This window comes from Ambystoma mexicanum, chromosome 7q (genome assembly GCF_040938575.1).
Source record: "Ambystoma mexicanum isolate Mex_15411 chromosome 7q, UKY_AmexF1_1, whole genome shotgun sequence".
NCBI classification, from domain to species: Eukaryota; Metazoa; Chordata; class Amphibia; order Caudata; family Ambystomatidae; genus Ambystoma; species Ambystoma mexicanum.
The window spans coordinates 697,999,065-698,071,153 of NC_090941.1; positions in this window are offsets into that span (position 1 = coordinate 697,999,065).

Sequence of the window (72,089 nt, forward strand, 5' to 3'; positions counted from 1 at the left end):
GTGACCAGCCTGGGAAAGTTTGACATTTCAGTTTGACATTCCCTTGATACAGGAAGCCTTAATGGTTCCCGCATATTGACAACAAGGAGCACAATGAGACCTCCTTAGACATTCGTCTGGGGCTGAGCCAAGAACAATGAAAGCTGCCTGACTGATCTCTAAAGAGAAGCTTTCCTCTCCAGGAAGAGGACACACCTCCCTGAGCAAAGGACTGTGACAGCTGCTGCCTGGGAAGGGGAAGTTACAAAGGAGAACTTTGATGTTTAAATCCTTATTTGTGGTTAAGTTTGAAACTCTTTAACTGTGCAACCGGAAGAAGGATAAATCTGAAAATTGGTAGATGTTAACATAATTTCAGGCATTTGCTTTGAAGACATTGATGAAACCTGTACCATTTAAGGAACCAAAGTTATGGAAAAATGCTCAATGTAGCAGAACTATTAATGTTGCAAACTCAAGAATGTATGTACATGATCCACTGATAAGTGCCCAAAGATGTACCAAATTAGACATTATTAATCCAAACTGTTATGATTAAAATTGATAAAATTCCATAGAATGAGAAAGACAGCTTTCACAGAGATGGGGATTGAATGTGAATATAGCCTATCAAATATGAAATGTATATGTCCAATTTTATTAGGGAACATCATTTTAGAAATGTACATTTGTGCAAAAGTAAAATTTTGGTCAAAATCAATGTGGAAGTTCCTAAATTCCATCGTAAAGATGACAGCTCTGTTCTGACTGCCAACCAAAACAAGGCAAGTGCCTGTGGCCACTCACAGCCGTGGGGGTGTGTTTTTAAATTCTGCCCACACCATAAACTTGGTGATGTCATTTGGTAGCATAAATATAGGAACTTCACAACACATACACACACTGCTTCCAGAACACATCCAGATTTCCACGCAGCATCTTGTTCCTGACTTCTTCAGCTTGTCCAGAACTCTTCATCTTGCAGCTGACTCCAGATTTATTTGCAGATTCCAGGCCTTAGCATTGCTGAACTCTTTTTAGCTAAGCCCAAATTCGACCATCCCAAAACTTAAAAGAATAATTCTGATTCAGCTTGGCTTGCTACCGTTAAGGCTTGCACACCGAAACTTGCATCCTGTAATCTGCTGTGTCCAGTGACCAGAAGGGCCCATCCAAAATCCAGTCTGAGGTGCAGTCCAAAATTGACCAGAACCGCACCGCTGATCCAATCCCTCCAGAAGTGTCCTGCTGCCGGTAGACCTGACCCGATCTATGACCAGAACCGTGACGGTCCAATTTTAATTACAAGGGACTGTAAGTATTAATAGGAAGAACAGTGACCCATAGTATATTTGCATTGTCTTATCCCTCTCTCAACCCCTCCCATCTTCAAATTCAGAACCCTAGTATTGTCAAAACCATTATTGAGCTGATTTTCCTCATTTGTTTTACCAAACCCTAAGGCATTAGTGATTTTGAGTAACTAAAGTAGATCCCAGAAAGAAATCGAGTATCCACCACGTGAAGGGTTACGCTGGCCACGTAACTGTTATCAGGTAATATTATCCCCACCAAAAATATTGCCCTATATATGGTCATCGGGAACGGCCATAGGTGATATTTTTAGTGGGTATAATATTAAGGTTTTTTGGGAGCATGGCTTGCGGGGGTGCCCCCACTCCTGTTAAAATAATACGGGGATTGCTGGGGTCCCCCCCGCAGGTTCCATGCCTTAATATTGCCGCAAAAATATGGCAATATTTCTGTATGGCGATATTTTTGCGGGGATATTAACACATGGAACCACGTAACTGTGAAGATTCATGTGACATTCTCTTTTTCATAGACATTAATATAGTGTAATGAAACCAATCTGTCATTTTTAAAACCGCATTTCTGTTCATTCATTTTCGCACCTATTTTTCAAAAACGATAGAAACAAAATTTCAACTCTCAATGATACATAAGACCTTTAGCTACACCCACAACCAAAAACTGCATCACGGAACAGTGTATTTGGCCCATTTTTTTCAAATATCACGTAGTGAAATTTTGCCACGAATTTGCAGTTTTCCAAAGTTTACACGTGTCTTTTTCCCATTCAAAGTGTTTCTCAAATCCCATCCTGATCTAAAGTATGTCCTGTTGTTTATATTGTAGCTCATGTTTGTTAGGACATGTTTAGTGTTGCTTTCCTAAGAATATTTCTCCATTTAAGTATTTTTGCAACTTTTGCATTGTGTCACAAAGCCATTTTCACCTGTCATTTTTAAAAAGTGTCAATTTCCAAAAATGGTTTTCTCTCTTGTTTGGGGAGGGAAGATTGCATTCAGACTCTAGACATTATCTTTCATTCCTGGATACCTGCTGACTACTGACATGTGTGTATGATGGCTCATTTGTGCATTAAAGTAATTTGCAGGGGGAAATATTAACATAAAGTCTATCTGCTCACAAACCAAAACTGTTCTTTTCCCTGTGTTTTTTTTAAAAAAAATGTTTATTTTGATATAGCTGAATAAATCAACTTTTCAAAAACAAGAAAAGACAAACAAATACACTTTTCAATTACACTCAATAAAACAGAATAGTAAAAAATTTTTAAAAAAGAAGAAAGCAGTAATTAGTTAAAAGGAATTAAAAACAATACATTTCAGATCCTAAATACATGAAACATAAACATACAGCAACTTTGAACATTTGGAGACAATATACATGTATATTACTATTATTACAGCGTAATTTCACATGGCAGGATTAAATCAAGAAAATGCACCAAAGCTTTTATCACAGAAAATTTCATGGTAGGATGTAAACTGGTCCAAATTTGATTTTGATCCAATTCCACATGAAAATTCGTCAAGTTAGTAAAAAATGTAACACGTTGTTTAGTTAACTTGACGCAAGATATTATTAAATGTTGCAAAGTCTACTTTTCAGTGTGAATTTCACAAAATCGGCAATAGTTCAAAGATGCTAGGATGATATTGCGCCTAGCTGCTATTTCCCTGGTGAGCCATAAATGTAATCTGAGAGGATTTTATCCCGTATGATCCCAGAAGGAGATTTCAGAAGATAGCCGGCAATTTACCCCTGCTTTTTATTGTCAAATTTATTGGTGTCAAAATCTTTGTATTTTAAACAAGATTCACAATTTTCTATCCAGTTCCAGCGATGGAATTTTATTTTGGCACGGACTGGGTTTTCAATTAGAAGCAATATTGATATGTCAGCCCCGGCCAAGGTGTTCAACACAAAATTGCGCCATCTAAGTGGAAAGACATGATTCGATGAGATCAAGTAATGAGCAACCGTACTCAAGATGTTATTAGTCTCCAGACTGTAAGAGGATTCAATTCAACACTACAGCTAAGTCAATGCCTAGTCTGGGATACTGAATGGAAACCCTTATTGATATATCTTTATGTCCAGTTCATGAGTTCTGGATGACTACCCCTATATAACACCCCTCTCTTAGAATCCCCCTGACCCCACTGAGCCAAGAAGTAGTTCTGTTTTGCAAGTTTAAAAGGTTTATTTGAGAATGTAAACAATATATATATATATATATCACACTTTATAATAAACTAATAATTGAATATCACACTTAATCTGAGCAGTAATCAATAATGGATAGTCTGGCACTAGCACACTTCTTTATAATCAATGATGAGTGGGTATAGGATGGATAAGATAGCAACAATACTTTTATGGTTTCAAATAGATGCAATGTGGAATGAAAATGCAGTACAGAAAATAACTTGTATAGGATTTCAGCAAAAGACAATGTAATCACTTTCTTGGACAATTCAGCCCTCACCCCCTTTATGCAATGTAAGGAGATGAAGAGGAGAGCACTCAGTTCTTAGGAATGCAATCAAATAGAATTCAGTTCATTTCCCCCCCAGCAGCTTATACAACAGATAGGAGTTTTGAAACACAAACCCAAGTGCTTTGAATGTAGTGGCAATGAAGTGAGAAATATGCTGAAAATGCTTTTAATTCCCTTTAGGAGGTTCAGGGTGAGTAGTAGCTACTTGGGATGAGTTCAGGCTCACTTTAGCAATGATTCAGAGATGGTGATTAAGAAGCAGACGAATTTTTAGCAAGGAAAGAAATGACTGCTGATGGTTACACGTGGCTGGATTTTTAACCAAATCGCAAATCGCGGCAAAATTCGCGAGTGCAGAAATCGTGATTACGGCAAAAGTATAAGGAGTAGCAAGTCAAGTGTTGACAAGCTGAGGTTCTAACCTTTCAGAGGACAGTCAAACCAAGTTCCTAGCCCAAACGGTTCCAAAGATATGAACGATTTTGTAAAGGTCGTTTTTTCGAATTTAAAGTAACTCAAATTGACAGGTGACAGCTTTTAAAAATGACAGGTGACAGCTATGCGGCTGCAGAATTGACAAGTGACAGTTAGGAGGCAGTTCTTCTTAGATTAAATAGATTGAATTATATCATTGGAAACTAAGAGATTTGGTTTCACACCGTCCTAGCTGTACTCACAATGTATTTGGAAGGTCTAGGTCTCACGGATCGGGTCAAGATGGCTTTGGTTCTGGTTTCGCCCCGGACGGTCTCTGCGCACAGCGTCTGGTCTCTGCTTTGCTGGTCTGGTCTGACACTGCTCCTGGCCCGGCTCCTGGATCTCTGGGTACAGTGTCTGTGCACAGCTCCTGGATCTTTCTACACAGCTTTCTCTGGACACAGCGCTGATCTGCACGGCTCCTGGATGCTGCTACCACTGTTAGGTTTGCTGGATGCTGAGGCCTGCTGAGAAGAGTTCTCAGTTTGTGGGTTTAGGCCCTTGCTTTGAGTTCTGAATCAAGTTCTTTGGAGTTTTAAAGTCTAAGTGTTGGATCTGGTATCTTCTGGATGTTGTGTGGTCCGGCAGAGCGCGTTGCAGCAACTGGATTTGAATATCCTCTCTAGCTTCCAGTGGCTCTTTTTATGTCTTTTGAAAGTGGGTGTGTGTGCAGCATCACTAGCCAGCCCCTCTCTCAACTGCCCATTGGTCAAGCTTTCCGCACTGCTTTGATTGGGGGAAGGAAATGTGTGTCATGGTGATGCTGTTTTATGGTCTGCAGAAAGGATACTCCCCTGTCAAATTGCACACAAATCTATATTTGACCCAAATACATATTTGCACAGGTACACATTTGTTTAAAATTACATGCACCCATCACATATCACATGAGGTATACTCTGATCAAACTTTGCTCTTCCTGGAGGCTTGCTTTCAAAAATGGCAACATATTTTCGATTTTAGTGGGCTATGCAACATTGGTTTGTCATTAAAATGTATACAAATGTGCGCAAGGCATGTATGCATTTATATAAGGAAGTGTCAGATTTTTAACATGCATACATTTGGAGTGAAACCCTATTTTCCGCTAGCAACCCCCCAGATCATACCACCAGGTCCTAAAACCTCTTAAAATGTGGGCAGAAAAATCACAAGAAATATGGTATCATTTAGATAATTTTAACAAGTCCGCACCATGAATTATACATCTTTCTTAAAATCATATTCTGGCCAACACGGGTGTGTCTTCCCAGGTCACATGGTGTAGAAACCAGTTTATCCAGTTTCTGCCAAGCTCAGAGACCCTGCCCCTCCCAGCTTCTGCCGAGAGGAAGCTATTTTATGGCCCCCCCAATAAACCATCTGCCTGGGCCCTGGAAGGCCCATTGTTCAAGAGGAAGCCATTTATGACCTCCCCCAATAAACCCTCTGCCTGGGTCCTTTGTTTAGTCTCTAGCAGTCCCTTGGTAATTCAATCAGAGAGGGGTAACCTCACCTCAGAATGCAGACAGGCCTGAGAACTGCTGTGCATCCAGTTTCACTCCAATTGGGGGGAAGTTGTCAGGCAGAATCCAGTTTCATTAAGCCAGGTTTCAGCTAAATGTCACTTTTTGTCCCCCAGTTTAAGTCTATTACGATTTTTACATACCCATTAAATAATTACTTCCTTCAAGTCATTTCAGAGTATAGTTTTACATTGTATCCACCTCTTAGCAAGTCTGTCCTTGGTCTGGTTTTGTTTCATTTGTTCAGTTTTGCACAAAAGTCTGGTGGTTTTAAAACGCCGGCTTTCTGATAGTGGTGAGTACTGGTAATGCAACCATTTTTGGGATCTTCCTTGGATTCAAGCATTTCAAACAAGAGATATTACATGGAAGTATATCATCCAGGTTCAACACATGGCACTGTGTTTTTCCTTTGGCACCCATTCCACTCATGCTCGCACTGGTGGGTGGCAGGTTAGGCAACCATTTTGGTGTGCGCAAACTGCATAGTTCTCCTGGATTCGGGCGCACATGTGGGCTTTTTGGCCACCTTGGATTTTCTAAGCCCACAGCACCAAATGTTGCAGCATGATAGCTCAAACATGGGTCAGGACACCCAACAAGACCCAAAAGACATTTGCGAAAAAAAGAGCACATCCGCCACTTCACCCTACAGGCCAATGAGTTCAGACCTAGCTCATATCTTAAGATTGGCAACGGTGTGTAGTTCGGGAGATGTAATACCTTTTTCCAATAGCAGGCCTCAAATTTATTCCATATTTTATCATTTGTATAATTTTGAGCCAGCACCACAAAGCAAGATGGGGAATACCTTTTGTTCATAGAATAAGAGGAGATGTTTTAGGGTAAATTTCCCATACTTAAAATGTAAGATTCTTGCCGGTGAAATCAGGTTAGACAATTTAGACTGTAGGTTAATCAAGTAGATGTTATCAATAGCTGCGTTCTGTACCATAAGTCCCAGATACTTATATTCTGAAACTGTTTTCAGAGGTTCATTTTCGAATCGACCAGATGCAGTTAATGGATTTATATTTACCTCGGTTTTTGCAAACCACAATCTGCGATTTGTCCAAATTCGCAATGAGATGGTTCTCTTCAACATAGGTGGAGAGGGCAGACAGCAGATTCTGAAGTCCCTTTGGGGTTTGCGATATAAGGACGAGGTTGTCAGCGTACAATAGCCAGGATATGCGCTGACCTCCCAATTCCGGGGCATCTGAGACAACTTGAAGAAATGAATTCCCCATATCGAAAATAAATAAATTAAACAATATGGATGCTAAAATGCAGCCTAGTTTGAGACCGAAATGCGTACTGAAGGATGATGTCATGAGACCCTCCAAGGATAATCTCACACGCCTAGTGGTCTCCGTATGCAATTGAATCACTAATGTTAATAACGACGCTGGACAACCGAGCAGTTTTAGCTTTTGAAATAATAATTCCCGGTTTATAAAATCAAATGCAGTCCGAAAATCAATAAATACAAAATACAAAGGTTGATTCCAGAGAGCATACCGAGCTTTAAGCATGTTGATGGTAATGATATTGGGAATAGTGCCAAGCCCACTAACAAATCCAGATTGAAAAGGATCCCTCTTAAGATATTTTCTGGTCCATTTATTCAAATCCCTTAGGATTAGATGGCAAAAGATCTTTCCAGGCACATCTAACAAGGAAATAGGTTTATAACTGGCTGGGTTGGCCCGATCACCTTTCTTATAAATTGGAATATTGATTGATTGTTTCCATGACATCGGTATTTTTTTAGATGAAATAATATTTGTGAACATAAGATGCAATATATCTGCCCCTATATCCGGGAATCGCTTCATTTGCATGTTTGAAAAACCATCAGGGCCAGGTACCCTCGAGCGACTGGGTTTATTGATGAAAAATAAAATGTCCTCTTTATCAAACCTTAGATGGAATTTAGGTTGTGGCTCGGGTTTATATGATCTCAGATCGTCGAAGGGAGCAGCATATAGTTTAGAGTAATACTGGACCCACATCAGTTCAGTCACATCATTGGTTTGTACTGCAACTTGATGACCTGCAGTCACTTGGTTGATGATTTTCCAAGTTTCTGCTGAGTTTTTACTAGCCAGTAATTGAAGCATATTGCTACCATCCCTTTGATATAGGTTAGCCCGCATCCCTCTTGTCCAGTTCCTGTATTTGGTTTTGATATGGATCAAAGCCATCGCTTGCTTGTCACGAGGGAGCTTAACGGCCTCCCTTTTTTCAGCTCAGACTGCTGATTTCCTGGTTCTAAATTCATGGTCAAATTTATGCCAATGAGGTGTTTGTTTTTGTTTATGTATGATAGAAGCTGGCTGAAACAACTGCATTAGTTCATGGTAAATTACATCTGAACCTTGTGTCCAAGCATCTTGGCATTTTAGGTGAGCGTCATAGCAGGACCTGAAAGCTTCCAAGGAAGACTCTGACCAAATGAATCTATTTCTCACAGTATTTACTGTGATTGATCCCATAAAATGTTGCGATTTCCCTTGAGTCATATTAGATTTAGAAAACCAGGTCACGTTCAGTATGTTATGATCACTCGCTTCTGTATCAATAACTTGGAATGATTCTACTTTGTTTAGCATGGTTGTATTAACATAAATGTAATCAATGATTCCTGTGCTTGAGGTACGATGCCAGGTTGCCCTATCCGGGATATCCTTGATAAAAGAACCATTTAACATAAATAGAATTCCGGGGCATCTGAGACAACTTGAAGAAATGAATTCCCCATAGCGAAAATAAATAAATTAAAAAATATGGATGCTAAAATGCAGCCTTGTTTGAGACCGACATGAGTACTGAAGGATGATGACATGAGACCCCCCAAGGATAATCTCACACGCATAGTGGTCTCCTTATGCAATTGAATCACTAATGTTAATAACGATGCCGGACAACCTAGCAGTTTTAGCTTTTGAAATAATAATTCCCGGTTTATAGAATCAAATGCAGTTCGAAAATCAATAAATGCAAAATACAAAGGTTGATTTCGGAGAGCATACTGAGCTTTAAGCATGTTGATGGTAATGATATTGGGAAGAGTGCCAAGCCCACTAACAAATCCAGATTGAAAGGGATCCCACTTAAGATATTTTTTGGTCCAGTTATTCAAATCCCTTAGGATTAGACGGCAAAAGATCTTTCCAGGCACATCTAACAAGGAAATAGGTCTATAACTCGCTGGGTTGGCCCGATCACCTTTCTTATAAATTGGTATAGTGATTGATTGTTTCCAAGACATCGGGATTTTTTGAGATGAAATAATATTCGTGAACATAAGATGTAATATATCTGCCCATATATCTGGGAATTGCTTCATTTGCATGTTTGATAAACCATCAGGGCCAGGTTCCCTCGAGCGCCTGGCTTTATTGATGAAAAATAAAATGTCCTCTTTATCAACCTTAGATGGAATTTAGGTTGTGGCTCGGGCTTAGATGATCTGAGATCATCGGAGGGAGCAGCATATAGTTCAGAGTAATACTGGACCCACATCAGTTCAGTCTCATCATTGGTTTGTACTGCAACTTGATGACCTGCAGTCACTTGGTTGATGATTTTCCAAGTTTCTGCTGAGTTTTTACTAGCCAGTAATTGAAGCATATTGCTACCATCCCTTTGATATAGGTTAGCCCGCATCCCTCTTAACCAGTTCCTGTATTTGGTTTTAATATGGATCAAAGCCATCGCTCGCTTGTCACGAGGGAGCTTAAGAGCCTCCCTTTTTTCAGCTCGGACTGCTGATTTCCTGGTTCTAATTTCATGGTCAAATTTATGCAAATGGGGTGTTTGTTTTTGTTTATGTATGATATAAGATGGCTGAAACAACTGCATTAGTTCATGGTAAATTCCATCCGAACCTTGTTTCCAAGCATCTTGGCATTTTAGTTGAGCGTCATAGCAAGACCTGAACGCTTCCAAGGAAGACTCTGACCAAATGAATCTATTTCTCGCAGTATTAACTGTGATTGATCCCATAAGATGTTGCGGTTTCCCTTGAGTCATATTAGATTTATGATATGATATGATATGGCATTTGTAACGCGCCTATACACAACTGTTTCAAGGCGCGAACATTTAGAAAACCAGGTCACGTTCAGAATGTTATGATCACTCGCTTCTGTGTCAATAACTTGGAGTGTTTCTACTTTGTTTAGCATGGTTGTATTAACATAAATGTAATCAATGATTCCCTTGGTTGAGTTACGATGTCAGGTTGCCCTAGCCGGGACATCCTTGATAAAAGAACCATTTCACATAAATACGCTTCTGGACTCTACAAAGCTTGTCCATATAGCAAGACACGTTGTTTCTGATTTTCGTTTTGGACTCAAACAATGTAGATTTAGATCACCTGCAATAATTACAGAGTCCACATTACCATCCAAAATAATAAGGCCCAAAGCTTTGTTTGTCCAGAAAACTGTCATCAGTAATAGCCATGGGGTTCCAGTAAACGTTAATAAGTGCACATGCGTAGTTATATCCAATTAACCTGGACCTCTGTATAAATGCATTTGGAGAGAACCATGATTCTACCTTTCAGGGTGAGTTTTGTTTAACAGCAGTTTACAAAATCGATGCAGGGCGCCCATTCAGGCCCTTGACCCCTGGAGTCAGGAGGATATCAAAGTTGTTCCACGATGGGGTACTAGTGAGCCATGATTCTTGTATTAATATTACATTGTGGTCTAGCAGATGGATAGCATAATTGTTCATTAAATGCCTATATCCTCTAGAGTTCCAGCTAATCAAGGACAAGGGAGATTCATGAGGTTCCCAATGCTAACCTTGTATGTCTTTTAGATTGCAATTGCAGTTATGGATACAGTTGTTTTGTTTTTTATTTGTGTGTTGTTGTGTGGTTTTCTTCAGAGTTTCAACTAATGTGCACTCAGATGCCTCCGGGGTCGCAGAAATGATAAAACCCAGGTCAAAGAGCTGGGTTTTAACTGCCCAGATTGTATTGAGTACAACCCTCGAGTTAATCCATAAATTCACTGAAGACCATTTCAGCCTATCAGTGAATTCCACTTGCTCAATGTCAGTGGTCCCAATATCATCGAGCTCTGGAATTTCACTAAGTATATATAAGACTGAGGCTCAATTCAAGTGGTATTGAGGGGCCAGAAGGGGTCTGCATCTAATAGATAATGAATGAACCGCAGGCCGTTTAGCGCAGGGAGTTAAATTCTTTTTTTTGGGCAAAATACGATGGTCATGAAGAAGTGTATTCTTAGGCTCAGGATTTGTACCCTTTATAGAGGTCTGGACATCGAAGAGCTTCTTTACTGTGATTTTAATTCATTATTTATGGAAATCAGGTAAACTCTGAGCTTCCAGTGCTGACATGGGATTTAAACTATGTGCTTCAACAATTTGCTTTTTGCTAGTGCCATTGGCCGTATCAGCAGCTGCACTTATCAATGCATTCAGAGGACTGTACGACTGAACAGAAGCAATCAGTTCAGACGAATGCTTAACTTTCTTTGCCTGAGATTGCAAAAGATATTTCTTTGCTATAGCCTGAGAAGCAAGTTTGGTGGTTGTAGGTAGCAACAAGAGTTTTTTAACGAATTGCTTGATTTGAGAAGTGTGCTTGGCCACAGATTTGATGTTATTTGTTTTCTTAGTTAAAACACCTTTGTTAATCCCCAATGTCACGGGTATATCAGATACATTTGTACTTGTGTCTCCAAAAAGGGCATAATTAGTTTTTTTTTGTGGATCAACTGCAACTTCATTTGTAATATTTATCAAATCAATAATGGGATTCAATATCAAGGGAATGCTTTGATAGTGCTGTGGAGGAGTGTCAAGCTGCGTGTGAGTTTGGGAACTGGCTGACTTTTTCAAGATAGGCAACTTAGTTTGTCCATCTAGAGTCTCAAGTTTATTTGTGATCGATAGTTGCCCAGATAGGAGCTGATTGAGTTGGTGAGAATGCACATCAGCCTTACTGGCCAATGCTTCAAACAATTTGGCCAGAGAAAGAATGGCTGTGTTCATTGAAGCCAAGGCAATTCCAGTTAGGGTATTTTGACTATTAACCGGATCAGCAGTAGAGGAATAATGAACCCCAATTTTTCTTGGAGTAGGATCAATAAACGATCATTTTTCAAATGAATTAGCTTCGCTAATATTTGTAAATAATATTGGAGATTTGGATAGGTTTTCAGACAAAGTGTGAACAGAAAAGCATGATGCATTCGTGTCTAGATCTATTACAGCCATATCACCTGGTATAGATATTTTAGACATTTTGGAGTTAGAGATGTCGCTCTCCGATGATACAGACAAAAGAGGTGTTTTGGCAGATGAAGCAACAGAACCAGTTAGTACATTGTTTAACAATATGCTATCTGTTAATGAAACATTTTCTTTTGCAAAAGTTACCGTTGGAGCCACCATCGTCACAAGCCTTGGTTGTCCGCCAGCTGTTTCAACATCCAAAATGTCATGTTTACCAGAATGTCCATATGACCCATCATTTTGAGGACTGGTAGATAGAGCGGCTGATTTTTCCGAACATCCATTTGTCACTGCCGATGTATTTTCTTGATCCAGATCAATAGGATCCAAATGACTTTTGTTGCGACAAAAGGGTCGAATATCCATGCCTAATAGGATTTCAGCTTTGGTTCTTAATTTAGGTTTTGAGACACCCGTGCGAGCAGTAGAGCTTAAACGAGTTCTTTTTGTTGGGCAATTAGGAGAATTATGTAGCGAGGCTTCGCCATTTGTGCAAAGAATTGCAGTCATTACGGGCATGCCCGATTTCAATGTGGTGATACCTTGTTTCATTGTAAATTTGAAATAAAGCAGGTTAAAGAGGCAAAACCCTAAACAAGAATAGTTAAATGCAAAGATTAACAAGCAAAAGAAACTGCCTAACCACTAACCGCGACACGCGCAGCAAAGCGGCAAAGAGGGATTTACAGGGGCTTTCACGGGTGCGCGCGCGCATGTCTTTATAGAGCCCCGCCCAGTAAGTTTGCAGAGAAAAGCCTAAACAAAGAAAAGAAAGCGTATTAAAGTCTATTTACACTCAAGGAGTATATATATATATACAATCTTTTATATAGTTCAGTGTTGCTCTTCACCTGCTGGGGCTTGAAGTCCGTCCTCAAAACAAAGAGCAAATCCAAATTAGTTGCATGCCAAATGAGAGACAAGAGCACCCACGGCAAAGCGGGACTTACAGGGGCTTTCACAGGTTTTTTGCAAAAACGATAGAAACAAAATTTCAACTCTCACTGATACATAAGACCCTTAGCTACACCCACAACCAAAAACTGCATCACGGAACAGTGTATTTGGCCCATTTTTTTCAAATATCACATAGTAAAATGTTGCGGCGAATTTGCAGTTTTCCAAAGTTTACACATGTCTTTTTCCCATTCAAAGTGTTTCTCAAATCCCATCCTGATCTAAAGTATGTACTGTTGTTTATACTGTAGCTCATGTTTGTTAGGACATGTTTAGTGTTGCTTTCCTAAGAATTTTTCTCCATTGAAGTATTTTTGCAACTTTTGCATTGTGTCACAAAGCCATTTTCACCTGTCATTTTTAAAAAGTGTCAATTTCCAAAAATGGTTTTCTCTCTTGTTTGGGGAGGGAAGATTGCATTCGGACTCTAGACATTATCTTTCATTCCTGGATACCTGCTGATTACTGACATGTGTGTATGATGGCTCATTTGTGCCTTAAAGTAATTTGCAGTGGGAAATATTAACCTAAAGTCTATCTGCTCACAAACCAAAACTGTTCTTTTCCCTGTGTTTTACCTTCTACATTATCATAAGTGAATTCAATTGCTTTACCTATTTTGAATTGTATTTTCACAACTTGGTGATTGCTGCCCCATATATATTTATTAAAACTTATGTGTGATTTGAATATAAAATTAATAAATAAATATTTACCTTTACAAACTAGCCTGATTCCTGGTTCAGTGTGACCTGGGAGTATTTTGAGACGGGTGTGATATGAATAGTATATCATTCAGAATATTGAACTTATAGACATAAATAAATAAGGGTTTCATTGCGAACTACATGCTAGGGTGTGTGCCTGATTTAAATCCTTAACAGGCCCCACATCAAGATTTTTGCAATCAATGTGTTCCTTTATTCCAGAGACTGCATTTACTAGAAGGCCTTTCTCAAGGTTATGTCTCTACCCCTTCAGTCCAATGACCAGACGAAGAAGTAGAACACCTGCAGCTGGCAGGCACAACCTTTGATTGCTTACACTTTTGTGATTATTAGTGGGCCTTAAAGCTTAAGATTGCTTAATTCCAAAGACGTAATGTAATATTCATGTTGATAACTGACCCTCTTTTTTCCTTATATTTAGGGTTAATTCAGAATATGCAAGTTTGTTATGCTCTGAGTGTTTCTTTTATTCTTGAGATTACAGTGATAAGCAACCCACAGTTGCTTGTTGAGCCAGTCCCCTATAGCAGTGTTCCCTTGTTCCCGGATCAACATGATTTGGTAGTGAACCTTATCTTCCAAAATAGCGCTGGTGAACAGAAATGTCTTAAGCCTGATTTACTTGAGGTGCATTCCCTGTTCTAGTTTTAGTTTCCCTTCTTATTGACTATCTGATTTCCGTTCCCTTCTCTTGGTGGTGGAGTTTATTTTTTATTTTTCCCCTGTTGTTTATTGTGTACTATGTGCTATCCTACTTGCTTGCAGCTCATGAACTGCCTATAGTTTCCCTTTCACCCTCTTATGTACTACTTCTGTTAACTCCATTGTTCCCTCACCACCAAATTACAAGTTTTGGTGGATTTACCACAGGCAGAATTACTCATGATGCTGGAGGTGATTCCTCCACTTTTCAGCCAAAAATCCCAACTGGAGTCCAAATGGAGTCCTATGGACTTCATTAATTGGGACTAGCACTGCCCTACCAGCACTTGCAATCCTGTGCTAAACCCACGGGAACAAGTGTAGCTGTATTCAGTGAAATTACCACTGAATTACAGCCAAACGCTTAATGGGCCTCTTTGTGTTCCTGTTATCACATAAACCAGCGTCCTTTCTGGGTAATCCTCCCTGTTCTACTTCAGTATTGGTTTTAAGTTACCTTTTTGAACAACACTGAAGTTGTCAGCTTCATAGAGCCTGTCATTCATTGCATAACCCAAAATCAGGCTGACCAAAGACAGCATTGTGCAAAACTGTGGACAAGCAGCTTTCTAAGAATCATATGACAAAAAGCAGCTCCTGAGCGCTTGTGCCATGCCTAGGTTAGTATTAATGTCGTATTACCATTTTGCATTGCATGACACAGATGTTAGTGTACATGCTGTACGGATTTCTGACTCTATGCCCTTGATGAGTGAGTGAACTTTGGCAGATTTCTTTGCACAGCATTATCTGCCCGGTGTCGCCCTTTCATAAGACCTAATAGTGTAATGCGCAATCAGACCACCCAAAAATGAGGAAACCTGAAAGCTGTGAAAATCAAGTACCTGATTGGTCCATCCCCCTCAACTGCAGGTTACACACCCAAAAATGTGCATGCAGTCCAGCCCTCTTAAATTGTGCATAGATCTTTACCGATGCAAAGTTTCAACAGTGTCAGGCCAAATTCAACTGTCCTTTGAAATGACTTGAACCAAAAGAATAATTTGGAGTATTAGAACAAATGTCAATTTTTGGACTACGAATGAGAGTCAACTAATGTCAAACAGTGCATGCACCTCACTACCATGAATAGAGTGTGTAAAATACAAACAACACAATGGGATTTCAAGATCCTGTCAATTACATTACAATAAAAAGCTGTTTTCCCGACCAAGACTTTTCAGGAATGCAGCAGACATCTGGCTGGGGCACGGCCCATCCCCTATCTTGCAGCTGATTTAGTAGCACCACAAAGGAAAGGGGCATTCATCTGGCGATTTGACATCGGTGCTATCATAAGCAGTGAGATTTTATTCTGGCAATTGTTTACATTAGCCTGAGTGTTTATTTTTCTAGAAACAATAAATATTGTTTTATTTTTGTATTTAATTTAATGTGATTTAGTTTATATATTAAAAAAACTTCACAAAAAAAGTGTACATTTTTCAATCCTATAACAGTAAGAATAACTCTATCAATAACAATATATATGTATATGTATATGTATGTATGTATATATAAACTATTCATTAGTATATACAATATAAATACATATACATACATATCTCCTATACACATTAATATTGGTAAGCTAAGATAACATCATAAAGCAACATAATGAAAACAACAATACATATTTCATAGTATTCATATGTACACATAAACGAATAACATTAAACATTACCATTCATTCAATTTCATTACGGATTTCACATTCATCAATTCCATTTTCCATTAGGCATTTAGGTGCTTAGCAGCACATTTCTACATTCTATAAAGTGCCATCTGCATGCCTTTGTTATTGGTAGTTAGGCAATAGTTCCAGAAGGAATCGTCCTGGATAGATTCTAACTCATGGGCATATTTACCTACATTACACATATGGACAAGTCCAAGCTCCTTTCACTCAGTTAATATGTGTTTACATGTTTCAAATGCCCTTTGGATCGTGCAAAGTTGACAGAGGGCCTCATCACGAGTTTGGCAGTAACCCTTAAATCCGGCGGTAGCGCTATTACCACCGGATTTAAGGGTCCGCCAAATCAGGGCCTTGCCGGATTTCTCCCCAGCTCTCAGCTGGGGAGAAATCCGCCGATAATTCGTGCTCCTACCACCGGCAGGAAATCCGCCGGCGGTATGAGTGCGAAATTTCCCCATTGAGCCCAATGGGGAATGGGGCATTCCCGAATGGGCTCAATGGGGAATGGGGATTTCCAAATCTGCCAAACCCGTGATCCTGCGCTAATAGTGCCTTTGGGTTTGGCGGTAGGGCAAATAGCACCAGTGCTATTAGCGCCGGTGTTAACGCCCAACTCGTGATGAGGCCCAGAATCTCTTGTCTTTGGGTACTTTCAATTCCGGGCCTAACACAGGTAAGACTGGGAGTCGATTTATATGGGTCAACAAAAGAAGTCTGCGCATATTCGGCAGGGGACAAACCAGCAGATATCTTTGTGTAGCCTTAAAATCATATGATATGTCCATTAATATAGGTTTATAGCTCCTCAATTGTGTCAAATGTTCACAATTCTGGAGTTAGTCCTAACTCTTAGCCTTTTTTACAAAATAGCATTTCAATGTGATGAAATCCCTATTCCAATTTGGTTGCCAACCAATTTTGTCATATAAAAAATATGAAACAGGTACTTGGAAAACATGTAAGCATGAAATGCAGTACATTGCACAGAATCAGAGATTCTAATGATGCAAAAATCATAGAAAGAGTTCCCAGTGTACTGAAATCTGGGATCATTCATATGCATCTTCGTTTTACTAAAGGATTTCCTAAAAACAAAAACACATCAATGCCCTTTTTCATGTTCTTGTACCTTTCAATCTTGACTGTGATTCGTCCTGGAGTGCTGATTATTTTCCTATGAGCTTCATTTAAATGGGGTGGTGTGTTAAATGGCGGTCTAAAAGCTAGGTGAAATGTTTTTAGGCCTCCATTTAATGTTCTTCCTCATTCTGGAGCAATTACAAGATGGAGGAGTGGTACACAGTGAAGATAATATCTTTGCCTGGCAACCCTTCTCCATCTTGTCATCGTGTTTAGTTTCATGCCTGCATGACATTTTCATGCAGGCGAAAACAAATGGATTCCTATGGCACCTACCTTGGTTTTGCACTTGCCCAAAAGCAGTCAGACTGCCTGCTAGGCATCCTTTGCGTGCAGCGTTTAGTATTTCACAAGAGGAAGCGTAGAATGAAAGAATAAGAATGAGCTTACTTCTCCCCTCTGCCTTGTGAACTTCAACATTTCAAGCAAGGAATCCCACAGCACGAGAGTGCTGATGCTTGGTGGCCTCCTGCATGCGATTTACATTCTCATTTTAGCACTAGAAATAATTATAATTGGTTATTTATAATGCGCTTAATACACAGCGGTTTTCTAAGCGCAGACCGGGGGAATCGAACCTATGTTGCTTCGCGACATTTTGCTGCCAAGGCGAGCGCTTTGCCCCTGAGCTATCCTCCTGGCCCAACCAGAACATAAATGTGATCTGTCCCGCTTTTAGGCCTCCATTTCCTGCACTGCCCCATTTCACAATAGTGACGAAACGGGGGAGGGTCCGGGAGTGTAGATAAGATCTCTGCTTGCAGTCCTCCCATATCTTGTCAGTGCGCCTCATCATTCGCTTGCAAGAGATTTACATGCAGCATCCAATTAATGTATTGCTATGGAATCACCTCGATTTTACACCTGATCAGACCAAGCAGATTCCATGGAAATACATTAGCAAACGCAGCTTGCAAAGCTTTTTTTCCGGCAGTGTTTGATAGGATATGATATGATGTGGCATTTATAACGCGCATGTGCACAAGTGTTTCTAGGCGTGACACAAGACAAAGCGGAAGATGGAAAGGGTAAAAGCTAGTTTGCATGACAGACTGTAAACTTAAATATCATGTTACACTGTCATTAAAGTCATATGCCAAAAGAAAAAGTTAACTACGAGGCCCAGAAATGTTAAGAAGAAGTAGCTGAGAAAAAAAAAAATCCCATTAAAATATTTTCTTTAATTAGGATATATTTTTTTTACTTGTTTTGGTATAGTTCTCAATCAGTTTGATACTGTTTTCAAGCTTGTTTTGGGTATTTTCTGTATTCTTATTCTTAGTATCTAATTAACATACGAGAAAGTTTTAATTGTAAATATGCCTGGATAATATTGTGGTTTAAGCTACAAGTGTGGTTTCCCACATTGCTAGTTAACACCACCAGATTGTCCCAATGTAGACGCACCCTTAAGTAGGCGGAATGTGTGTGCTTCTAGTGAGAAAACAGCTGGGGAGTATGATGCCGGAACTCAGTCTGGTAATTTGGGCGCAATTTCATGCTGAGAAAATTCCAATTATTTTTAAGTGTGAATTTCCCACAGTCGTTTTAACAATAGTCATTAATGCCTGTTGCCAAAATTGCTCTGCTTCAGTTAGAGCCCAGTTTCGTGCCAATCAGGCCCTTGCCAAGTGGGTCAGTAAACAGGTTATCTATTAAGAGCACTTGCTATGGGTGTATTATACACTTGGAAGGTACTTACTTACACGTTGAAATGCCCAGTCAGCTTCCATCCACATTTAGGTTTATTGAATTTTCTTGGGTGTAACATGGTATTCTCTAGTACTTTTTACAGTAGATGCTATGCACAAAGATTATTAAAAACATGTTCCACTCAGAGTCGCTGATGAGTTAGTGGTACACATTTCTGCTGATCTGTCGTTCAGATGGTTAATATAATTGTTAACATTATAAAGGGAGATGTTCTACCTACATTTTGAAATGTTAAAAAAGTGGACTTGGAAATGTCTACTCACACACATTGACTTCAGTAACAGAGAACATTGAGGAATGCAAACAAAGCAACATTACACACAAAGGGCCGACGTTCATGTCCGAAAGCTGCCAAATAAGAGAATGTATTGCATTGCATTGTATTGTAGTAATCATTTACATAGAGCCTTTTCCCATTTGCATGGCCTCAAAGCAATTTGTGGTGGGAATATCCTTGGAGGCCACAGTCCAGGTATGGGAGCATGTCCAAGAGGAGACTTAAGATGCGTGCATTTGGCCGAGATTAGGATTTAGGAGGACTGGCAAGGCCACAGTAAGCAGTCCAAGAGGTCAGGCATGTGGGTGGGTGCTAAAGGTGGTCACGGCAGAGCGCTAGTGCAGGAGACTCTATTGTACTCAGCTAGACCAAATTTGTCATAGGTTGTCGCTGTATTCTAATGACAGAGTTGTGAGGCAAGTCTGGGGTTTCAGTGCATTGGTTATGTGACCAGCTAGACCGAATTTACCATAGTCCTAGCTGCATTTTAGAATGGGTGGGTGCAAAGATGTGCCTGCGGCAGGTGCCCACTGTGTTTTTATACATGCCATAAACTCAGATATAGCTTATCTTCTTTGTCACTGTGTCAGATTTACTGGCACTATGGGCAGGCTACCCCTAATGTCCTGAATAACATCCCTTTTTGACTATGGGCTACGGATGGTGCCCTTATTTGAAAATCCAATACTACTGCATCACAGGGTAGGATACACCTCGGGTATATTTGGAAGTGGTAGCAGTGGCTATCTGTAAAGCCTCAAAATATATGAGACATTCATTAAGCTAAAAGAAAGCCACCACAGAATTGAACATCGGAACCCGTGTTACCACCTGGGTGATTCCATTCCATGTGTCTGTCAAAATAGGCTGTCCTGATGAAGGCCTTTGTCATCTAAGAGGGATTTAAAATCCACTCAAAATTGGCAGAAACACGCTAGAGGGCCTCATTTCGAGTTGGGCAGTGTGGGGAAAAATGCAGTGGAATGATCATAGACAGCTGCATTCCTGCACCACCCAACTACAAGTCATGTGCTGGAGGTAAATCTCCCAGCTTTCTGCCCATTTTTGGTGAAGGTGTAATTACCACAGCAGAAATTCTGCCATGGTAATTCCGCCATTGTAATTCCAACATGGTAATTCTGCTGAAAAAGCCCCATATAGTACAAATGGGGATTTACTCCACCATTGCCACTAGTGGTAATTCTGCCTAACGAAGTGGCAGTAACGGAAATACAGTCTGCCGGTATTCTGGCATATTAACCTACAGGATACCGGCAAACCTGTAATGACCCCCAGTGTGTCGAAGCTAAGATTGTATTGTAGGGTGCTGAGCGTGGTTCCCAAAATGTTCATGAATTTGTGTATGTTGGTTGCTCTATCACTACATAATGATTATATATGGTATTATAAATTGATGTATTTGTATGTCTCTATCCCATGTGTTCATAACACTTTGTAGCTTTTGGTATGAGCTAAGGTTCGAGGCTTTTTAGAGAAGTGAATAATAAAATAATGCTATATTTTGTGATAAGAATATACTCTATGTGATTAATCTCATGCCTCTAGGTTGAAATGTATGTTCTTATTAATAACCTCAGATAGTATTTTGCCTCACGGTAATGTTCCAGTTACTGGCCGTCTTTTTTGTTTGTCTGCTTACTTACAATGACTTCAGTAACGGAGAATATTTTAGAATGCAAACGAGAAAACATTTTACACAAAATGCCTGATTTAGAATGCGTATTACATTGGGTTGCACCATTGTGAAACAGCTGTGTAAATCAGGCCTAGAGGGGAAAGCAAGTAATGCCACTACCCTGCCTTCTTGACAACTAATGGAAAGTGCAACTAGATGTTAATTTTTAATAAGAGACCAATATTTATACACACCTGTGAGCATGAAAAGTGATTTATGTAAAGCTTTTGATATTGTGCTGCACGTACATCTAATAAACAGCTGGCACTCTGCGTTGACAGGGATGTTTAAGAATGCTCAAGAGTTGGTCAAGCAGCTGACGACCATGTACAAGCAGCTACAGACAAAGGGTAAAATGAATGGGCGACTTTTATGTTAAACTTTTCCGCGGGGTTTTTTGCTGCAGATTTTTTTCGAAAAAAAATCAGCACATTTTTTGGGGGGGGTTAAACAATTATATAAATTGGCTGTGGGTGTACGGGGATATAAAAATAATTAAAGGGGATGGGTGGTTTCGGGGGTAACCCCCGCAAAAACAAAAAATTTGATGATTTATTTTGAAAAAAAATCCGCTGTAAAAAACCCTGCGATGAAACTGCAGGCAATGAAATCACATGGAACCAAAATTTTATACTAAACATATGAAAAAAGGTCTAGATTTACAAAAGAACAGAGAACAAAATCGACCATGCGTGTCTCAGTTCATTCCATAAAATGGTCATTACATTACTGCCTGCCAACTGATTGGTCCGGTGCTCTAGGTCATGCTTCAAAACCGAACCAAAATGTGCACTGCTGGAAAGCTACTTCACCTGAACTAGGCATTGTGGCCCGACTTCTCTGTCTATCCTAACCTTTTCTCCCTGCCTTGATTAGTTGATTGGGGGTCACCCTTTACTCTGCAATAGAAGGCACAACTGTCTTCTTATATGCAATGGAAATATAATATAATAACATTATACTAACAGGTGGCCATAGTATCCAACTCATTTCTTACCAATGTGTAAATCTTAGGAGAATGATCACCAGCGCCATTGCACACATCTTTTCTCTGTACATTCAAGCCATCACATTAGGATGAAAAACAACTGGCACGCATTGAAGAGAGGTATGACTAAAGTACTGATGTGCAATCTTTGTTAAGAATTATAAAAACGTTTCCTCTGGCTTCCCTGGCTTGGATCCCTCCAAACCCCGACGACCTATGTCAAGAACCTTGCTTTATGCCAGGGCTGTGACAAGGTGTGACAAGGATGGGGCAAAACATTTGGTGAGGCCCCTTTGCGATTGTTTGCACTGGGCCAGCAGCGGAAGCACAGGCGATGGGAGAAATCTCCACTTGAGTTTATAGGTGGACAAGCCCAAATATGGTTTATTATTATGACTGCAAATCAACAACAGCAAAGTTATGTTTCTCTACTGAAGAAAGGTATGCTGGACTAACTTTAGTATCATATGCATAAATATACATAGGATGGCATGTGGTGCGTGACCCAGCATTAAGGAGCGCCCCGCTCCTGTGTGCTCATTAAACACACATCATACACAGTGACTGGTAGATGATGTTCAGTGGCGACTGGTGAATTTTTGAATGAGAGAGGGTCAAATAATTGTGGCAATTATGCAGAATCGACATAGCACATTGTGGCTGCCCAAACCAAACAACGGGTGCTTGAGAACGTTTCTCAACCCAAAATATTTTTTAAAACATTGATTAAAATGGTGCATTTTACAGCAATTTATCTGAAAAATTGGGTAACAAGCCATACAGTTTGTAATTGGTATTGTATAGTAGCACATGGAAAACCCCAATTGATGCAAGTCAGCAAGCGTGCACGGGAGCATTTACCAATGCATTTTATGCCATCTTTGCCCACAACTTATATCAGTATACAAACATGTTCATGCTGGCTGTTGTCAAACATGTCCATTACGGCTGCACCAATATATGCCAGAACTCACATATTAGGGCTCCCAGAGAGTAAAACATGTCATGCCACAGAAAGTACATCCAGACTGGGTTTGCTCCAAAAGTATTCTTACTGGCTGGACTGGCCAACAAACAATGTACGCCAGTCTAGCCACATGGTAACACTTTTGTTTGTGTTGCCCTTGCATCCAGGGTAAAACAAGGTTAACATAAATATGCTAAGTGCAATTATGTGACTATACTGACCTACTTTCAAGGCGGTCCAGTTCAGCCACATAGTAACACATATGTTTCTTTTAACGTCGATTCATGGTTCTGTGTATCAAGGTTAAAACACACAAATATGCCATGTCCCCAGCAGCACCATCTCTAAATTTAGTGGCCAGCGGAGATGCAAAACGTATGGTTGTGGGCTGGCAAACTCACTCACACAACACCTTTACCCATGCATTCATCCACTATTCAAACAACTCCTTGCATGTATGCATATATAAAAACACACCATTGAAGCAAACATAAACACCAACATACATATGCACATACATATAAATATACATATATTTAGTTTTAATTAAAAAAAATACATTACCTCCATTGCCCGCGCAGCCACGTGAGGACCGGATGTCCCTCCCTTCACTTCAGCACATTGACACTAAGGCTGACAGTAGAGGAAACCTCTCCTGTCAGTCAGCATGTTCATGTTTCAGGTCTAAGCATAGGAAGTGGTGGAGCTCTCTTCGGAGCACCCCCATATCTCATAAATGGCTCTGCATGCAAGCAAAATCATTGCAGGGGGTCGAGCCCCTCTGGAGAGCAGGCAGCCCAGTCCTTGTGTGAATAAAGAACACGGGTGGACTGTGCTGTCATTTACTCAGGAAAGGGCACTGCAAAGGCCCTCCAAAGTGCGAGGACTGGGACCGTTTGCCCCCCTCCGGCCTGCCCTTGTGACGGCCTTGCTTTGTGCCTTAGTTGTTTCATCTATCCTGCACCTGCTCCACAGTACAAGCAGCGAGTAAGCTCCTGTTTCTTCTATCTTTAAATTCTGAAATAAATAGGGCACTATATACCCTTTTCAAACATTGTACCAGTGGTAATGTGCTCATCTCCTCATAGCTCTACTAAAGCAAAGCATAACAAATGGGATTCTGATAGAAAGGGTTACTCTTAATGGGACTACAGTTTGGGGTTTTCTATAGGACAAATGCACAGTAGGAATTCGGAATTGGTAGGAAAGGCTAGTTTTGTTGAGTCTATATTTTAATGGCTATAATTATTAAAGAAAGGCATTTGACATGAGGTGGTTGAGGGGAATTAATTGATTTACTTGAAATTAATCTGAGGATTTATACAGTCTTTTGAAAGATTTATGGAAAGGGATGCACTAACATACACAAGCTAATACAGATTAGTCTATGGAAAGGTGAACAGATTATACTGGCAATTTGGGACTTCAATGGGGTGCAAGGGTCAAAAGAGCAGGATATGCAGTTTGGGGAACTGGGGTTATGTGCTACTTAAAATGTAAGCTTCAGTTTGGGATTCTGGAAAGCCAGCAAGGTCTCTGGACAGCTAGAGAAAGGGAGCTAGTCACTCTGGACAGCTGGGCCAAGGGATCTGGTCACTCGGACAGCTGGGCCAAGGGATCTGGTCACTGGACTCTCCTGGATGGGATGATAGACAGCTAGGCAAAGTCTGGCCACTGCACTCTCTAGGATGGGATCAGCTGCCTCCTCTCCTTTCTCCCTGAATCTGGATAAATGGATGGATCTGCTTGTATGAATGTATCTGGCTTCCTGGATCTTGAATGCCTGGATGAATGTATCTGGCTTCCTGGATCTTGAATGGATTTTGATTCTTGAGTGAGTGTGTCAGTCTTCAGTAGTGAGAGTCTCCCTGTATATAGCCAAAATGACATCATCAAATTTACAACCTGGAAGGGAAGTACTCTGGAATTATTCCTCGTCGGGATAGGACAGCCTACTAGTCCTATCCCCTCCCCCTGGCCCGATTGGTGCAGGGGAAATTACATGATGTGTGTGTTTGCATTTATGACCTTTCTTTGTCTCTCCAGTCTACTTTTCACCGAAAATGAGTTATAGATCAAAACTTCAAACTTATACTAGCCACTTCCATAAGAAGTAGATATGCAGATTCAATAGGTCACACGGAATTGGACAATCTGATCGCTGACTCTGTGTGAGGTCGCATTGCCCTTTGGCACATTTTTGCAATTTTTATGAAATGCATAATATTAAAAATTCTACCAATTACTACATATAGTCCTAATAACAATTTGCATCATCCCACCTACTTTCATATTTGTCCCATTTATAAGTCAACCCGAAATGTGTCTTTCACGGCCATTTCAGTTCACCAAGTGCTAGAAACATGTACTTAGTCTCTTTTCATTCGCCGAAAAATCACATGATAAACTGGCATACTACAACATTATTACTTATTCAGAGTGCTGGGAAAAATGTCTTAAAATACAGGAGTTCTTTAATGTCAATGGGGTGGATTTGTCACATGTGTGGGCGGTGCTGCAGACCCCCACAGCAAAATGTCCCTGCCTTGCTCGGCTTACAACAAAGGACTTTTATGATGCCCTTTGAAGTTTGACAGTCCCTCCTTCAGAGTGGGTGTAGGAGGAAATCGCATAATATTATGAAACAAATGATGGTGCCAGGATAGCGAGAGCAACTGGTAGAAAAAAGGCAGAAGGTAATAAATCAAATCATAATTTTTATTTTATTTTAGATTTGAGTGTAAGCATCATCATTGAACATCTTTAATTAATTCATTTTTTATAAAAAAACATCCTAAATTTCAGGCATTCACACATTCATTCAGCTAATTCAGATCCTAAAACATTTAGATTAAATAATTTTGAGAATTTAAGAAAGTTCAAATTCAGTTCCATTGCATTGCTAATAGTAGTTCATTCCAGACAAAATATCGACTATTAGTGCCCATATATATGAATCTTCTTTATCAAAGAAGCTTCCTGGTAAATAGTTTTGACTTGGATGATTATATCTGTCTTCATCAGGATTGGAAGAACTTTTTACAAAATTCTAAAATCAAACAAAAAATTAAATAGATTTCAATTAAAATACTATTAAAATATACCAGACTGTCTCTTTTCATCCAGTTACTCCCATCAAAAATACAAAGTCCAAACCCGGGAGAGGCCTATGTGGTCTATCTCTGTACCCAACTGAGGTTCAGCTTACTGGACGGAACTATTAACCAATTGATCCAGTTCCTAACATTCACAAAATGCCTAAATACAGCACATGTCAAGGAGACCACAAAGTGTCTGTATTTGTGGTTTCACAGCCCCATTTACCTATGTACAAGGTTAAACGGTAAATTCAGAAGGAAAAAAACATTGTTTCCCAATCTTTAGACACTATGAGTTAGTGCCAACGTATTCCCCCTAATCCCATACCCTGTCTCCCGCATGTCTCCATTCAGTTTCAATAGGACAAAAGACGTACCTGAGAACCGCATGGGGCTCGCAGTCTAATTAGTGCTTCAGCAACCTCTGGTATATGTCAGAGATGCTAAATATGGTTTTGGTTTCAATAGTCTCTGGTGTACATCAGAGATGCTATGGTTAAGCCAACCCTACAAAGCGAAGGCTTTTATCACACCAGCTCAGTTTTCATCAGTGAGCGAGGCACTCTGCCTCTAATGCAATCTTCTTAGATCTTATTCGCCCGCCTGGTATGCATTAAAAAACGGGAAGCAAAGGGTGAGAGACACAGTTCCCTCCGTATAGGGGTTCCTGTTCCGTGTGTGGTTACGATCTAAAATATCAAAAATCACATCCATGAGCTTCTTTGTGCACACTATATTGTCCAAAGAACAAGTTGTGAGGCAAAAGGTGGAGAGGACAAAACATCCCACTTACCTCACACTGAGTTCCAAACCGGACACAGGTCACAATCACTTTCGAGAAGCCGATGCAATAGCAGATATTTAGCTAGTCCCCCTTTTATATCAATCGTTCGTTTCGAAAACACAAACAAAGGACAAAAGCTGGAGTGAAGCCTCGGCTGCTCAAAATGGCAGATAAGGTGCCACTTAGTAGAAACATATTGCACTGCAACAATCTGTGCTGGTTAATAGTAGTAAAATATCTGATACCATTGGAGAATACATGTAACGAAAAGAGAGAGAGAGAGAGAGACTAAACCCAATTGGCTAATTAAGTGATCAAGAATTAATGCTGATGGTCATAGCAAAAACGAAGGGAATGGTAGAGAAGATAATGACCCTCAATTCCACTCCTCTTGTTGGTTTAGGCCTCTGTTGAGGCTGTTGGTGTGATATATCCACCACTGTTCTTTCTGGGATAATCACACCGTTACATTAGCCGCATCTGTGCCGAAAACCTTTTCTACAGCCCACCATTTTATGTCTTCTGGCTTGTGATTGAACTCCACAAAATGCATGGTCAAGGGGGCATTCAAATGTCCTGTTCTGATCTTAGATCTATGTTCCCCTATACGTAATTTTACGGGTCTAGTCGTCTTACCAATATATGCCTTTTTGCAGGGGCATATTATTACGTAAATTACATTGGAACTAAGGCAGGTGGTATGTTGCTTCAGTTTCCAGTCCCTTTCATGGATATTAACATGGATATTAATAACAGAAGTGGCTGATGTACTGGAACAATTGCAGCAATTACCACAGGGGTAATGTCCCACAATGGGGGGCATAACCCAGGCCGCAGTAATAGTCAATTGGGTATATTGTACTTGATTTCTGTCCACCTTAGATACCCAGTTTTTAATATTCTTCCCCTTTTATGAAGGCATAGATGGGTTTGGGTAACTTCTGCACATTCAATTGGAGTAAATGCCAATGATTAGAAATTATTTTCTTAATTTGGTTGTGCTGTGTATTGAACGTAAGCACATAGACTATTTGATTGTCCCTCAGTTTTTTTTCTTTTGGGTCTTTTCTCAATAAGACCTCTCTGTGCTGATATCAAGCTCGTTTTTTAGAGTGTTTTAGAAGTTGTCTAGGATAACCTCTCTCTATCAATCTCTCTTCAATAATGGAGGCTTGCCTGGTGAAGTCTTCGATTTTAGTGCAGTTTCTGTGAGCTCTTAGAAACTGCCCATAAGGGATGTTAGATTTCAAAGACTGAGAATGAAAACTCTGATGGTGCAATATTGTATTCCTGTCCGATTCCTTTCTGTGCAGGTCCACAGCCAAGATCTTATCATCTACTTTTGTCAGCAAATCCAAAAATGCAATCTCCTTATTGCTAGTTTGAATGGTAAATTTCAAATTGGGATTTAAATTATTAATCCATATGAAAAAAGCATTGTAATCCCCTCTGGAACTATTCCAAATAATAAGTATATCGTTGATATACCTCTTATAGAGTTTCAAGGCAGATTTAAATGGATTGGATTCTGTCATAATGTTAGACTCTTCAAAATCCCACATATAGAGGGTGGCATAATTGGGTGCAAATAATCCCCCCATCGCTGGGCCCTTTATTTGCATATAGTATGTACTTTTGAATTTGAAGAAGTTCTTAGTAAGTGCAATTTCCAGTAATTCCACCAAAAACTCACTGGGGACTGAACTGTTGTCTGCCCTAGTTTGAAGGAATCTTTTCATGATCCCTAGGGAATCGCCCTGAGGAATATTGGAGTATAAAGACTCTACATCCAAAGTGATAAGTAAATCATTATCACTATTAAAAGGCAAGGATTCAACCATTGGTATGACATCCGTTGAGTCAGCGAGGTGGGAGTATTCTTAGCTAGAGGTTTCAAAAAGAAATCTAAATATTGACCGATTGGTTCCAAAATGGAGCTGCTCAGTGATACAATGGATCGGCCTGGTGACGCACTCATGCTTTTGTGTATTTTAGGCAACATATACATAAGCGGAGTCCTGGTGTTATTAGGTAATAGGAAATTCAGTTCTTTTTGGGTAATAATTTCTCTTTCCAGAGTATCTTTCCCCAACGTTTCAATTTCTTTCCGAATTCTTTGCGAGGGGTCTCCTTGTAATTTAACATATACTTCCTGATTATCGAGTTGTCTCATAACCTTGAGATCGTATTTCCTGGCATCCCACACTACCACTCCTCCTCCCTTGTCAGCTTTTTTTATCACAATTGTTTTGTCTAATTGTAAGTTCTTAAGCCCTGCCCAATCTTCTTTGGTAAAATTAAAGCATTTTTTGGCAGGCCTCCTCTTGTCTTTATTCTCGTAAATAGCATGAAAATCTTGAAGTACTGCCTTTTTAAAAGTGGCAGTCTCTTTGGATATCATGTTCAACGAGGGAGTAAACCTGGATGGTGGTTTGAACGGTGTATTAGAACTCAGTCCCACGGATGAAATCTGAGTATTGCCAAAAAAGTCTTTAAGTCTAATCTTACGGAAAAGACTCCTTAATTCTGTTTCAACATCCATTTTGCTAGGGTCCTTCATTGGGATGAAGGAAAAGCCTTTTTCTAATATGGAAACTTCTTTGGGTGTCAGAATCTTATCAGACAGATTGTAGACAGCTGAAGGGGGACTTACCTTCTATAAGCCCTCCTTCTTGTCTCGAACAAGTTTCCTAATGGAGGTGGGTCTGTTTGCGGAGGAGGAAAAGGGAGTTCTTGGGGAGGATAAGGCTGCATCTGCCCAGGTGGGGCAAACCCTTGTAGGTAAAAATAAGGAGGATATTGGAAGAAGATATGTTGTCTTCCTCTCCTCCCTCCTCTTTCGGAGCCTCTGTTCCATTGTCTGTAATTTTGCTGATTACCTCTCCTACGTCTTTGGTAACCATCTCCTTCGTCAGATGAAGTATCTGAAAAAGTAACCTTCTTGCGAGATGGTGTACCTACTGTATTATTATCTGGGTCTCTCCAATTAACCGGGCCCTGATAGTCCGCGCTAAGGTAAGGGTATGCCATTTCTTTCTAAAAGTTTTTAACATCTTTAATGAGCTTTTCCTTTTTTTTCACAGTGGTAATTTTAATGAAATCAGTCACTAAGTTCTCAATAGTATCTAGTTTCTCCTTGATGTTTATGGTAGAGGTATCTGCTTTAAAAGCTGTTTCTGCTTTTTCAATCTCTTCCCCGACAGCTACACTTTTTCTCAAGGCTGTATTAATGAGAAGAAGCATCCAGTCTCTACTGCACTTCGTTCCTATGCCCGAAAAGGCACTTTTGTATTCAGCATCATCCACAAAAAAGCAAGGCTTGTTGCGAACAAGTAGCCCCATCGGAATAATGTTCTTCTTTAAATTCTCCGTTAGGAGGTGACTGTGCATTTCTGTTCTAAATTTCTTTTTTTTGAGACATAAAATGCTGTTACTAGTGATATTCAAAAAATCTTCAGTTATGTTATCTAACTGTAGTTTATCAAAGAAGGACGGGATCTTAGTGATCTCTGCTAATTGTTCTTCACTAAAAGAAACTGAATCGGCGGCAGACATGGTGAAGATATGGTGCAGGAGAAGAGGGAACAATAAAGAGCTCTCGCTATCCTGGCACCATCATTTGTTTCATTATATGGCCTTACCTCAAGGTGCCAGCGATTTTTGAGGTTCCCACCTTTTGGTTGATTTAGTAGGAGGAAATCGCACCTCTTGGTTATGAACCAGCCATACTGGCTTCCATTCTTTCTTCTCCCAGGGCTGCCTGCTAGTCTAGCAGGGCAGTGAATCCTCACACTCTCAGCCTTTTTATATGTCACTGTGGGCCATTTCACTTATGGATGTGACTTTGTTTTCAGTGCGAGGCAGGGCTGGCCATTGAATTCAGTGCCTGAGCCAAAAATCCAGTTTTCCTGGTTTCTGAGACTTTTCTAAGTAACTAAGTCTTTTGAGGACAAATATAATGTACATTATATAACCAACCCCCACCTACAAATTCAATTACATTTCTGTGCAACCAAAAGCTGTCATTTGACATTAACTTTTAAACTGCATTTTCCTTATTTTCAAAAGGGCAGATCCACACGTGTGTTCATTTCAAGTTTACAAATGCGGTTTCCGCAATCCACGGGATTGACTTTCAATTAATCTTCTGGGGGATTTTGCATATACTGTTGGTATATGCACACAAAAGGAAGCTGCGCAGGATTACTTTGATATTGACATGGAAAAGGAAACACCACGTTATTTCTTTCATTTACTGCAATTTGAGCGCAATGGTTCACAGCAATAGGAAACAAAAGCTGTGTTTAGTGAAAAGCCGAATTCTGTGCCCCTCATGGGATTTATTAGTAGAAAATGCCATTCTTGGGAGGTATTGCCTAATCTTTTTGGCAATCGGATAAAATAAAGCACGCAGGAGTATGTTTCAATGGAGCGCACAATTTGGTGGTGTTTTAGATGAAAAAAAGAAAATGCAGGGCCGTCTTGAATGTCGTGCAGAACTTTAGGATTTAGATGACAGAACAGCAAATGTAGAGCCGTTCTGAATGCAGGTTTTTTTATGATGATTCATCTTAAAAGTAAAGCAAATGCAGAGCCATTCTTTGGGTTGCAGTGTTCAATGCTCGCCACACGTGTGCCAGGAAAAGAAAAGCACAGCCGTTATTGTGGCCTTATTTCAATGCGTTTTTTGTTTGAAGGGGATTTCTGCTTAGGCCATAAATGTACCCCACAATCTTAAGCAATACAAGTGTAAATGCTGGACTCATCATAGCAAACATCCTAAAACCCCAATCGCTCTCTGGAACCATGGAGAGTCGGCAGCTGGTGTGGAAATTCTATTCAGGTGTGATTCTGAAATTGATTGCACACCCTGCAGCTACGGGCTTAGTGTGTGTTGTGGCCGCTCCGAGTTTAGATCAGTATTGTGAGTTTTTAGAGCAAAATGGCAGAATAGGATTTGATTTTTACTCACAACTGCTAGGAAACAGAATAGAAGGAAATTTGGATTGCTTATACTAATCAGCCACCAGGGCAAAAATAGAATTAAAGTGGGAAAATCGGTTTTGAGAAAAAGCAAATGCAAGGGGAAAATACAGTGGCAAAATGGAAATTTGTTTATACTGGGTTTACAATGACAGCTTCCTTTTGTGTCCATATACCAACAATGCTGGCATTTTGCTTACAATAGGAAAATCGGTTTTCAATGACAAGGAAAGAGGCACATAACTGGTATACTTCTAGGCAAAAGGGATTGCTCAAAATCGGAACAATGGTTTGGGTTTGATAGGACAGATGGAAATGGGAACTTGTGTGGTAATGCACACAATACACAGACACATTTGGTTTTCAGTTACAAGGACACAAATTCTTTTGAGGCAACACCTTAATGACTATAATAATTAAATACAACACCAGGGACAAGATGGTTGATTTTGAACTTCAACAATCTTGAACCGTGAATTTCAATGAGGGAGTTAATTGATTTACTTAAAAAAATACTAAGGATTTACACAGACAACTGAGAGGTTTTTTAAAGGAGATCCCTTACATACACAGACTAATAATAGATTCTTCTATGGGAAGGTGACTGAATTACACTGGCAATTTTTACAGTTTCCAATGGCCTTTTGAATGGGGGACATATGGGATGCACTGCTACAGAAATGAAAGGCGTATGCAATTTAGGGGTGGGGTAAATTCTACTTTCTTTGAAAGAGACATTTTGGTTGCAGAAGATGGTGTAGACTTGATGGCCATCAAGACAAGCATTAGTTTGATGTCCCGACTAGGCCCAGAGTCCAATACAAACCTTTTAAGAATGCTCACAATTGTTTTATTGTACCTCCCAACTCCCCCACTAGAGGGTAGGCAATAGGCAATATGGAGTTTTCTCTTTACCCCAAGTATCTCCCACATCTTTGTCATCACCTCGCTGGTGAAGTGACTTCCTTGGTCCAACTCAATCCTTTGGGGAAGGCAGAAATGCGAGAAAATGTGGTTGATCATCAGGGAAGCTGCTGTTTCTGCCTTGCAGTTTGGGGCTGGGAGACATTCCACCCATTTGGTAAACAAGCATGTTATTGTTAACATGTACTTGTTTCCTCTAGAGGAGGGAATCACAGGCCCGATGAAATCTACTTGTAAATCTGACCAAGGCATTGTCATCCCCCTTTTCTGGAGAGGAGCTCGGTGTGTGAGTGACCTTGGCTGCACACACAAGACACCCCTTCAAATATTGGTCGATGTCCTGACCCATGTGTGGCCAGTATGCAACCTTTCACAAGATTTCAAAAGTAGTATGAAACCCCTGATGACTGGTTGTGGCCGCGTCATGGGTATGGCTTAGCATCAGGCTTCGGAATGAGGTAGGTACCACCCACTGGTCACATCCAGAGATGGATCTCCGTACCAACAAACTGTCTTGGATCCGGAACATTTTGGGAAACTTCATCAACACCCGGAGATACTCTTTCATGACAAAATTGGTTTAGGTCAGAGGAAAATTGATAGAGTCTTCAATGAGTTGATAACATTTCCCAATAATCAGATCCCCTTTCTGTGCCATAATCAGATCAGTATTCGGGGTCTCCTTACTCCACTGGGCAGTTGAGAGTTCGTTTTTGGCAAGTGTTTTGGACCTGGTGACAGCAGTGACCTGGATTTCCCCCAACAGGGACTCAATGTTAAGGAGATCCCCATGGAAGGCTCTGGTTTTGGCCAACTAGTCAGCCAGGTCATTTCCAGTTTTGTCTGGTCCCTCTATTCTTGAATAACCCTTGATCTTCTTCCAGTAGATGGTTGTCTCAGAGGTGACCAGATCATCAATGGATTGTATTATTTTGCCATGATTGAGTGGTTTATTGTTTGCACACAGCATGCCTCTGGTTTTCCAATTCACCAGGTGTTCCACAAACCCGTTCCGGACATAATCTGAATCGGTGTTATATGGTGGTGAGGATGGCCTGATGCACCGCCATCAACTCCACCACCTGACTACTTTGGGGACCGATCTTGTACCCGGCGGATGGCTCTGGGGCATCATTCACATAGGCATTCCCAACGCCAGCCACCAGTTCCTTTTCCCTGTTGTTATCAACGTGGTAGGAGCACCTGTCCACATAAACTGTGGGCATCTACTGGTACGTGTCTTCTTCATAGACTTTGTGCGGGGAATTCAGGTATGCCTCCAAGACAGTTTTCTCAAGCACAATCATGCATGTCAGCCAAACCTTGCTTGGGGGGACTCTTGTTTTGGCCATATCTGACCTCACAGGAAAGCCTTGCATGGACAGAATCCAGGAAGTAATTCCGGAATTACTCCCATTCCCCACCCAGACTCTGTCACTTTGGAGATATTGCAAAGGCTGGTGAGGAGTCTCAATGATGATGTGCTCCCCCTAGATGAACGGGCAGTAATTTTTCAATGCCTACACCATTGCCAGGAGTGCATTCTCACAATCGTTTAATGTTTCCTCCACAGAGGATAAAGTCTTTCTCGCATAGGAGATGAATTTATGGTTTAATTCTGCCGTTAAGCGCGTATTTGAGAACCCTGTCTCCAAGAAGAATGCCTTGTTTTTGATGGGGTAAGCTAGATATGGCGCTTGTCAATGGCTTCTCTTTGGTTGTTTCACTGCCTTGCTTGCACTGGACTCCACTCCCACTTGACCCTGCCCTTTGATAAATGGACCAGGGGTCTTCTGACCTCTGCTTAGTCCTCTATGAACTTTGAAATTGAATTGAATTGAAATGTATTTATATCGTGCTCCACTGACCCGAAGGCTTAAGGGCGCTGAACATACAAACAATTGCACAGCAGTCAATAGCTCAAAACTGAGCACACCATCAATAATACAACATAAAAAAGAGAAAAACATTGAGACATCTAAAACGAAGGGAGTACAGTAATTCAATACATTATACAGCCCTCTTCCGAGGGGAGACGTATATTAGTTTGGGGCAATGCTGAACCTAGTCGCAGAGACATTTGCATGTAAAGCAAAGACATAGAATGGGCATCAGAAGGGGAAGGAGAAGCATAAGAATTCTAGAACTGGGAACAGAAGAGAAAAGGAGATCAGAAACAAGAAAGTCCTATTGGTTCAGGACAATGTTCAACTTTGAATGCATTGATGTTAGATTCAGGTTGGTTAATCGATGCATGGACTGGGGGAGACTGCTAGAGCCACATCCCACCACAATGCAATCAGTGTTTTCTAAAGTGCACCAGTTCACAATTTGAGTTCTTTGGAGCACTCTAAAATCCTGTGATCTAATACAATTAGGGGCTACTTTTAAATTTAACCAAGCAAGAATTTTTTTTTTTAGAGTCTCCTTGGATTCAAAGTGATCTGGTTTCTCCACATTGATAATGATAAAGTTTCTTTTGTCCAGGATGAAACTTCTGAGATTAGGGTCATTGTTGATTTGTTTAGTCGTAAGTCCTTCTGATAAGTGACAGATGGATTAAGACATTTGGCAGAAGATGAGGACCCCCATTGTGGAGCCTCAACCTCAGGCCAAACAACAGGTGCCACTATTTTATCTTGTACTGCTGGGAGAGGGTTGTTATATGGCGTCGGGGTAGTTTGGCAGGCTTTATGAATCTCATACTGGCCATGTGGGGTTTGAGAGGATTTATCATTTCTTTTCACTTTAGGTATGACTGAGTGTTGTAGTAAAGGCGAGGGCAACTTGAAGACCTCGGGACCCGCTGATAACACCCAGCATCGGAACTCCTCGAAGCTTGAGCAAGACCCCAGGTCTTGCATTAACTGATCCTTAAAGGACACCCATCCTAGATTGTTTTTCGGGGTAGAAAATCCCTCATCAGGCTTCTCAGCAGAGATCCCTTTTCTCTCACCATGTTTTTGCAGAGACTCTATTATAGGGTACTGGTTATGCGTCGAGATGGTGACGGTGGAGCATAACCCATCTGCTCCATTCTTGTTGTCAATGTTGAGCTTTACATTGTTACAGAGGAGTTCAGAAAGAAGATGCTGTTCCTTCTGAAGCATCTGCCTCCTTTGGAGCTCAGCGCTAAAACCTCTGAAAAGCGACTGCTTTTCCCCTGATATTCCAGTGGTGTACAGGGTAAACATAATACAGGGGTTAGTGAGGGGTTCTCGGTTCTCCCCGTAGACAGCTGGTCATGGAAAGGAGAAGAAGTGGATACTAAGTCTGTTTCTAAAGAGCGGACTATATTCCTGTCCATACATAACTTAGGATATGACCTTGTATTAGGCATGGCTAGATGGCCGAAACATTAATGCAATATGAAAGTGTAACAGGAAATGAAAGGAGAGAGGCACAATTACGCGCCTAATAGGTGCCCGGCCGATGTGACTTCAACCCCGAACGAGGTGCCAGCTATCAAGGACTCCCTTGGAGTGCAGCAGTCAGCCGATAACCTGCGGATGACCGGAGCCGCTGGTAGCATGGAGAAAGCCAAAGGGAGCTGGGAGTCAATGCGGCCCAGATGGACCTCAGGTGAGGCCGCACACAGCGTATTTCCAGGCGGACCCCATCCTTGGACCGGCGCCCGAGGTTGACACGCCGACAAGCTCCACAAGCTCCACAAACCTTTGCCACACTTCCTGATTCTCTACACGTCACAACTTAGAGAAAGGAACCCTACACTCCCTACGCACTTCCCAGCGTCAGGCTGCACCGCCTAACACGGCCGCCTCTGGCGCTTGAGGAAGCTTTCTACTGTAATTAATCAGTCCAAGAAGGCTCCTTAGTTCCCGCAGAGTTGTGGGGTCTTTCAATTTTAGTAATGCTTCCCCTTTTTTTCGTCTGGGGACAGGGACCCTCAGGGGTAATTTCAAGCCCTAAAATGTTCATGCAGGTCCTACATCACAGCGCCTTCTGGAAGGACAGTTTCACTCAAGAATGTCTTCAACTGGGTCAGAACATAGCTGATTTCTGCTATATTTTCCTCCACAGTTGAGCTTTTAATTAGGACATCACCAATATTGCCAGAGTTTATATATCCAAAGGGAGCTCAGGTCCACTTGTACTGCGGCCCCCTGAAGGTAAAGGCCAGCTTGTACAGGCCTTCCCTACTCATGGGTACTGTCCAGTATCCATTGGTCAGGTCAATGGCGGTATAAACCTTTGATCCTTGGATCTGAGCCAGTTCCTGGTCAATATAGGGAAGAGGCCATTGGGACATGTGGACCTGTTTGTTCAACTCCCTAAGGTCTGCGTATGGTCTCCATTGGCCATTAGGTTTTAGTATCCCCAGCACCAGATTCTTAAAGGTTCTGTGGACTGGACGAATTATCCCATGGTACTCTAGGTTCTTTATGATTTCTGTGAGTGACTCCATAGATGCGAGAGGCAACCAATATTGCTTCACAAACACGGGAGTCATCCCATGGTCCATGGTTATGGATGTAGAATGTATCTCGGTGCGACCACAGTCATGCGAGTCCACAGCAAAGATTTCTTGAAAATCTAAGAAGACCTGCTTCAGCTTTTGCTTTTGCTCCTCAGTCTCACAGGCATCAGCGAAGTTGACCCGTTCCTCAATCCTCTGCCTGAAGCTGTGAAAGACCTCAGGTTTTGCAATCTCCGCGTTATCCTCCATTTGAGTGGAGAGATCTCTGGTTATGGTGTTGGCCTGGCAGGAGGTTTTAGGTAGGAGAGGCAGTCACTGTGGACCTGGAATATCACCTCTTCCTTTCTGATGTCACAGGTCATCTCTTCCTCCCTATAATGGCAGGAAGAGTACACCAAGAAATTCCCCCCTTGCTGGGTGAAGAACTTTTCTGGCGGTAAGTCATCATCACAGTCGTAGCAGTCATTGGGGATTTGTCCCATGATTTCATTCCCTTAGTCAATGGAGAAATGTTGCCATTCCAATAAAGGTGTCTGCACCCAGTGATACTCCTAGGGTCTCTGTTATCCACCAATATATATGGGAATGGTGTTGTGTTCTAAGTGAACTAATGGTGTCAGGTTCAAACCCAACCCCTGCTGTTGAAGATGATGATTTAAATGTAAGTAAGCTTCCGGGTTTTGGAGTTTCTGTCCGCTCTTACTTTTTATGGGGATTTAGGAATTGTCGGGTCAGTCTTGGGATGGTGACCTCTTCTCCAGTTTGAAATTCAACCACATACGCTAGCAATTGAACTGACCGAAATGCCTTTTCAGGATTGTCAAAGCCCACAGGGTTGCCCCCAGATGGGACCAGACTTTGTAATTAATGAGGTCCAAATTATTTGCCAATCGATTGAGAATGTCACTGCATAAGTAGAAGGCATAGGGGACATCTTGCACAACCCAACAATTATGTTCTATGCTTTTATCACCAATGGAAACTTTTAGCATGCACCTGCTAGGCAGGAGATGTTTGGAATTGGGAGTTTCCAGGCCTATTTCCCATTTATCAATCAATTTAAATGTGGGAATGGTCTGATCTTTTGGGAGTTTCCTGAATAACGCTTCACTGATGAAGCTTTTCCCATTATTCAGGCATACTCTGGCGAGAACAGGCTCCCCCTTCAATTACCTGAATGGGGAGAAACAGCTTTTCAACCTTTTTCTGAATATCCACCAAGCATTGAGCTGGTTTTTCATGACTTTTTTTCATGGGGATTGGGTTTTCAAATTGTGAATCTGTATACCATTTCAGGATATTTCCTTCCAGTGTGGAATGCCACTTAAAACTTGAAGGAAAGTTGATTTTCAGGAATGGAGAAGGTTTGCCATCACTGGTTTTTTCTCCTAGAGCAATTACAGTTATGTCAGGGACTTGATTGTTCCAAAAATGGAACTCAATTTTGTCAGATCGCTGCTCAACCATGTGGCATGTACTGTTTAGACTTACATAGTTGGTGCTCTGTTTTAATTTTATTTGCTGGTTAGTCTGGGTCCAGAGGACCTTGTTCACACAGTCTATTAGTGGTGACAACCTCCAGAGGAGGTAATTCCCTAACAGAGTGTTCCCTTTGGAGTAAAGACTATAACCGGGTGTTTCACCTTGTGTCGCCCAATTTTGATCTCCAGATCCACAGTCCCCACAACGGGAATGTCATTCCCATCAAAGTTCTGGAGTTGTCCAGGAAGAGGTGCGAGCGAAATTTGATGACTCTCCCCCCTTCTTGAATTGATTTGTTCAAATACCTTTTTGGGCAGAAGGGTGGCTTGGGATCCAGTATCCACCAGCGCTGAAATTGCACACTGCCCTTGCACCCAGACGGGGGCATAAAACCTACCTTCTTTCTCCTCCAGGGGGCACAGGAAATGGGCATGTTGGGCCAGTTGGGCAGTTCATTTCTTTATTTTGGACTTCGACACCGTGGGATCTTGGGCAATTTTCTGTGTCAGAGTTTGGGAACCTGTAAACAAAATTGGGCATCCAAAAATTTGAGGGATTTTGGAATCCCCTTTTTCCCTTGATTCTGTGCTGTACCCCTTTTCCCAGAGACAGTTACTAGTTTGGGCGGTGGATCCCTCATTCATTTGTGAGTTCTCAGGATACCTTTTCTGAGGTTCAGAGATAGGCGGTTCTAGGTCAGTCCCCATACCTACCCAGTCTGAGTCATGCTCTTTTGGGACCCATTTTTCTTTGGGAGGAATCCCCCAATCCTTGAAAAAGAAGACTTTCTTCTCAGAATACTCCAGAGTTTCTTCCCCTTCAAACTGGAGGACGCTGACTTCCTCCACAAAATCGGTCTTCTTTGTCCTTTGGTTTCTCCTACTTACCCTCTATTCCCTATATTGCAGCTTTTTGGGGGTAGGAGATTTGGGTTCAGGTTCAGAGGTTTCTAGGAGCTTTTCACAGGTGAGGAAGGAAGCTTCCTCTAGGGCTTTGCATCCCCCTTCCTCCCGAGCATCCCCCTCTGGAACCTGTTGATTGTCAGGGTTCTCTTCTCTCCCCGTCATTGTTCCAGGGTGCCAGACCCTGGATTTTAGCTGTTTTGAGCAGTCATGTTGATTTGAGCGCTCTGCTGAGCCCTCAACATGCGACTCGGGTCTTGGGTCAAGCTCTGGACCTGGCGCTCCAGTTGTGACACCCTCTCTGGCTGATACAGGGGTCTTGGGTCAAATCTTTGCTGCTCTCAGGAAGGGTAACTGTCCCTTCTCCCAGAGTAACTTTGATATGGAAGGTTTCCCTGATAGCCCTCCATTCGTGGTCTCCTTTCTCCCTGATCTGCTGGCCTAGACTCCTGAAAGCGGGCAGAGAGAGAAGGGTTGCTCTGAATTTTGGGGCTTTGAGGGTATCTGGGGACGAAACTTAAACTAGAGGGTGGATGATTACTGCCATCCTGAGGGAATTTTGGAGGGAAGTTCCCTGGGGCCGTACTCACCTGATTGCCCCCCGATGAGCCAGGGAGTCCATATGTACCCCAAGATGGGTCTATTCCCCTTGTACCTCGGGTGATGTAGGTGGCAGAGACAGGTGCCCCATTTGTGGGGTACCCTGCCTGGCTACCACCTGTTTTGGAATGGTAAGAGGGTCTTCTCTGCCTCTGCTTTGGTTGGTTAGTGGAAGGTGTGTTTTTAGGCACCCCTATTTCTAGGTCGAACATGGGGGTAATCTTCACCTCTGCCGCCTTGGCAGCAGCGGGGGTGATAGTTGGTTTGGGATTTTTTGGTGAAATATTTATTTTCTATTGGCTTTTGGACCTCATAGATCTGGGTAGCTTGCTCTATTACCCAGTTCACCCAAACCGCTTGCGTCATAATATACTTAGCGAGTGCATGGAAATAAGTATTGATGAACTCCCTTCTGTTCGTACTCACCCACCTAGTGGTTTGTGAAAATATCCCCTTCAATTCTTGGGCAAATTCTCTCTGGCCTGATACTCTCCGCCCTGGAGGTTGTAGGCCGCTTTGCAAGCCTCCTGGGGGTTCCCAAGCATAGAGAAGTGCTTCAAGATGGCCACCTTGTAGGTAGACCACCTTGAATGGTTCTGATTCTCCAGCCCAGCAAAGAAGATGGAGTATTCTGGGGAGAATGTCCATTTGGCAAACTCCATAGAAGTATGGTCATGTTTTATGCCAATGACGTCATCATCTGGTCATACAGCTCTAGATGCTCCCAGACTGAGTACTTGGCATTTTTATGGTAAAGGGTCATGAGGTTTCTAATGGCTTTTATTTGTCTAATGGGGTCTTTTACCAGAGTTCTCTTTTGTTTGGTGGACTTCTTTTTCTGCTGCACCTGTGTCCATTCACCCATCCCTATCCTCCAGGCGCTCCCTGATTCTTTGATATTGGGAGTCTCTGCCAGACTGACAGGGTCTAGTTTCTTCTCCCTTGTTGTATTGTGGGTTCACCGGGTCACTTTCTTTGAACTCCCTCTATCGCACAGGGAAGTACCCATCTGATTTCTCCCTTCTTCTGGGGTTGGTGGAGAATTCCCTCCACCTCCCTAATTGGGCGAAGGTTTTCAGGATACTCTTTTGCGGCCTAAACTTAGACTCCGTTTGATCTGAAAAGTGGACCAGGTGGTACCTTTGTAGCGGATATTTCTGCCAGTCTAATTCCCTGATTTTATCTTCATAGGAGTCCTTCTGGTCACATACATTGGCCAAAATACTTTTGAACCCAAGCAATGATGCACGTCCATCAATCTCTGATGGATGCTGGCCTGCCGGCTCAATCATGCTGGGCCTAACTGAGTCCAGCTGCCTCACGGTTCTGGGTTCTGGTGAATTCGTAGACCTCAAGTTAGCAGCGCACTGCACATATAGGGTGCTAAATTGGCTGGAGGGGTTCCTCAAGTCTTTATTAGACCTAGCAAACTCTTTTTCTAACCTCTCAAATTTTTCTTTCTCAGCCCTTTCTTCATAGTATGCAAAGGCCTGAGCGTTGTGCTCTGCTATCAGGGCTTGACTGACTTCTATGACCTTCCCTTGTGCTACTACTTGGCTCTGGAGTCCCCTGTTCTCATCACAAAGGGCCTCATTTTCTTTCTGTGCTTCTTGTATTACCTGAGAATACTCAGACCATTTCTGTTACAGGAGACCAACCTCCTCACACTGCACATTTTTGGTCTGTATTGTCTTCTCTAGATCACATACTCTAGATCACATTCTCTTTGTCTCATGTGCCCCATTAATTTTTCATTCTCTAATTTTATGTTAGTCAGTTCCTGAAAACATGACTCACTTTTCTCCAGGTCTGTTTTTAATTTGCACACTTGCTGGCATAGGGAATATTTTTACTCATACAGTTTGCCATTCAGTTCACTAAGGTTATCTCTGTGTTTCATAGCACTCAACTTCCGGTGCTCCTGGTCAAATTCCTCTTGGGAATGGACCTCCTTAATAATTAACTTGCTATTCTCCTCTTCCAGTTGCTTAAACAGCTTTTGAAGAGCACCCATGTCCTCTAAGCAGATTGTACTGCATGTCACGTGTTGGTTCAATTTGAGTTGACTCTCTTTCAGGGAATCAACCCTTTCTTGGCACTCTTCTTTTAGTGCAGATAGGATTCTCGCTCTGAATTGGTTTGTTGCTGTACTGCCAACTCATCCTTTAGCTGCTGAATGGTATTTCCTAATTCTTACTCAGAATTGTGCCTCTCTCTCTCATTTTCTCCTCTACCGGCCTTAACTCACTCTGTGTTTGATTGAAAAGCTCAGACTGATTTTGCACAGAGGTTACACTCTCCTGATACCTTTCTTCCATGACTATCATGTGGAAGTACACGTATGTGGTGAGTTGGGACCATTTTAATGTGCTCATCTTTGACATTCTGCATCATATAGAAGTCCGTCATGGCTTGATGTAACAGGCCACTGTCCTGCCACACATCCATATTTATAGGGTACGCCTCTTGCATCATTTTAGCTTGCCAGGCTCCGTGTGTTTGTTCTGCCCATTCCCCTCTAATGAACAATTTGGATAGGAGGTGCTGTCTAGCCATATTAATTTCCACAGTGCTCATTATGAAAGTGTTCTACTGCTTGTATCTATACAAGGGCAAAGTCAACATCATGCTCCTGCCTAGTTTATGCTTACATTATTTTGTTATGAGAGACAGCCCTGATATACCTGGGGTACAAATTTTTGGATGGCGCCTTTACAATGCAACACTACTTTCAATCGGTTAGTTTGCTGTGTTGCACTCTCACGGGTGAAAACATTTTTCTCATTCATGGCACAAGCCCCCACTTTGTCATGGTTTATAAAATGGCAAACGCCATTAGTGAACTCCTTCCCCCACAATGGATGTGGCCCACAATAAAACGCTTTTTATTTTTCATATACTACGGATTCTTTTGAGTAGGTCTCCAACCCGTCTTGCACCCAACCTCCACAAACACCCCGTGTCACAATGGACTGGGAACCAGGCTGGTGTGTATCAATAAGATATTTATTAATTTATTATTTAATGGAAAAGGAAAATCAAACTATTTCACAGCAATCACCAAAATTGTGGCAACACAAATGCAATATGCTATCTAGAGTCGACTAAGTGGAAATAAGCTGTTACACTCACTTTTGTTATAATGACAAACAGGGAAAATACAATCAAGTTGAAATAGATTGTTACACTCGCTTTTGTTTTAATGACATAACGGGAAAATACAATTAAGTGGAAAGTGATAACACCACAGTTTTAGCACTCCCGCCTGCAACACTCACCCCCAAACCTCAATTAAACTTGATTCCTTTGAATGACCTCAGTGGCAAGAAGTAGGGATAGAAAGAGAAAATCGGATTTGGGGTAAAGCCCACCACCCCAGATGGGAAGCCAGCAAAGAAAGTGAAAACCCATTTTTAGAGCAAAATGGCGGAATGGGATTTTGATTCTTACTCAAAACTGCTAGGGGACAGAATAGAAGGAAATTCGGATTGCTTACACTTAGGAGATAGGGAACATTTAGAGCAGGGGTCTCCAACCTTTACGTTAGCTAGAGCTACTTGTAGTGGATCCCAACAGTGGAGAGCTACTAGCGGACGATATCGGGGTGGGGATATTTATAAGCCTCAGAATTTTTACCAATTTTTTTTTGGCTCGATTATTTCCCCTCTATAAACAGATGGAATAACCTATGCCTTCATGAATATATTAAGAACTTCAAAAACCTCTTTGTTGCATTATTATTTATTAGTAGCTGTCTCAAAAAGACAGATATTTGTTGGACTACCATACAAATATCCTGTAATTTTGTGCCCCTTCCTTTGCGTTTTATGCAGGCTTTCTACATGCTAGGCACACTATTATTTTCCAAATAAAAAAAAAGTAATTTCCAAATTGAAAAATGTTGCTTGCGTTCAAAGGTTTTCTTTGAAATGTTTTTTTTTGTCAGACACCACACATACTCTGTTATTTGCCAGTAAGATAGCTCAGCGGGTTGAGCGCTCGCTGCTGCTATCTGAGCGTGGTCTGCAGGTCGAAGGTTAAAATCCCAGCAAGGCCAACTCAGCCATTTATCCTTCTGAGGTCGATACACGTACCAATTTCAGTTGGGTGATATTGCATGTAAATATGTGCTCTCTAAAGCGCTTTGGATTAAGGCGCTATATAAATAACACATCATTATTATTTGTGTGCCCCTCTGTGTTTTAGCACAAGTTATATTTATAAAGATGTTATATGCTTGGCAAACTGGTTAATCACAAATGCTTCTGTTATGCTGAGAGCAGTTTTTAGGAAATTAAACTGTGGGTTCATGGGTGCCAACTTTTGATTTTCACAGGGGCAGAAATATCCCCACCTCAGCTCTGAATTTAAGCAAGCAACCAGCCCAACCCATACCCTGGCCAAACACATTGTATAGCACTTTTTTTATAATGCATTGCAAAAAGTCATACGATTAACAACCTGTAGTTTTGAATATATAACATCTCAGCATCGGTCTGTCACCTGCTGAACTACCCTGGTAGGCTTCTACTGTACAGCGTGTCTATGGATTGCTTAATGTACTAAAAGTGGGTGTACTTGTGTCATGGAAGTGATTTAAAGTGGAAATGTACGGTGTGGAATTTGGAAAGAAATTGCACCATTTTTGTAAAATATTATTTTGAACATTTCCAGGCGAGCAGCAGTGCTACTGTGATATTTTCATTGCGTCGTCACAATGATCCTGATCCTGCCCCAGCCCCTCCAACATCTCTGGCAAACAAGAGCAGTTTGCTTAAGAAAGACTGTCGTGGGGGCGCACAAGGCCAACTTTGGTACTACAGGCGGCCTGCAGAAGCATAACGTGATACTGACATTTGTCAGTGGATTTACAAGCAGTTCCAAGTGGCACAGTAGCCAAGCTCTCTGCCTGCAATTGGGCCGACTAGGGTTCTCATCCTGAACACGGAAAATGGCTGCAAAAATCACCATTAAATAATATAACTTAGGATAAATGTTTATTTTTCGGTATCTTCAGCGCGGGCGACTGAAAAGGCTCAGGCGAGCTACTAGTCGCCTGCGAGAATACTAATCAGCACACCAGGGCAAAAATAGAATTGAAGTGGGAAAATCGGTTTGTTTTGAGAAAAAGCAAATACAAGGGAAAAATACAAATTCGGTTTTCAGTTACAAGGAGACTAATTCTTTTGAAGCAACACCTTAATGACTATAATATTTAAATACAACACTAGTTACAAGATGGTTGATTTCGAACTTCAACAATCTTGAGCCGTGAATTTCAATGGTGGAATTAATTGATTTACTTAAATACTAAGGATTTACACAGACAACTGAGAGGTTTTTCAAAGGAGATCTACTAACATGCACAGGCTAATGATAGATTCTTCTATGGGAAGGTGACTGAATTACACTGGCAATTTTTGAGGTTTTCAATGGGGTTTTCTATGGGAGAAATATGGGATGCACTGCTACAAAAATTAAGGGCTTATGCAATTTAGGGCTGGGGTAAATTCTACTTACAAGGCAAGACTTGGTTTGGGATTCAGGAAAGCCAACTGGATTTCAGGACACTCTGGACAGCTAGGGCAAGGGGTGTGGTCACTGCACTCTCAAGGATGGTAAGGTTCTGCCACCTTCTCTCTGTCCTCCTCCTGTCTCCTGCTTTTTGTCTGTCCCTGTCCTAGTACAGACTCCCCCTTATATAGCACAAATGACATCACTACAATCTAGGGGAGTACACTGTAATTATCCCAGCCGCCAGGATTGGACAGTTTCTCTCTGTCTCTCCGCCCCCAGTCATGATTGGATCAGGGATTTTGGAGCACCATCTGTCTTTCCCCTATATTACCCTGCTTTGTTCTCAGCTCAACATTTTGGCAAAAACAAATTATCTATCATAACTTCATACTTATACTAGCCACCACCATATGAAACAGATTTGTGGATTTAGTTGGTCAATGGGAATTATATTAGCCGATCGCCAAATCCATACAATGTAGCATGGCCATTTGGCACATTTTTGTCCTTTTCATAAAATGTACAAAAGTTATGAATTTACAAATGATCAACAATATTCCTAATTTCAATTTCCAACTTTTCATTAAATATCATAATTGTCACATGTTCCAATCAGTCAGAAACTAGTCTTAACTGGCCATTTCAGTCCCCAAAGGCCTAGGGAAATGCAATTAGTCTCTTTAAAATGACCTAGAAATTACATGAAAAAATAGTATAAAACAAAATTGATTCTTATTCTGATTGCTGCGAAAATGCTTGAAATGAAATCAGTTTTTAAGGTAAATTGGGAGTGTCTTGGTCCACCTGGGGGAGGGCTGATTCATCCACCACAGCCATCTGTCTTCCTTTGGGCTCAGATGGTTACCAGAGATTGTATTAATCCCTTTGAACTTTGCAGTTTGCTCTTTGAGGTGGGTGCAGGAAGGACTCACACCTCCTGGTCAAGCTTTAGCCACACTTTGCCTTAGTTTGAAATCTATGTGCTCTTGACTTCTGTTCTGGCAGAGCAAGGAATTATGACGCCCTTGGCAGCATCACATTTTATTGTGGGGTGGTTCACTGGTAGGTGCGACTTCCAGCTAGAAGCGGGGCTTTTACTTGTGAAGTTTCCTGCCTCAGCCCAAACTGTTTTTTCCGATAGTAAGGGTCTATTCAAAGATGACTGTAGTTGTGTAGGTCTGAACATAATCTGCATTTGCTTAGGTCAATCCCCACCCATCATATTTCCTTGACATTTCTCTATGAGAGCAGTGCTATCTTTTTTCCTCTATGACTTACATTTGATGTTGGTCCATTGACAATGATAGGTAGGTCCCATTTCACATGGTTCTTTAATTTGACATGAACACAAAGAAAAAGCCAAGTCGATTTTCATTTGCTGTGTTTAAAGGGATGCTGTTCATGTACAAGGGAACGCAAAATCAGTTTTTGGTTGTAGTATTGAAATTCTTGCCCCTCATGTGAAATACAAGTAGAGCAAGGTCGTTTTTGGTTGCAGTGTATAACTTCTTGTCACTCAGATGAAATAAAAGTCAAGCAAGACTGTTTTTGGTTGCAGTGTATAACTTCTTGTCATTCATGTGAAATAACAGCAAAACAGGGCCGTTTTTTGGTGGCAGTGTTTAAATGCTGCTGTTCAGGTGAGCGGGGCTTCTGTCTAGGGCCTTTCAATGCTAGTTGTGGAAACTAGTGAACACTAATTGGCAATCTTTGTTGGAGATAAATAAGATGATTTTGTAGGCATTATGGATAGGTACAAAACATAGTCAAGACGTTTTGATGCATAAGGACTGGTATGCCTATAGATGCCTTTTTTGCATATCAATTAATACAGAAGCCTTAATTTAGATTTTGAACATAATTTTGATGTACAGAGTTACTGTCTACCTCTTTATCTCAAATACAATAGTAAATGTGTCGTTTATAACTGTGTTGTGACAACTTTTGTGATTATTCACGCATGAGCATTTTTGCACATATTTATATTGACAAGTTCACATATATGTATTTTGCATAAATTATTGATGATTGGATGCATTTTTGTACACATGCATACATGTACTTATAAGTCTTTTTTTATCTTGTTTCAATAAAATGTAGAATTGTGTTTCTTGCTCTTAGTCCGTTTTTATATGATTCAGGATTTATTCAAATGTTGATTTGATGTAACTGTTTCCTTTGATTTATCCCACGTAGAGTTGTTTGTAATTTCTTTCCTTGACAATTGTAGCTGTCCAAGGGATGCCTTCTTTCCAAGAGCTCTGCACGCTGCCAATCCCTGTGATTCAAGCTTCTCATGTATTCTATTCCTTTTCTCTGACTTAATTGCCTGTATAGAAGTTTATAAAGCAAAAAAGGTTTCCATGGGGTAACCTCAAGACATTTTAGCCATACATATAAAAAGAAATAATAATCAATTAAAAAAATATATCACAATTCTATTCCTAAATTATTATAGGGCGGTACTTTACGTCCTAGAGTTAAGGTGAAACCGTTCATCCATAGTATATTTAAACATTTGATAGCTAATATCTTTTGAGCCATAGGACGCAACATCATGCCATTTTAGAAACAAGAGTTCGAGCCTTAGCCCCCCAGAACTCAAAATGTTCCTGCAAATCTGTGTCACAGATCAAAAGATGTAAAGGGTCAAAAATAAAGTGAGTTTTTAAATTGTCCATACATTTTCACACAGGGAAAATGACCAATCTTCGCTCCCGTGTACAGCTCAAATCTCTGGATGGATTTACACCAAACAAGAAACAAGTCAGGCACAAAGTGCTCAAATTAAATCTTTTATTGGTTTGGGGTAAATCCATCCAGTATTTTTTTTATTTATTATTTAGCATAGGGGGGGTTCCTCTGTCCCCCAAAACATTGTTTTATCTACCATGTTGCATTGCTGGTGGTGCCAATATTTGTAATTTCTAAAATATACTCCATTACTGTACAATACTTCAAAACTATAACCTATTGAGATGTGGCAAACACTGTGATTGCTAGTTAGGGTAAGAGAAGTATGTTCAGTTAATTTAGAAAGCAATCTGTTTTTTATTTGTACATGAAACAATTACAGTGATTGCTTCCTAAATTAACTTAAACTGTGTGGGGGTGTATTAGAGGGATATTAGTGTTTTTGTGGTGTTAAATGTGTTTATAAATTATATAATTGCCTAATTAGTGTAACAAGAAATGCGTAGTGACAGACCAGCGGAAGCTGATGCTTGTTTACTATAACCTTTATTATGATTGGACAAGCTTTTCACATGACATAAGAGTGAATTTCTCGATTCATGCCTCACGTCAGGCAGGAAGATATCTACATGATCATACCTCCCTCTTCGACATCACAGTACCAAGTTAGGAATCCTACCTGAACTCCTAAATCCCTCTTCCTCGTCCCATTTCTGAATAGTAATCTTACCTATATGCCCCCCTAGACTTCTTCCTCATTACAGTCCCCCACTAACTCCATCTCACTCTTCCTCATCAGAGTCCCCAACTACCACACCTCATGTTTCCTCATCACAGTCCCCCACTAACTCCACCTCACTCTTCATCATCACAGTCTCCAACAACCCTACAGCACTCTTAATTGCCACAGCCCCCCACTAACTCCACTTCACTCTTCCTTGTCACAATATCCCACTAACGCCACCTCAGTCTTCCTCATCACAGTCCCCAACTACCCCATCTCACTCTTCTTTGTCACAGCCCCCCACTAAATCCACCTAACTCTTTTGTATTACAGTCCCCCATTAACTCCACCTTACTCTTCTTTCTCACAGTCCCCCACTAACTCCACCTTAATCTTCCTTATCACAGTCCCCAACTACCCCACATCACTCTTTCTTTTGAATTAACTCCATTTCCACCAATTCGCTCTACCTCCTCACAGTACTCCACTGCCACTACCTCACTCATCCTCATCACAGACCCCGAACTACCCCACCTCACTCTTCTTCATCACAGTCCCTACTAACTCGTCCTCTCTCTTTCTCGTAGAAGGACTCCAACCAAGCTTTGCTCCTGAATCAGGCCTTTATGCAGAAACATGCGTTTTAAATGTTACATTTCTTTTTCTTGCACACATGCTCTGATGTACCAGTGATGGCACTCATGATGCCATAAGTGGTGTCATATGTGATATCACCAGTGTCATCGGGGTGCTTAAGGTGGTGTAGCTGCCAGCACTTGCTGAATTTCAGTGGTGTTGTTGCATTAAATCTGCACCTTAACGTCACTTCAAGTAACGTTTTTTCCCTGAATTTCAAGGGTTTTGTCGCATCAGATTGTTTCACCTTAACTGTGAATCAACAGTTTTTTCACTGAATTTCTAAAATTATTTTTCACTGACTTATGCACCTTAACTGTACCTTAGCTAAAAATAAATCACTGAATAAATCATCCCTCGTTCATTTTTCCTGACCAGACTACTCTCTTCCACCCATCATTCACCCTTTGGTAATGCCAACAACACTTCAAGAAACTTCATTGCAGCCAACATGAGAGAGGTGATTTCACCCAGCATAAACATGTCCCACCATTCCTGAGATCTCAGAGTTTTGCAGCCCTTTGTTGTTTGACTCATATAGAGCCTTCTCTCTTCATCCAACACATGGCACTCTGACAATAAGTGCTTAGATGATTCCACCGTGACTTGGTGCTTGCAAAATCTACAGAAAGAGTCAGTTAACCGGATCTGATGCCTGTGGCCAAAGACTTCCCTAGTGGGGAGGATGTTAAGTCTTAGTCGCATGAAAAATCTCCTGCGATATATACTGGGAAATTTCAATAGATATTTAGGAAGGCTATTCAGTGGTCTTCCTTTGTGCTCCAAGTTCAATGATAAATCATATGAACGTCTCTGCTGGAAAGTATTGATCCAATCCTATCTCTTCAACTTTAACTTCACTCTATCTGGATTTGAATTAGGGACCTCCTCTGTTAGGCCTAACTGCCTAAGCAGATCTCTGTAAGAGGATTTCCAATCATCCACCACATGGTTGATTCCTTTATGACCTCCTTTATCAAAGATTTCAAACAGAGTTTCGCTTCCCTCAATCATCGAATTAAGCGACTGCAAGCCCAGTGCGAGTCGGACAAAGGAGATCTGCAGAGACTGGGGCATCCCCAACACCCTCCTCCAAAAAAGTCCCTCCAATCGATCCCAAGTGGCCTGAGGGAGGTGGGGTGCAGATTCTGCACCATATATCAATATTGTTGCGACCTAGAATCTATAAAAAGTAATCAAAGGCTCAATTGTAAATTTGACGAATTTGCTATTTATTTTCATAGTTTGTGCGGCCAGCCTCACACATTTAAATCTAAGGTTGTCCATCCAAGGTTTTTTGACTAAACTACAATTGAAAGGAACTCCTAGGTAGTTCATAGTGTCAACTGTTTCGATTTCCTCAGAATTTACTACCCAATTGAATTTTAGCTTTTTTTTTATTTCTGGTTTATGTATAATCATGATTTTTGTGTTTTTTTGTGTTGACCCTCAAGTTATTTTCTTTCAGGTAACACTCCAGCTGATTTAGACGCCTTTGTTATCCTACTGGCGTGTAGTCAATCAAGTCGTCTGCATAGACAACCCACGGAATCGGATGGCTATAGATTTTAGGAGGAAAGGCATTGACTACTGCCTGATTCTGCTCCTTATCAGATAGATACAGGTTGAATAATTTGGGTGCCAAAGGGCAGCCCTGTTTGAGTCCTCTGGATTTAATAATCAATCTCATTAGAGTCCCTGACGCGACATCCTGATTTGAATAGATGTACAAGAGTACAGGTTCTTTATAGCTTCTAGAAGGTCTTGAGGGAATGCCAGTTAGCAGGTTTTATCCAAAGCCTTTCCCTACTAATAGAGTCGAAGGCCTGCTCCAGCTCAATAAAGGCTGATATAAACCTACTGCCTTGACCTACAGGCCTTCGACTTTAAGATGCTGAGAAGAAAGAGGTAAAGGCTGGTTCCAACCCCTAAGACAAACCCATGTCTTTTGTTTATCACGACGACCCACTTTTATAGCCCAGTCCTTACAATGTCCCAACAAGATTGATGCAAAGATCTTTCCTAGCGTGTCCAGTAGGGAAATGGACCTGTAGTTTTTCGGATTTTCTCTATCCCACTTGTTGCAAATTGGCACAATTATTGCCACCTTCTATGAAGCTGGGATCTTTCTAGATCTCAAAATCTGATTGAACATAGTCCAGCAGAAGTCTGCACAGTCCTCAGGGTTGCGTTTGAGCGTTTCATTATGGAGACCATTCAGGCTCGCTGCTGGAGAGGGGTTCCGTTTTTTTTATCTTGGTGACAATGTCCTCCCAGGTGAACTCGATTGATCACGGCCTGCTACATGAATCCGTATTTGAATCTGTAATGCTTGAAAAGTGCCTCGATAGAACTCAATCCAAACCCTTTCTGAAACATCTGGAATCATTTTTGCCAGTTGGAATGTAGAATTGTTATAAAGTAAGGCCCATAGGTCACGAGTTTCTTATTTGCTATGATTTTCATCATGCGGTATGTGTCCAATTGGAGACCTTGTGCCTTTGTGGCCAGCAGCCAGTTCCTATACTGCTGTTTGCGCTTTTTTTAGGGGGAGCTTTATCGCACCTATCCAGGTGATTTATTTCGCACAAACAGCCCTTCTTTTTTTTTGATGAGTTTTTACTTCTTCATTGGGATAGTATAATCTCTTAGCTGTCAAATTATTTTCAGACCTCGGTTTCATCTGGAATTTCAAAAGGATGTGAGGATAGTCCACACCCAGCGAGTTTGAGGTCAAAGCATTTTTATAGCACTCTGTGATCCTTGAAACTTTCACCGGGGGAATTTGCAAGTGATTTCTTTGCCTGATTGGTTTGCATCCATATCCCTCTGATTCCCTTTGACTCTCTTTCCGGGTTCCTTAAGACAAAGATGTAAAATAGCATGATCACTCTCATTTGTAGGCGTGACACTCAGGGAGCGCACGTGTTCAACCAGACTAATAGATGCAAAATAATAGTCCAAATGGCTATTTGAATTTCATGCGCCCAGGTCGCCCTACCCGGAGTGTCACCTCTAAGTGCACCATTTATCATACATAATCCACGTTCCTTCATCTCAGACATCCATAGGGCTGCTTTTTTTGCATAATGCCCCACTGTAGCTTCACCCCTGACTCATTCAAACATTGTGTATTCAAGTTGCCACATATGAAAAAGGGGAGATTTTAAATCCACGCAGGCTTTATCCATCAGACCAGTGACCAAATCAACAAACTCCTCGACACCGATCCCCACTGGGTTCCAATACACATTGAGTACAACTAGCATCAGGGATTCCTGCCCCGGGGTTACTTCGCATTGTACAACCACCATCTGGACATACAGGCTGTGGATTCTAGAGTCCACAATCTTAACTCTTTGCCCCAGTTTCATCAAGGTCAATAAACCCGCTGTCGACCTCCCTACTTTCCTTGTTATAGCAGGGTTAAAGCATGTTTCAAAGTCTTCACAGAGTGGCTTAGTGGCCAACCATGTTTCCTGAAGGCATATAAGATCGAAATTTGAAGAAATGGCTCTCCTTTCCTGCACAATTGAGAAACTCCACTGGTATTGACTATGTTCAATGAGGGGGTCATCACACAGACAGAAAGTTACAGGTTTGTTTTCCATGCAAAGGCTCCCGTCAGCCAGGATCAGTCTAAAGAAGAACTCGATGCTCCGTTTGTTGATGCTCGCATCCTGACTTTTCTCTCCATAGTGTGATTAGTGTCATACAATACTTGAATGGAGACAGGGGACACCTGATGGTAATTTCGAGGAGTAGAGACTGCATCTTTGATCACTTGTGTAGTCAGAATGTGTTGACCAAACACTCGATTACTCTGGACCGGCCTTGGAATCAGAGATTTTTCCCTACAGGGAATTAGTTTGGAGTGTTCTTTCTCGACTATGTTATGTGTTCCCAAGTCCCCATCCGTTAGTACGAAGCCTAGATGCAGAAAGTCTGGAGATACCTCCAAAATGGCTTGCTTTGCTAGTACAGATTTCAGGTGCAGTATCACCCAATCCCTGTCACTTTCATTGACAAATGCTATAATCTTGATATGATTTTGGTTAATGATTCCAAGCATGGGTGAACAATGTAGTAAACTCAACACATTCCTTCTGTTCAATATTAGACCATCCTTCTCCCTGATTATCCTCTCGATCATTATAGGGGTTTTAGTCGATGGCTTGGATTTTCACCAATGCCTTGAGGGGCCTCCATTTATCTTCTTCAACAATTCTTCCTTTACAGGAGGTATACAATATGGTAGCTTTTGCAAGAGAGCCCTTCTTTGCTCCCATGTGTAAAAGGGGAGACCATCATTTTGGGCCTCTACATGTTCAGTGCTTGTCACAGCCAGTGTGGCATTGAGAGAGACACCAACATACTCCACCACCGACACGGCAGGGCCCATTCCATCTACCACGAAGGTCTGATCATTAATTTCTGCTAGTACTTCTGGAGGATCATCTGAGTAAGTAGATAGATTCAACCATATTTGTAGGTTCTCATCTACAGAGCATGACTCCTCGATGATTTCTGACATTAGACCGGGGTTTGCCTTCTTTTTTGATGGAGGCAGAGACGGGCCCTGATCTCCTCAGGCAGTATCAGTCAAAGTTAGCCTCCGCAGGAAGTCTCTGGAGCCATTTGATTTCCCCTTCTTGGGCACAGGGAGATGCTTAGATTTTCTTTGCGTAGGCTGTTTGGTCACTTTTTTAGGGGCATTTTCTCTGATGCCAGTGTTTTTAAAAACAGAATATATTTTCTCTTAAGGAGGTAGCATAGTCACCATAGAAGCCATAGAAACCGCAGGTGATGTTTCAGTATGGTTCGACGACAGCATACAGTGATCCCCATTTCATTGACACCGAGTTATGTTTACTTGGGCAGCTAATTTTAGAGGCTGGAATGCCCCATGACCCTTAAATCATTATTTCAAATACAAAGAAATTGCATCGAACTCTTTTTTCAAGTAAGCATACCAACCGTCACCAGCCATTTTTTATCCTTTCACCTTTTTCCAGAGCCATTTTTATGGTTATATTGGGTATCGTTCTAGAATAAGGGCCTCACTACACGGATGGCGGTAAGGGTTTACCAGTACCGGTATTTTACCAGTACCGGTAAATCCTTACCGCCTTACTACGAGGTCCCTTTGCGGGTTGGGGAATTTAACGCCTGCTTTTTGCAGATGGTAAAAACCAACCCGCAAAGGGACCAGGGAGCTAATTACGGTACCGCAATTTGCAGTACCGTAATTAGCGCTTTCCCCATTCCCATAGAGCCCTATGGGGCAAAAATGGGAATGGGGAAGGGCAATGGTGGAAGGGGGAATTACCGCCCCGCCAACCTTGGAATAGGGCGGTAATTCCCCTTTCCACCAAGGCGGTGCCGGTATTTTACCGGCATGAACCATGGCGCTCATAGCGCCATGGTTCACCGCCATCCGTGTAATGAGGCCCATAGTCAACTTATTTAAATTGTTCTTTGACTTAAAGAACATTTGAAATAACACCATAAAGATTCAAGCTAGACACTCAATTAAAAAGCAAAACTAAAATCCTCAATCGTAAGAAAGGAAATAAATAACATTAAAATCAAAACCAGCAAAATTAAATACAAATAACAAAGAACAGTTTTTAGCTCAAAAAGTAAAATGTGAAATAAAATGCACGGGTGCTTGCTTGTTTTTCAACACAATCTTATCTCTCCCAGTGGTGAACCCAGCAAACCCCAGACTTCTGCTGGATTGAATCATATAGAAAGCAAGAAGTTATAGAATTATTTAAAAAAGCATGAGCCTACGCTCCAATATCCAAATGGGATATGGGCATTGGAATTGGATTTGCAAAGTATTCTGGAGGTCCAGTCCTGATCACTATTAAAATATAATATTGTTTGTGACTTTCAAGTTTCCCGATTTGCCTGCTGATATACAGGCAATCTGATAGGTCCACATGGTCCATTTGGAGACAAATTGGGCCTCCTTACGAGATTGCCAGTAAGCCGCCGGTGGTACAGGAGAGTTACCAGCAATCACGGTTTATGGTTTCCACCCGATATCCTGGTATTATTGGGATATTACGGGTGGTGGCATAACAGTAAGTTCCCATTCCCATGGAGTTCCACATGTACACAGTGCCGGTGCTTTAGTGAATTATCTGCCGGCAGGGGCTTGAACTACCGGCAGGTCGGGCCTGTGGGTAGTTCAGTGCCCCTACTGAAAGACTCAGAGTATGCCAGTTGGGAAAAGGTGCTAGTTCACATTGTTACTGGCACCTTATTTCCCGTGCTGGTATACTCGTAATGAGGCCCAGTACGTCTCCAGAATCTTCCCGACTTTTTCAGAGGGTCGTTTGAATTGTAGTGTTAAAAGGTATATGTGTGACTTTGCTCCAGTGGTGCTAACTTTCACCCACCAATATCACACATGGTAGAGGTAAATCCGGCAAGTAATATGTTCCACCAACAGGGCCGTCATGAGGGGGGCAAACTGTCCCACCTCGTGCTTGCGAGGGCCTTGCGCATCATCCCCTCAGTGTCCAGCAGCACAGCGCCCCGTCTTCATTATTTACAAGGGGGCTGTGCTGCCTGTTTCTCAGGCTGCAGGGGCGTGTGTCTCCTCAAAGCACTTTTCTGTTTGGTTTGCGAGACGAGAGGCGGAAGGACTCTAAGTGGATCCCTCCCACCTCTCATGATTGCGTTGACAGTATAGACGCACTAATTGACAGGAGAGGTCACCTCTCCTGTCAATCTGCGTGTTCACGTTGCCGAGAGGAGTGCTATCCGGTCCTCTTCCGTGGTGGTGCGGACACATGTGGTGGCTGCAGGGCTGCAGGTAAGCTAAATGTAATTTGTTTTCTAAAAGTGTATGTATGTGTGTATATATGCATGTATTTATGTATGTGTGTGTGTAAGTTTATGTTAGTGTGTTTATTTTTATGAATGCTTGCACGAAAGGAAGAGTTGTTTGAATGATGTGTGAATGCATGGATGAAAGTGTTTTATATGTGTTTGCGACACCCCTGACCCTTACATTTAGCAGCCACGCTAAAATTAGGGGTGAGGGCTGCTTATGGCATGATATTCGTTTCTTTGATTTACCCTCGATGCACAGTGCTGTTCATCGAGGGTACAGCAAACATAAGTGTTATTGCATCACCAGGCAGGGCACATAGTAACACTTATGATGCAAATAACTACACATCAATGCTAAAACAACTCTGACAAGTGTTATAACGGGGCTAGACTGTATAGCCATGTAACAACACTTATCAAATTTGCTGAAAATAGGGCAATTAGATACATTAAGCAAAATTAAGCCCCCATACAGATCGAAAAAGTGCAAAACCAATCAGGAAAGAAGAGAAAAAGAAGGAAAGAGATTTAGGGAAGAGGTCATGTAAAAAGCCAGGAAGTGCAATATAAAATGGTGAAGCAAACAGAAGAGGAACAGGAGAAGCAGGTTTTGATGCGCCAGGAACAGGAATATGGAGAGAGAGAGATATACCAGGAGACCCTGAGACTCATGAGAGATCTTGTAGGTACTGAGCCAACTTGCTGTGGCAATTTCAAAAGGGAGAAGAACTGCTTGCCAGTAATAAGGGCAACACAACCTATAAGTATGATTAGGGCGCAATATCCTTTGAGGGAAAAGGATATGCTTTGCTTTAATGGTGGGAAAAGCCGATGTCTTACAGATTAAGGTACTGGATGTGGTGAAGTCACAATACTGGGCCCAGCAGGGGAGGTCAGAAGGATTGTGTGGGCCATGGAAGTAACATGCGGCCTACATGGACATATATGGTTTTATACTGGGATATGTTGTGGGCAAAGGTGTCATGGAAATGTTTTGGAAAATGCTCCTATGCACTGTTGGTGATTTGCATCAAATTGTTTTTTTCATGTGCTACCATACAGAGCCGATTAGAAACTGTATGGCTTTGTGAACTAATTTTTCACAGAAAGTGCTGTAAAATGCAGCTTTTAAAACTATTACTTAAAAAAAATGGGGGGAGAAACCCCACAAAACTTGTTTGGTTTGGGCTTTCTCACTGCGCTAGGGCGATCCCACACACTCAGCACATTTATTCCCCTCCAGTTCAAAAATTAAGCAGCTCCACTGAACATCACCTACTGGGTCTCATTATAAGTTTGGTGTTAAGTTTGGTGTTACATCCGGAACAGACGCGCATCCGGAAGTGCCCTGCAAGTGCGGTTGGGCTGTACTTACTGTGCTCGCTGTGTCTGTTCCTGTGGACACTTTTCTTGTCTGGAACTGATACACGCTGCAGCGCTGTTTTGGAGAGTTCTTTGGAGGCTCCCATGCGCAAGAGGAAGCTCTAGTGCCTCTAATCAAGGCTAAACTGCACTCAGGACTTCATTATTCAGAGTAAATATTAGTAACTTTACATTGACTTTCCTTGCTGACAGCGTTTGCTGTGCTGTGTCTCGAGTGCCGAGATTTTCTGTAGCTCTCTCAAGTTTAAAGTACTGGATGTGTAACTCACGTCAATTCATTCTCTCTCTTTCGCAGATTCACTGCATGTGTGTTTGCCACGCCCCCTGCCTCCCGCAGCCTGATGCCCAGCATAAAGCCTCCGGGGCACACGCATATGCGCGTGCATCCGCAAGTGCCCTGCAAGTGCTGTTGGGCTGGTCGGCCTGGTCGCGGGATAGCAGCTAGGTGGTGGATAAGGTATGCAGTTTCTAACTTGGCTCATTGACTAAGTTTCTTGATTTACTTGTGCTGTGTGTGTCCTAGTGTTAATATCTTGGGCAGTTTTAGAATGCTCTCTACCCGCAAAAAATCTGTCATGCATTGTTGAACCCGGATAGCAACACCTATGTATACGTTATGAGGAAAAATAAGCGTAAGATCTATACTTAGAAAAGGACTGTGCCGCTGACAAGGAGGGAATCCAAGGCAGGGGTCAGGCCCTATGACGACATCTTGTCTGCCCCACTGGTCTTCACGCCCGTCAAAGGAACTATGAGTATGGCCTGTAAGATACCTTTTCCCCTCTCACCCCGTCTCCTTCAGAAATGGTTTTGTTAAATCTGAATGATTGTGGGTGTGTAGCTGATGAATCAATCTTGTTAATAGATTCAGGGGAAGTAATTAAGAGCCCAGAAGTTATGTGCCAACCTCAAGAAACATCTGTCTTGACTCACAATTTTTTATTTTTTTATTTTTTAAATTTATATAGCGCACAGACAGCCCAGGGGCATTGGGGATTCACATAGTCCTGAAGTCATAGACAGTTCCCTTTTGGCATTATCACAGTATCCACTGGGGAAGGAGTCTGAATGGGAGCTGTCCTCGGCCCAACCACTGGGTAGAGAGGACATGGGGGATCCAGCACAAGAGACTAGTACTAAATGAACTTACACGGCATATTATCCACCTAAAGTAGCTGATTGCTGTGGTGGAAAGGCAAAATTGTTCAAATATGAGCTGTGGGAAGGCCAATATGTATTTATTTGTACTTATTGATTTATAAAGCGCTTTACACCAAAGCGAACCTCCTGGATCCTGTGGAGGCCATGTTGGAGCCCATGGGGGAGTTAGGGGGGGCAACGACAGATTCTCTTACTGCTCCTCTTAAGGTAAAGGTGCCTATGGTCACTGATTGCCCTATAGAAATAGCTCCTATTAAGGATGTTGTTTCCAATAATGGCAGCAAAGGTAACAGCGCTCCCAATATGACAGAAAATGGAGGTAGCCCTTCGAAAGAACATAAGAAAGAATAAAAATAAAAATAATAGAAAGAAACTACTTTTTCCCAAAATAATCAAAAGGGAAGTAACCACCTATGGCTGTTCCAGTACTAAACATGATGTCACCCCCAGAAACAAATGTGTGCGTTCAAAAGATAATAGGGGGACTTCAAGGTAATCCTTTTATTACATCTGTAGGGAAGGGGGTGGACTTAGTGGGGGCCTCTGGTCAGACTTTAACAAATGCATTGGGCTTTGCACAACTTGTACAAAGTGGTGTACATCCACAATTCACTCCTAATTTAAATGGCCCCACAGCGTTCGGTGAGAGTCTTCAGGTAAATGGTCCAGGACGTAAAAGATTCTTGAATGCCCATTCAAATGGGGGGGACATGGAAACTCAAGTATGTGCCAACTCCTTTAAGGGTGAGGGAAACAAGGGTGAAGATGCTGATGTAAACACTATGCAGCGTGGCCTGATGATGGAACGGGTCATAAGAAGGGTAATAAAGCTAATGTTGGATGAGCATGAGTGTGCATTAACAACTAAAGTAGACACGGCTCCAAAAGAAAGTACGGTATTAAGACTGGCACAAAATCCAGTCGTGAACGAACAATGTATAATCCAGAAAGTAAACATGGTCGATTCAACTAGGGACCTATTGGGTAACAGTATACAGTGTGATGCTGGTATGAAAGATCGAACAGCTGTGCAAGCTATGGGTGATTGCTTGGGGACAGAACACAGGACTTTAGTCCACAAACAGTGTACCCGACGACTGGCCACTATGGTGCACGGCCTGAGGTGATTAATTATCAGCCTTTTCGCTGTGCTGAATGTCCTAGCATAATGTTGAACTATTTATTCAATAATGGAGGGCCATTGTCTCTTAATAGAACAACTGCTCTGGCACTGTTTGGGGAAATCCCCAGCTTATCCCTCATTACCACGGGGGATATAAAGCAGGTTGATTTTGTGCACCCCACCAGATACGACTATGTGAGGGTTGTGTTTTACTCACGCGCAATTGCTGAGGCGGTCTTGAATGAAATTAGTACATTTCACAAGCTGGGTTACGATTTGGAGAATGTGGCAATGGATAGGGGTGCACCCGCACAGGAGGGTAGGTGGCCCAAAGTGGAGGAGTCCATGTACCTTAATGCTCACTTGATATCTGTACTATCCTTAAAGAATGTTCTATCATATGCTTGCAGGAGTCTTGGTTTGCAGCTGACTTTATACTTGATGGTTTTATTGTGCACTCTACCCTCGCTAAACAGGGCCCCATGGGCCGCCCAGCAGGCGGTTTACTTACTGCAGTTGCAACAACCATGGGACCCAAAATTATAAAACTGTTTAGGATCCTTGATTGGTGCCTCCTACTGCTAGTGCGGATTGAATGCAGTTTTTTTTTTTGGACAATGTAATCTCTTGATTGTAAACATCTATTGGAGCCTGAAAATGAATATTGAAAAGGAGCTGGTAAATTTGGGGACCTTATACTGAAATGTCAAGAAGTATCTGCAAACATGGTGATAATAATTGTTGGTGATTTCAATGTTGGAATTTCTAGTGACACTTCCTGTTCCAAGGGTGATGGATTGGGGATAGCTGTTTGCAGTCATGGTAAGAAAGATTTGCATGGATACCACTGGAGGCTCTTTTTAGATTTGTGGGGTCTTATCAATGCGAGGGCACTCCTGCGAAGAAATGAGGTATATATAACTTGGTTCAGAGGGGACCAAACTAGTGCTATTCATTACATATTTTTTCCTGATTTACTCATGGGCCTGGCGAAGGAATTTAAGCTATTGAGGGTGGAGTGTAGTGATCATAAGATATTGCATCTGAACTTTGAGAGAGCTGGGGTAAGGCTGTTGTACATACCTGCCAAGCAAACCTAGAAACTAATATGGCAAAACAAGGATTGCCTGGCATAAGGGTAATGTGGAGAAGACTAATGTGGTTTTTCTATCTGACTTTAATACCTCCAGCCATGGGAAAAAACATCTATTGTACACCAAAGATATCTTCTCACATTATGTTGGGAATGTAATCTCGCACTCGGCAATGGCATCTAAGCCAGGTTTGGTTGGGCACAAGCACACTCACCGAAAAACAAGATATCCAGGGAATTAAGGTTGTTGGCGAAAACTGAACTCTCATTGGAAGCGAAATTATCATTAAAGAAAAAGATCAGTAATCGCTGGAAAAATAAGATTAAGGAACAAAGAGCAATAATGTATCAGACAGATGGTGAAAGTGTTCTTTATGTGCTGAAAGATAATACTTCCAGATCATTCTAGTCATTGGTGAACGATAAAGCAACATTGAATAGCGAAGGCCTCTCTACTGCTATATCTGAGCAACAGTGGATTGGACATTTTGGGAACTTATATCAATCTGGGCAGAGCCCAATCAATCAGCCAACCTCTCTGTTTCTGCGTGATGCTGAATGGAATGTAAAAATCCTCCAGGGTGATATTGGCATTTTGATAGATAGGGCCTCTATGTCCAGGGTGGCGGGACCCAATATATTGGCAAATGTAATCTTTAAACATAACAAACAATTGTGGACAAAGATATTGTATGTGTTGTTTAATGATATACTACTTACTCGTATTATCCCTACATCTTGGCACATTTTATATGTGGTCCCTATTTATAAGAAGGGTGATCGTTCTAGTCCGCTAAATTATAGGCCAATAGCCTTATTGGATGCGGACTCTAAAAATATTTCGGGAATCATCCTAAATCACATACAGTGCTGGATAAAAATGAGAGGTATTCTTTCTAGATTGATTCCAATTTGGGTTCAGAAAAAATTTGGGGATGGATGTTGGGGGACTGCTGCTGAATGTTATGCAGGTTAAAACATGGAAGAAGGAGGCCGCACCAATCTATATTGCATCCATTGACTTGTCAATGGCTTTTGACAAAGTGGATAGATCACTACTTTGGGGAAAGTTAAATCATCTGGGTATGCCTCTGGCCCTCCTTTCTGTATTAATACATCTACACAAGGGCTCTATACTTCTGGACTTCAGGACCGGCTCAACAACCAGGGCTGTCTTTCTACCTTAATTGATGCCCCTAATGGTTGGCGACAGGGGTGTGTGTTTGCACCAACCATATTTAATCTATATGTCTCAGATGCAAAAGAGGGGCTGGAAGAAGTCACATTTGCGCCTTCGTTGGTAGAAGGAGTCAAAATATGCTGGACTGCATATGCAGACGATTTCATGCTCTTCGACCATAAGCCAATCGTATTACAGCAACTGATGTGCAAATTTCGGGAACACACTGAGTACAACCATTTAATGATTAATGAAAGTAAAACAGTTGTCATACATCTACACCAACGTCCATACGTAAAACAGTTCTCATGGTTTCTGAACCATATAAAACTTGTGGTAAGGCCAAATCTGCGGTATCATGGTTATCCTATCTTTGGAAATAAACAGAAATCACACTATAGAGAGTATATGGACGCTAAAATTAAACCACTAATAGTCCAACAACAAAAAAATCGACAGCAAATTTGGCATGCTCTCTATTATACCTTCTCTACGTTTTTACAAACAGAAACTCTTACCACAAATGTGTTATGGACTGGAGTTGTTCCCTAGATGATTTATGGACGAACTACCCAAATATGAAGGCCACATTTTAAGGGCAATCTTCATGTGTCTACCAAAGTGCATACCACTGGCTGTATTACGTTATGAATTGGGACTAACTTCACTGGCTTGTATGGTAATTTAGAAAAAAGCTTGCACTATTTAGGAAAGTGGTCACAACTCCAAGAGGCACACTTTATGATATTTTGGGTTCGGGTATTCGAGCTAACCATATTACCTCTGTTTATATTCTTGAACTCAAAAAAGAATGTAGGAGTTATCTGGAAAGTTTGGGCCTTTCACTGGAACTCCTAATGTTCAATCCTGTTAAAGTTAAAATCGTTTGGAATGGTGGGACTGGGATATTACAACCAGCAATGTTGTGGCTATACGCTTTCACAAACATATGGTATCCCATTACAAAAAGCTGGGAAGTCTGGAACCATATTTAACTCTGTTCCCAGACAAAGCAGTCAGACATACTTATATGATTTAGATGTAATGTACTCCCAAAAGGAGAAATTCAATTTGCTCACAGGGTAGAGTTAGGGATGTCGCAAGTCTGCAGATTCTGTCAAGATTTGGGAGTTATAGAAACATTGGAACATTTGATGTCAGATTGTACTGGTCTGAGAACCACTCGGATACAGTATTTCAGTAAATTTGTTGCAACCACTAGTTTGGTTAATTTTAACTCACTTTGGTGGAAAATGTTGCACAGGAAAGATAAGTCGCTACAGATGGCGATAGTAAAATTTTTGGAAAATGTATGTAAATTGGGGGCAGAAATGGAAATAAGTGTAATCGATCAGGAACAAATTAATTATAACAGCTAAATAAGTACAGTGTCTAAGTCTGAGTTCTTCCTTATGTTCATTCATTGCCACTCTTATTTCTTAATTGGTTCGATGCTGTATATGCTTAAGTTGGATTTGATGTATATATGTTGTAATGAAGTGTATTGATTTGTATAGTGATTTTAAGCTTTGTAAAGGTTATTAATAACCAAAAACAAATAAATAAATAAAATAATAAATAGGTTTGGTGTTATCTCTTTGGTAAATCCACCCAGATACCACCGAACATATTTACTGTTACCGCCACTTGGTCCAACAGAATTACCGCTGGATTACAATTGGTGGTATGGCAGTGTTAGTCCCCATTAATGGAGTCCATAGGACTCCATGGGAATGTTGGTGGAATTACCAGAAGTGGTAATTCCACCAGTGGTAATTCCACTGAAATGGCAATTTTTCTGGCAGTAAGGTGGCAAAAAATCCCCTCCTTTTTGCTGGAGGTTTTTCCTCCACCTTTCCTCCAAACCCATACTTTGGCGGTGCAGAAATACATTGGTAATGCATTTTTGATCACACCGCAGAACTCATTATGTGTATAATGTGTGATTTCATATGCACACAATGGCATGGGGTGCTTTAATGCTGGCATCACGCACTGCACGCTGTCATTCCTTCATGCTGTCCTATATGTTTATGCATATGATACAAAACAACCTTTCTTGAATAAATCTTTCTTCAGTAGTGAACCATGACTTTGTTTCTGCTAACAGAGGATTTAAAAGAAGTGATTTAGAATACATTTAAATTCACAAGCTTCAATTTTAAAATGTACCACATCGTCAAGAAACTGCAACCATTAAAGAACAAAACATTTTAAAGATACCAAAATCCTGCTGAATATCAACCAAAAGAGGTGGTGAAACATGTGTAGAGGTCAATCATAATTGGAATTGAATAAATAGTAATCTTAGGGAGTGAATTGAGTGAGGACAATCACAATTAGAATTGAAGAAAAAGCAATCTGAATGAGTGAGTAACCAATATAACTTTTGCATATGCAAACTGAACAAAAAACAACAACACTTTGAACAAAAGAGAATTATATAAAAACTCTTTATTTTGGAATTTGAAAGTTAAATTAAGAAACCAATATTACTATTGACAAAACACTTTGAATAAACGACTCATTAAAAAACAAGCATTTGGAAGATGCTTTGGAGAAACTGAAGTTAAAAATATTTTGTATTGAAACAGAATATAATTTTCTGTATATTAATGTCCAACACATTGTGTTCATTGTCTGGCGCACCCAACTATACAACTGCAAGTTCTTCATTATTATTATACATTTGGGCAGACAAAAAAGTAGTAGTTGTAAGCAAGACGACCAGACATAACCCAAGGAAAACCAATGACCATCGCCCTGGGAGGATATAAGATGCTTGCAACGACTTTGTTTTAGTTGATTTGCAGTCATAATAATAATCCAATTTCGCGTTCCTCCATACAGGGGAGACTTCTCCTGTCTCCTGTTTGCGCCACCGCCACTGGCCCAGTGCAAAAAAGTAGTAAGGGGGCCTCACCAAATATTTTGATCCGGGCCGCACCACACCTTGTGACAGCCCTATCCATTGATAATGGCGGCCAGTTCGTCATGCTTTTATTTTGTTGAATGGATAGTCGATGTGTGCTCAGATTGCCTGCATGGCTAAAAAGCAAGAAAAAAAACTGGCCATAAAAAGTAGAACATACCAGCCACGACCATATGCAATATTCCTGCATGCAAGCTAGTATCACACTGTAGGAAAATAACACAGAAGTTGTGTTTAGCACAGTATTCTTAACTCAAGGCACCCAGTGCAGTTTATGTAATTGGGCAGCTGCTCTCACTCTTACTCCTCTGTTACAAATGGCAGACTGGTCACGTGTTGAAGTCATAGCGTATCACTTCTGCTATGCACTTTAATTCATATTTTATCCATTCGCTTATCTCTTTACCTTTTTACATGAGTCAATTTACTGTGTGGCTTAGGGAGCTCGTTCTTGTTTTTTCAGGTATGATCTACAGTGACGTTATCAAGTTAAACACAATAAATTGTGATCTCCACTCTGAGTGATTGTTGTGATTGGTAAAGGATAATAAGCAGCAAACTGTCCATGATGTCTGCCGTAAATCCCAGTAATTGTCCCCTTTACTTAAATGTAATCTTTAAACTCCCCTCCGGGGTAGACTTTCCTCCCTCATCATATCTAATGAGCTTTATTTTTGAGACGTGGAATTATAACAGAAATCAATTTCCAACTTCGGTGCACATGTTCGCTCTTTATGTCATGCACGTGGAATGTTTTACTCCTTGAGCGTCTCCAAATAGAAATAGCTTATTTCAAGAAGAGACCTGTGCAGAGCCTTGCCAACAGAGCAGGTCAGTTATTTTAATTCCAGGGGTACACATTTGGGTTTCCCGCCAGAATATAACAACAAAGTCTCACTGGTAATCGGTTCCTTGACATTGTTTCATTGTCTAGCGACAAAGCACTGTGGCATGCTGTCACACGGAAAAGACATTATTAAAGTGTTTGGGTTTCGGATGAGTATGTGGTATCCTGCAATGGACGAGGATGGATGGATTTTACACTCCTTAAACATTTATTTTAGGAATGTGGTTCTCGAAAGGAGCCACTACAAGTATTGCATGATATAGCCCCTGCCATGCCAACCTTCCAGATATGAGCTTTTCCGACATATGTTTCCATAATGAACCTTGATGTACACCCTTTTCTAACTCCTCCTTGCCCCCAAAAGTTGCAAACATTCATATCCTTGGGACCATAAATTAATGGGATCTTGCTGATATTATTTGATGGGAATCCCATGCCCGGCTGGTCTGACTGAAGTGAAAATAGCAATCATGAGATTGGAAGATGTCGGATTAGTGAGCTCCAGGGAGAGGCAACTTTCAGAGAGCATGAGCAATCTTCTTTGGTTGCATTACACCGCCTTTAAGGGTGGGATTCCCAGCTGTGGAGCCTGTAAAAAAAATGCAGATTGTGTACTCATTGGAGAGCGTAAATGTGTCACTCAAATAGAGTGGGATCATTTGATGGATTGATTTATGGGACATACAAATCTCTTATAGGATACCTGTTTTATGGGGTAGCAAATCAAAGGCTTTCTGAGCAATCGAGATATTGCCACACATACCTACCCCAGACTTGATTGCAGCAACATTCTTTAGTCTCTGTGGTTAGTGAAGGTCTTAATGTAAATTCAGCCTCAGAAGAAATATAGAGAGGTAGAGACAGGGGAAATAGGGGAACCAGTACCAATATGGACAGCCAGGAGCAGGCGGTCCCTGGACTAGTCAAAATAGAAGAAATGGCAAAGTATTCTGTGTGCTTTTCCGAGAAGGCATATCGCCAAAATGCAGGTATTAACAAATTGCAGGAGGCCAAAAATTCTCAGAGTTAGCCTTGGCTCTTCCCTTGATGGACTGGCTGAGTTCAAGTTCAATAAGTAATTGAGTGTGCCAGAAACAGCATACAGCAGTTTAGGACACAATGAGTTGCAGAGGGAATTCCAAAATTGCAAAATTAAAATGAATAAGAATGTATTAATAATTTTTCACTATTAAACAAACATGTCACAACCAGAATAAGCTAGAGGTAATTTCCCAAAAGGGATTTAACGTCACTAGAAGACAATTGAATTAAATGGGATCATTCACATTTTTGGTGGTATAAAATGTTCAAATGATGTTTAAATGTGGATTTGAGATATTTTAGGAACAAGGTTCAAGCAAGAGGTCAGTCTGCTGTGGACTCACTCGCCTTCTGTAGCTGTTTGGCCCTCAACCTAAGCTAACTCTTGACAGTAACATGGAGGAACATGCTTTCAAGTAGGTACTAGCCACAGGTTGAGACATGCGGGGCCAGATATGATTACTGCTCATGATTTTTCCATCAAAGCCTTAATCCTACCAATATTTGTTAAAGAGTTAAACAGGTGGGCCAAACGTGTGGCAAATATGGGGCCAAATTGCAGTGAATCCATATGGGCCAGGGCTCTTATCCAATTTGAGCGAATGTTTGAGCTTGAAGCTGGAGATAACTCCTCAAATGTACCTTAAAAATTGCTGGTTTTACCATCCGGCGTTAATACTGATGGAAGTAATACTGGCAAAAATCTCCAATGGAGCCCTATGGACTCCATTAAATGGGGCTTTAGACCAGCAAACTGCTACTTGTAATAAGGTGGTAATACCACTGGAAATAATACCTCCAGTGGTAATATCGCCTGACCAAGTGGCGATATTGGTAGATCCGGTTGCCGATATTCCAGTGGATTTACCTCCAGAATGCCTGAAAACTCATAAAGAGACTCAATTTGAGGTGGTGAGATATACTGACAGACGGAGCAGCAAGCATGGCAAAAAAAGCAAGTGGGTCCAACTTTGGTTGTGTGCAAGACAATCAGGGATGTCATTTTATCAAAATGCCAGGGCTAGCGGAAGTGACATTACATGACCTTTAACCTCTTATGAGATCACAGGAAGTGATGTGATTTGACTCCCCCAACTCGAAGTGACATCACGAGAAGCGATGGAACACAACCTTTCACCCCTTGACAAAACAGAAAGGGACATCATCACATATTGTTCCTAAGTACACTACGAGAAATATGGTTGTGATATCACTATAATGTTATATACATTTCATATAAGAATGGATCACCATATGTATTGTTAACATCAGTGTGTTTAGCGCCATATTACTAAATTACTGTGAATGCAGACGTTCAAGGCCAAATGATGATATGTTGTTATATAGCACTTATGCTTAAGCGGTTATACATACAATATCACCCAACCTGTGTTGGTTCTCATTTATCGACCTCAGAAGGGTGAAAGGCTGAATTGAGGAGTTTACGAACAGGCTAAATCAGTGACTCACCCCCTCAAGTGTCTTGGAAATAAACCTTTATGAGTCTGGCAATTATTGGATAGAATTCCAGAAAGACAAATTATGCGTTATTCCTATTCTTTCTAATTTAGCGTCACTTCTCAAAGTGATACACTTGTGGAAGCCTGTTTATTTTTTTGAGAGGCCTGAACAAGAAAGGTAGCCACTCCAAAAATAAAGAGCCACATGACACTGGCCACAGCCCATGAGCGTACATTTTTAAAAAAAGTTAAACAAAATAAAGTTTCCATTTTTTTTCTTTTTTCTAGGGGTAGCAAGGCAGACAACAGGGGTGACAAGGAAGACCTCAGGGGTCGCAACTGCAACCCCTGGCGACCCCCAAATGACGTCCCTGAAGACAATTTCTTCAGATGAAGGTCAGAATGGTGGGGAAATCGAGGGAAAAAGGCCAAGCGATAATGCTAGAGACCCTCTATTAAACCCCTTTGGGCCGTTGTAAAATAAATATGCAATAATTTACAACGCACTGTAAAGATGGTCATCATAGCAATGCTGCCTTTAGTACTGGGCATGTATGTGGAAGTGCGACTGAGCAACAGAAGCACACTGCAAAGCAAACAACACCTGTGGTGCCCATCAGAGGTGTCCATCAGTGCCATTCTTTTTCTCAGAAAAAGAAACTTAGCCACACAGAATGGCAAGCAGCACAAGTAAGACTCGAGACACAGTAGCAGTAACAGACAGCAGTCTAACAACCCCAAACGCCAGGAGGTCTTCTATATCCATTGAATCTGCAAGTGCCACCACCCAATAGTAAGCTCTGGCAATGCCTTTGGCACCGTGGAATAGGCTGCATCACCGACCTGTAATTTATTCACAGTTAATTAGAACAATTACCACATTACAATCTCTTCCCAGTGCAAAGAATCTTTGGGGCAAAGCAGGTACACATTATGGCACCGGGAGTTAATGGAGTCACCTAGAAACCACATTTTGAGTGGAATGGTGTGGTCATCAAGAACAAAAAGTAAAAGTGGGTTGGCTGTGGGAACCTCTGGTAAAGGAACAGTGCTTATGGTGAAGGACAAAGAAGATGAAAGAGCTGTTGGAATACATTCTAATTCACATGTGAGCGGAGCATCAAGCCCCACGTTCCACCCACCAAGCACCATCCGAATGTGCACAGAACTGCCCACTCACCCCCCCCCCCCCACTTCATAGCCATTGCTTAATGAGCCAGGCACCCCTGTAGCCAAAATAAAAACTCTACTCATCAACTCTAAGAAATAACCCAGAGACTATCATTTAGTGCATTTGTACAATTAAAAGCTGGCACAAATGTTGGCAATTCAACCCTTATCTTTTTGTAGATGATTGAAGAATTCCAAGAATTTTTGCAAGTTGTTTGTGCAAAATATCAGGTACATTGTCACACATATTTTCCCACATTTGCAGTACTTGTTCTTCATAAAGCGCTTTTAGCGTCTAATGGAAAAAGTTGGAATGTGTCTGCCGTGCACACCGCTCATGCGACTATGGGCATGTGGACCACTGGACAGGCAACAGGCTATATGTCCATCAGTGAACATTGGGTTACTTTTGAGCAGTGTTGCCCCCACTCATACTGGAGGCAGCTGAGGTGTGTACTGGGAGTGGGATGCATGTAGACCCTCAGCCCATGCCAGTGTGCTCACTCAGACAGGGACGCACTGCCTCATCATGGTTTCGTCAGCAACACACATGTGGGGGACGTATGCCTGCTTTCCGCTTTGACTGGGATGAGGAGGTATTACAGGAAATTTTGCAACAGGGCGAGGTCATGCAGGAGATCAGCAGGGACATGCATCGTCTGGCAGGCTATGATATGATATGTCATTTGTAATGCGCCTATACACAAGTGTTTCAAGGCGCGACAAGTCAAGGAAGGGGGAACAGAGGGAGGGCAGAGACAATGATCTTACTAGGCCAAGTGACATTGAGATTGCGCAAGTGCAGGGGAGGGGAAAAGTGCCAGGGGAAAGGGAAGTGGGCAGTGCTGTACATGGGATAAAAACAATAAGAAGAAGTGTGGCCAGCAGTTGGCAGGTGCAAGAGTAAGTGCAGACAGCAGTTGTCTAAAGGTGCAGGTAGGGGGACTGTAGGGTTACAGATACAGACCTAAATTGCTGTGAGGCAATGCGGGTTTGCAACTGAGCGGGTATGGACCTGGGCCTGAAATCAGAGGGTAGCCAGTTGATCAGTGCAGTATCAGACAGGAAATCAGCAGGGGAGAGGAAGGGAGAAGGCAGAAGCAAAGAGGAATGTCTTGAGGTGCTTCCGGAACCAGAGATGGTTCTCCTCGAGTTTCAGAGAGGCAGGGAGGCTGTTCCAGAGGGAGGACCCAGCTGAAGAAAGAGATCTACCACCAACTCGTTGCTTGGAGAAGCGACTGACCCAGAGGGTGTTGAAGGTGGAGGAATGAAGAGCTCGAGTAGGAAGGTATTTACTAAGAGAGAGTTGGAGGTATTGAGGACCCAGGCCCCAGAAGGCCTTGTGTGCAATGCAGAGGGTCTTGAACTTACTCCTTGCAGCCACTGGGAGCCAATGCTGGAGAGATACAATCCCTGGGCTTCATACCAAGGACAAGTCTCGCAGTCCTGTTCTGGATGAGTTGCAGAGGGCAGAGAGTAGAAGCAGGCAGATTTAGAAAGAGGCTGTTACAGTAGTCCAGCCCAGAGTGAACCAGAGATCTAGAGACAGTGAGCTTCTGGGGGAAGGAGAGGAAAGGAAGAATACCTCTGAGGAGATGCAGTTGGTAGTGTGACTTCTTAGAGACGTCAAAGATGTGAGGAGAAAAGGAGAGTGTGGAGTCAAAGATGACCCTTGACGATATTATCACATCTTATGCCATGATGTGTACGGAATTCCAACAGTTGAATGGGGAGATCTCCGCCTTGAGGCAATGCCTGCATGAGGAGATGAAAGCCTCAAGGGACCAGCACAGTCAGGAGATGACAGATTTGGGTGTACTCCTGAATGAGCAGATGGAGGCCTCAAGGGAGCATCACTGTCTGGAGATGTCCTCCCTGTGGGATACCCTCAAAATCCAGATGGATGCAACAAGGGGTGCCATACAGGTGGACATGAAGCAGATATGCAAGGAGAGTCATCAGGACCTGGTTGCTATTGGCGGAATGTTGCATGATTTGGTGCCACATGTGGCAGCCACACAAGTGGGCCAGGCATTGGCCTAGCGTGTCCAAGGCCCCCTATCGCAGGATGATCCACGGAGTGGGTCTTAGCAAGGATGTTCACAAGTGATGCTATTTTGGAA